Raw genomic sequence first — 72,089 nt, 5'->3', positions numbered from 1 at the left:
GAGAAGCTGATGGTGAACTGCCTCCTTAAACAGCAGCATTCCATTTCCAGTTACTCACCAGATGGATGGCTGATTTTGATCTGAGCTGCAAATGTGTTGCTGGTCAAAGCACAGCAGGTTAGGCAGCATCTCAGGAATAGAGAATTCGACGTTTCGAGCATAAGCCCTTCATCAGGAATAAGAGAGAGAGAGCCAAGCAGGCTGAGATAAAAGGTAGGGAGGAGGGACTAGGGGGAGGGGCGATGGAGGTGGGATAGGTGGAAGGAGGTCAAGGTGAGGGTGATAGGCCGGAGTGGGGTGGGGGCGGAGAGGTCAGGAAGAGGATTGCAGGTTAGGAGGGCGGTGCTGAGTTGAGGGAACCGACTGAGACAAGGTGGGGGGAGGGGAAATGTGGAAGCTGGAGAAATCTGAATTCATACCTTGTGGTTGGAGGGTTCCCAGGCGGAAGATGAGGCGCTCCTCCTCCAGCCGTCGTGTAGTTGTGTTCTGCCGGTGGAGGAGTCCAAGGACCTGCATGTCCTTGGTGGAGTGGGAGGGGGAGTTAAAGTGTTGAGCCACGGGGTGATTGGGTTGGTTGGTTCGGGCGGCCCAGAGGTGATTTTGATCTGATTCATGACCACCAACATACAGTTTGATACATGGTTTGGCTGGGGTGGATTCAGGACCTGCCTTTTTGTCCTACTCATGGTGGTAGTTGTGGTGACGTGTGTTAGACCTATCTTCACAGAGAGGACCGAAGAAGAACTGCATTGTTAACCTGTCACTCCACTGCGAGCATGTTATTTTTTTTAGAACTGCTGATTAAATCAAGAGTGTGCCTCTTGGAACGATGGTCAGAAACAAATCCAACAATAGCTTTGATAGGGAATTGTTAAACCTTAGTACAGATTTGTTGGGCTATGTAGAAAGAGCAGGAGGTGGGGAATTACTTACATCACAGTCCCAAATGAAGAGAGAATAGGTCTGGGTTCTATTGATGAATTTAACTTGTGCAGTGTATCTGCTGACATTTAAATTCCAATTTTATCGGAGCAGTTAACTGCCCCTGATTTGATCCACTTGTTTGTAGGAATACACACTGCCTCTGGGCAGCACAGTGGCTTTGGGCAGCACAGTGGCTCAGAGGTTAGCACTGCTACCTCACAGCGCCAGGGACCCAGGTTCAATTCCACCTTTGGGTTACTGTGTGTGCAGTTTACACATTCTCCCCGTGTCTGCATGGGTTTCCTTCTATAGTCCAAAGATGAGCAGGTTAGGTGGATTGGCTGTGGGAAATACAGGGTTACAAAGATAGGGTCTGTGTGGGATGCTCTTCAGAGAGTCTGTGTGGACTTGATGGGCTGAATGGCCTGCTTCCACATTGTCAGGACGCTATGGATTCTGAATCTATGCAATGATAGTACTAATGTAATGGATGAATGGCCTCCTCTGTGCTGTAGGACTCTCTGTGTTTCTAATCCACGTTCAAAATTATATTGGTGGTCCTTTAAGTAATGGCTAAACTTTGACACTCATTACCTTGTTTTGAAGATAGTGGCTTCTAATTAGGTAGTAACATGTCAGCTAATGTTTTGCCTTCAGGGTGTTTAAAGAAAGAGTGAATTATTTATTTTCCACTGATCAAGAAGCTTTTCTCTAGAGCAAATTGTAAGAAAAGAACGCTGCAAATTTTGAAGAGGATGATCAGATCGAAGCGTTTTGAAAAGCATCGAAAATGTCTTGATATGAGAAATCAGCAAGTTCAACGCAATAATCTTTTGCTTCAAAGTGAAGTATTAGCCACTCTAGGGTTGTCAGTAATGCAGAGAAATTGCACAAAGATCTTCCCTGGGATATCTTTGAATGCGATCACTAGCAGTCACCAGGGAGACTCAAAGAATCCCCAGGAACGCAATTATGCACAGCAACCATTAATGGAAATGACAAGGTCAGTGAATTGTGAGACAGAGGAGGATATTGGAAAGCTGATGACCCACTTGTCTATTTGCGAATTTTCATTGCAATACACTTGCAGATATTGGGGTGGGTTTGCGGGGGACATGGAATGTATGACTAGGCACAGATTCATTTTAACATCAGTTGCATTTTGGAGCAAATTTTCTCATGACTGCCTCTTTCACGCTGTGTGTATTCCGACAAAACAAGTGGATTGAATCAGGGCAGTTAACTGTTCCATTTAAATTGGAAATTAAATGTCAGCAGATACATTGGATACCTTAAATTCATCAATAGAGCTGAGATCTGTCCCTTCTATAAATTACATTGAATTACTTTCAATTTGGGTCAACTTGACCGATTCTGAAAGTAATCTCTTCAAGGTTCGTTGTACAAACTAGGTCGTGCACAGAGTGTAGCTGAGCTGGAAGGTACATTGCCTGCTCAGGTCTCATATCGATATGGTTCTAAGCTGGTCAGCAGTTAGTTGACTGATAATGATTCATTCTCTGTTTGCTTCTCTCTCATTATAGAACAGGCCCTTTGGCCCTCAATTTTATGCTAACCTTTTATCTTACTCTAAGAGCAAATTAACCTACACACCCTTTATTTTACTATCATCCACGTGCCTGTCCAAAGAATCATTTAAATGACCCTTATGTATCTGACTCTACTACCACTCCTGGCAGTGCATTCCACACACCCATCACTCTCTGGGTAAAAAACCTACTTTTGACATCGCTCCGAAACCTTCCTACAACCACCTTAAAATTATGCCTCCATTTCCACCCTGGGAAAAAGTCTCTGGTTATCCACTCTATCTATGCCTTTCATTGTCTTGTACACCTCTATCAAGTCACTTCTCATCCTTCTTCACTCCAATGAGAAAACCCCTAGCTCCCTCAACCATTCTTCATAAGACATGCCCTCCAGTCCAAGCAGCATCCTGGTAAAACTTCTCTGCACCCCTTCTAAAGCTTCCACGTATTTCCTATAAAGATGCAATCTGAACTGAACACAATATTTCAAGTTTGGTTTAAACAGGGCTTTATAGAGTTGCAGCATAACCTCAAGGCTCTTAAATTCAATCCCCCTGCTAATGAAAGCCAATATATCATATGTATTCTTAACAACTCTATCAACTTGAGTGGAACATTTGAGGAATCTATGGACATTGACTCTAAGATCCCTCTGTTCCTCCACACTGCAAAGAATCCTGTCTTTAACCCTGTAATCTGCATTCAAATTCAACCTTCCAAAATGAATCACTGCACACCTTTCCAGGTTGAACCCCCTCTGGAACTTCTCAGCCCCGTTGTGCATCCTGTCAATGTCCTGTTGCAACCTACAATAGCCCTTCACACTATCCACCACTCCACCAACCTTCATGTCATCAGCAAATCTACTAACCCACCCTCCCACTTCCTCATCCAAGTAATTTATAAAAATCATTGAGGCCCTTGGTCTTTGCATGTGACCTCTATTTATAAACAATATAACTGCGACTTGGCTTTTACAAAGTGATGGATCATAGCCAAAGTGGTAGTGTCCTGCACTCCATGAGACCATGGAGAATGCACTCCATGTGGTTGCATTCTTGAGCTCATGATCAAGACTGGCATTCTCGTGCAACACTGAGGGAATACCACACTGTCAGAGGTGTCTTTCTTCAAACAAGATGGCAAATTGAGATCCTAATCTGCTCTTTTAGTTGGATGTAAGCACAACCATGGTGCTATTTCAAGAATAGAAACAACAAATTCCCTCCTATATCGTAGTCAACAATTATCCCTCACCAATTTCGTAAGCCAGAATGAATTATCGTTGACACATTTCAATTTGTGGGAACCTGATGTGCTGAAAAATAGGTGGAGCACATGGTAAAGAAGGCAACTAGTGTGTTGGCCTTCATTGTGGGAGGGTTTGAGTATGGAGTAGGAATGTCTTGCCTCAATTGTATTGGGCCTTAGTGAAGCCCACCTGGAGTACTTTGGTCTTCTCATTTGAGCAAGGATGTTCTGGCTATGAAGAGAGTGCAACTCAGGTGGCATGGTGGTTAGCACTGCTGCCTCACAGCACCAGGGTCCCAGGTTTGATTCCAGCCTTGGGTGACTGTCTGTGTGGAGTTTTCATGTTCTTCATGTGTCTGTGAGGGTTTCCTCTGGATGCTCTAGTTTCTTCCCGCAGGCCAGGTGAATTGGCTGTGCTAAATTGCCCATAGTGATAGGTGCATTAGTCAGAGGGAAATGGGTCTGGGTGGGTTACTCTTTGGAGGGTCAGTGTGGACTTGTTGGGCCAAAAGGCCTGTTTCCACACTGTAGGGAATCTAATCAGATTGGGATGACAGGACTATAGAATGAAGGCAGACTGAATAAGTTAGAACTGTAGAATTACAGGGATCTCACAACAATCTGTAAAATTCTAACAGGCTAAGACAGAGTAAATGCTAGAAAGATGTTTCAAATGACGTGGGAGTCCAGACCATTCTAAGATTATGACATAGGCTTTTAGCAATGAGATGAAGAGAAATTTCTTCACCTAAATAGTAGTGAGCCTGTGGAATTCTCTACCACAGAAAGCAGTTGAAGCCAAACCATTGAAGGTTTTCAAGAAGGAGATAGATATAGATGTTCGGTTTAAAGTTTTCAAAGGGTATGAGGGGAAAGCAGGAACAGGGGACTGGGTTGGATGATCAGCTGTGATCATACTTACTGAGGGTTGAAGGCCTGTGGGTTCGATTGGCCTACCCCATTGCTATTTTCTGTTTCTATAGCTGCTATATTTCTTCTCTTACAAGAGTAGCAACTCCTTCAAAGCATTTCGCTGGGTGTGAAAGTTGTTGGATGGCCTGAAGTCATGAAAGTTGATGCATAGATGCAAATGATTTCTTTTGTAATGATTGACACTATGGCAGTGACAATATTACTTCAAATTTATTTCAGAAAACAGGCTTACATCAATACAAAAGGAAAACTATTTACAGTCTTATTTATCGGATGAAGACCATTTAGTCTCCACTGTAATTTGGGGGTCACATGACACTAGAGGCTCTAACTGAAATTGTACGTGAATGAAAATATTGTCAGACAAATGGAAAGTTATCTCATGCCTTTGGGCATTTGGGCATCGTTACAATAATAAGAAGTGTTAGAGCTTCATGACTGCTCACCAGGCAAATACCCTGTTTATTAAGGCATACAAATCTGGAAGCTAGACTCTCTCTGGAGACTCCTTTGAAGCCCTCCAGACCTATCTATGCATTTAACTATTTGCGTCAAGAGTCAATATAGATTGCACAAAGAACACTCCTGGTGGTCCTGTGATTGTCTAGAGCCAGGGGACACACGCTCAGAATAAAGACCAGGCCATTTACGACTACGATAAGAAGGTACTTCTTCACTCAGAAGGTGTAGATCTTTGGAATTCTCCGCCTCAGCAGACTGCGGGGAGTCGGTCAATGATTATATTCAAGACAGACATTGGTAGATGTCTGTTTACATTGATCCCACCCTCTCCAGAAGGTGTGCTGATTCTAAAGCAGTACTCCTAGGATTGTCACAAAAGTTAATGGCTTCATTGAAACAAAGTCCCTACTAACCTATCACCTGGAATCAGTTCAACAGAAATATACAGAACAAAAACTGCTATTTATTACAACTAAGTCAATTCTCATCACAACTCAAACCTATGAGTTATGAACATATGGGTTTACTAGTGAAAACTCTAACCTTCTTTTGAAACCTCAATATGAACATACAGACACAGTCAAACAAAAACAAACCTGATTTTAAGAATGAGGGTTTAAAACCTGGGAAGCACAGTTCAATAGCGCCAGTCTACAAGGTTTATAGAGTTGTTCCTTTTGGCCAGCAAGGATCTTCTGTTCCTCAATCTCATTCTTCTACATTCCTTTTCTACTTGGCAGGAGGCACAGGACAACTGTCACATTAACAACAATGTCTCTTAGCTACTGGTTAAAGGCAACAGCTGACAGCAAATGGCAGAAGTAAATAAATGGTTTTCTTCAAGCTTTAGGTATTTTTATTGCAGAGAGAGAACAAACACACACATGCGCACACATGCGCGCGCATATACACACACACACACACACACACACACACACACACACACACACACACACACACACACACACACACAACCTTCCAGCAATCTGATAACCTTTCCCTGTATTGTGGGCTTCACCAGAAAGCTGTTCAGTTATCCAGGAACCAATCAGACAATAAGAATTAGGCTGATGACCTTTACATCCATGGCTGGTCTCAATTACACAAACCAATCAGCTACTTGATGCTTGCACAAACCAATCAGCTACTTGATGCTTGCCAAATCTTACTCTGTACATATACCCCAGTGCTATCCCATGTACAAACATTCTCTTACCTTCTATGTGAACGTAGCAGCAGTGTAAACACCACACACAATGAGTTTCTGCAACTTGTTTTAATAGGGCAATTCCTTCCGCAATCATTGGTTTAAAAGCAGCCCTTTTTTGTCATTCTAGGCCATAACCAAAAACGAAAAGATAAAAGGTACAGTCTTTAAAATATATTGAAAGCATGAAGAGATGTGGAGATACTGTAGGAAAATGATATTGATGTCTGAGATCTCATATCATGGTGCAGCAGTTTCAAGGTGCTGAATGGTCTCTTCTTGATCCTATTTTTTATGTTCTAGCTGTGCTTCGACTGTTCAGATGTGTTAGGGTTGTGGAGGATAATTAGGGAATTATAGAGTTACCAAAAAAAAATAGTCAGCCTATAAGGTCTTTGCCAGCTGTAGCAAAGTACTACCTAATTCATTCCTTTGCCCTTTTACCCATAGAACCAATTTTTTTCGCTAAGCCACATTGAAAGGTCAGGGCTCGAGCCAAAGCAACCATTCTAAACCAAAAATGGAAGGCAGAGTAGAGGAATTTGATTAGGTAAGAACAATGACTGCAGATGCTGGAAACCAGATTCCGGATCAGTGGTACTGGAAGAGCACAGCAGTTCAGGCAGCATCCAAAGTGCAGTGAAATCGATGTATCGGGCAAAAGCCCTTCATCAGGAATAAAGGCAGAGAGCCTGAAGCGTGGAGAGATAAGCTCGAGGAGGGTGGGGGTGGGGAGAAAGTAGCATAGAGTACAATGGGTGAGTGGGGGAGGGGATGAAGGTGATAGGTCAAGGAGGAGAGGGTGGAGTGGATAGGTGAAAAAGGAGACAGGCAGGTAGGACAAGTCTTGTAGACCTATCACCATCCCCTCCACATTCATCTACCTATCGCATTCCCAGCTATCTTCCCCCCAGCCCCACCCCATCCCATTCATGTCTCATCACACCCTCTGCTCCCCCAACTCCATCTCCCCCTCCCCTCCCCGGCCCACAAGCCTCATTCCTGATGAAGACTTGTTCCCGAAATGTTGATTAGATTAGATTAGACTTACAGTGTGGAAACAGGCCCTTCGGCCCAACAAGTCCACACCGACCCGCCAAAGCGCAACCCACCCATACCCCTACATTTATCCCTTACCTAACACTACGGGCAATTTAGCATGGCCAATTCACCTGACCCGCACATCTTTGTGACTGTGGGAGGAAACCGGAGCACCCGGAGGAAACCCACGCAGACACGGGGAGAACGTGCAAACTCCACACAGTCAGTCGCCTGAGTCGGGAATTGAACCCGGGTCTACAGGCGCTGTGAGGCAGCAGTGCTAACCACTGTGCCACCGTGCCGCCCACAAAAGGGTGATGTGAACTGAACCCCCGCTGTTGGCATCACACTGCTCCCTAAACCAACAATCCAGCCAACTGAGCTAAACTGATGCCCAACAGCTAAACTGTTGACTCTCCTGCTCCTCGGAGGCTGCCTGACCTGCTGTGCTTTTCCAGTACCACACTCTTGACTTTGACAATCTCCTTGCTGGCTCAGCCAGCGGGTACTCATACCCTACGAATGTATTCTTTTTAAAAGAAATAAATACTGTGAGGCCGTTGCCTAACCACATCCAGTTGTCATTGAGAGTTAGGGAGGCGTTGGCAGGACGCTTGCAAAGTTTGAGCCATCTATGATGAGACTCTTTGCTGCTGATCTATTAGTTGTAGGAGACACTGCATTGCAGCTGGCATCTGTGAGGCTGTATACAAGCTGAGATCTTTAAGTGAGGGGAGGGAATCTTTAAGGTATTAAAAAAAAGCAACAGCAGTTCACTTTTTGTTCCTCAATCTAGGACAGTCGAAACTCTCATCAGATAGAAATATCTAATTTGGACTTTTGAACACATTATATTTCCAAAGGGACTTTTCAGGAAATCCAGAACACTTACTGTAAAAAAACATAACCATTGTGCAGTTTTCTCATTCTGTTTAATAAGCTGTCTGGTGATTGCAATACCTTCTTGTAATTCGATAAATATTTGTGAGATCCAAAGTAAGTTAGTTTAATCAGCTAAACTCTATGAGAATTGAAAAGAAGAAATGACAAACAGAAGATTTTTTTAAGGGAAATGTAACCAAACAATGTTATTTATTCATTCATCTGTGGTTATTCAGTTTGAGTGCATAATACCAGAGGCAACTTTTAAAATCCCCAGTGTATCTGTGAATGGAAAGGTTCTAGTAATCTGTGTTTCGGTTATAAACAGAATTGTGTGTCCAACTGAATCATTAATTGATTGTCATCTTTTGTTTATTTGCAGGGAGAGTTTGGTTGGACAATGAGGCAGGATTACATTATGCTTTATTTATCCCAGTTTTCTTAGAAGGCAGCCCTACCCTTGTAGATTTAAACACTAGGGATAAACAACCTTTAAAATCTTAGCTATCTGGTTCATTCCTTCAAGGCCAAGAAAAAAGTATGAATTAAACGAAGAACAGTGGATGCCAAAAATCTGAAACAAAACAGAAATTGCTGGAGAGACTCTGCAAGTTTGGCAGCATCTGTGGGGACAGAACAATGTCAATGACTGTGATTTTGGACTCAAAGCATTAATGCTCTTTTCTCTCCAGACCTGCGGAGTTTCTCCATGAATTTCAATTTTTGTGGAAAAATTGTGAAGCATGGACTTGTAAACCCTTTGCATCCACCTCATCACCAGTCATCTCACCTCACCATCAGTCGCCTCTGGTGAATTAGATTAGATTAGATTACTTACAGTGTGGAAACAGGCCCTTCGGCTCAACAAGTCCACACCAACCCGCCGAAGCGCAACCCACCCATACCCCTACATTTACCCCTTACCTAACACTACGGGCAATTTAGCATGGCCAATTCACCTGACCCGCACATCTTTGGACTGTGGGAGGAAACCGGAGCACCCGGAGGAAACCCACGCGGACACGGGGAGAACATGCAAACTCCACACAGTCAGTCGCCTGAGTCGGGAATTGAACCCAGGTCTCCGGCGCTGTGAGGCAGCAGTGCTAACCACCGTGCCGCCCATCTCTCTTGCACTTTGCCATAAATGCTGGTTCATTCATTCAGTTGGTTGTATCACCGGTTTGTGATACCAAAAGTGTGAGTTCAGTTCCCACACCTGCTGTGGTTAACATGAAGGGCCTACTTTCTCAACCTGGGGCCTCACCCCGAAACTATTTCCAATTAAGACTGGTCATTGCTTTTAATTCCCTGCTGTAAACTCTGTCCCCTGTGTTACGATGATACGGATGTACTGTTTCTTTAAGTGAGTTAAAAACTAGCGAAAACCACCTGACAGCATCAAATGTTCTAAAAAAGATACAATGTAACATGTGTTCCAGCTACCGGGATAATTGGTTGCCTGGAAATGACAGATTCGAATTAAGTCAATCAATTTAAATAATACCCCGAAAAATATGAAACTTCAATCCACTTTGAATTTAGTACATTGACAATTGTAAAAGCCAATGACACAATCTAAACCTTTGGGGTATAAAACCATGGAAAAATTGAACAGTTGGGAGGAGAACTGCCAAGCTGCCAGCCTGTAAAGATTGTCTGAAAAAATAGCTCTCATATAAAGTATCTTTATCAATCAGTAAACTGTGAGGCAGAATCCCCAAGAAGAAGAAAAGATGACTGGAATACAGAGAAAACTGAAAGTTGCCTGGTTTTGAGATAAGAAGTTTCGTTTTATAAATCGTAATTGGGAGTTTTATCAGACTAGTATTATAGAAGGAAAGGTAAAAGGTTAGAGAGGAGTTGTAAGTAATTGTTAGTTAATTATTTTCTGTTATACTTTAAGAAATAAAGTTGTTAATTTTTACTTCAAATAGTTCTTAGCCTCTCAAATTTACACAGATTACTGCGCAGGATAAATCTTTTCTGCGTTGCTGGCTTACAGTAAGCAGGAGAGTTTACCCCATGTCATAACACCTGGTCATTGAGTCTGACCCTCTCCCTAAAAGCTCACCCAGACTGTTGGCAACCTTCACGTCAGATCTGATTCCAGCAGAGCTACACCACCATCTCATACACCAACACCGTTGGTTCCCACCTTTTAACATTGCTGTCTCTATCCTGCATCAGCTCAGCAGCTGCTGAGATCCTTGTCCATGCCTTCATTCCATTAGGCTCAACTTCTCCAAGACTCTCCTGCCTAGTATTCCACTTAGGACCATCTGTACATCTGAATTTATCTAATACTTTCTTTCCGCATCCTAAATACCATTCAGAATCATGGATTCTTGGGATCCCAGAAGTGTTAGGGTGCAGAAGGAGACCACTCCACCATCATGCTGATACTGGCTCGGCAAACGAGCATCATTACTGAATGCCAATCTGCTGCTTTCTCCCCCAAAACCTTGCACATTATATTCCTTTTATCCAAATGATTGCTCAAAAGCCTCTTGAATGCCTTTGTTCAGGCAGCCTCCACTATACTCCTGGACTCTACATTCAAATCCTAATTACTCTCTGAGTGAGAATGTGTTTTGCCCATATCACCCTTATTTATGATAGAATCCCTACAGCGTGGAAGGAAGCTGTTTGGGCCACTGAGTTACACTGGTCTTCTGAAGAGCATCCCACCCAGACCCACCCCATAGCTTTGCATCTTCCATGGCCAACCCACCTAAACCGCACAGCTTCAGACTGTGGGAAGAAACTGGAGCATGCAATGGGAAACCCATGCAGGTACAGGGAGAATGTGCAAACTCCACACAGTCACTCAAGCATAGAATCAAACCTGGGTCTTTGATGCTGAGAGGCAGCTGTGCTAACCATTGAGGCATATGCTGCCCCATATTTTTTACCCCAATACTTATCTGTCCATTGATTTATATTTGTTCTCAGACCACACATGTCAAATCCCTCTCTTTGTGTCTGTGTCGCTCTGTATCTCTGTGGTATCCTCCAGCACCACAACTTGAATCGAATTGAATTGAATTGAATTGAACTGAATTTGTTGTCGCTTGTACTGAGACACAGTGAAAAGTTTTGTCTTGTGAGCAATACAGGCAGATCACAGAGTTAAGTAGCATAGATAAGTAAATAACAGGTAAACAGCAGCAAAAACAAAAACACAGGTACGGGCGAATGCTAAGAGTTTGTGAGTCCATTCAGTATTCTAACAACAGTAGGGTAGAAACTGTTGTGAAAGCAGCTGGTGCGTGTGTTCAGGCTTCTGTACCTTCTCCCTGATGGTAGAGGTTGTAGAAAAACATTGCCAGGGTGGAATGCTGGCGGCCTTTTTGAAACTTGTTGAAGCCCTTGCATTCCTCTGATTCAGGTCTCTTGCTCACCACCAAATCTTCCTTGTTCTGCCAACAGGAGGTTCCTCTGGCTGCCAAAGTCCTAAGTTCTGGAAATCATTCCCTAAACCTCACTACCTTTTGGTTTTCTCTCAGATGGTTGTGAGACTTTGGAATTCCCTTCCTCGTAAGATAATGGATGCAGAATCTTCAAACATTTTTAAGGCTGAAGTAGAAAGATTCTTGACTACTTGGGGTGTGAAAGGTTATTGAGGAGGCGCAGGAATGTAGAGTTCAATTAAAATCAGATTAGCCATGACCTTATTGAATAGTGAATCTGGCCCAGAGTGTAGAATGGCATACTTTTGTCCCTCGTTCACATGTTTATAGATGCCTGCTCTACACTTTCCTTTAAATCCAATTCTTTTGGTCACCTGTTCCTCGTGTGGCTCGGATTGAAATTTCTCTTGAGCATATTTTACAACATCAAAGATGCTACACAAATGCAGGTTGTTGTTGCTGTGGATATCAAACATCCACTGAATTTAGCTTTGTAACATGTCAATGTCGCAGTTCAAATGGAATCTCTCTCCATCGCGCTCAAACAAAAGAAGACTGCTTGTCAACAAATAAACAGCGAGGTTCTGGGTGTGTGGGCAGGAGGGATAGAGGGTGAGAGAGGAGGAGGGCGAGCGGGAAGGTGGGACGTTCCTTGTGCAGATGGCAGCACACAAACAGTACAAGCGCTTCTGGCAAAATTTCACACATCTGCTTGTTAGGTCAGCTGGAACTAACTAATGACATCCCCTGGGAGTGATTTGAGCTAGCTGAACCGAAAACGCCAACGGTTTTGATGGTGTAAGTACTGAGATGTTCATAAAGCAACCCCCGCCCCAGCCGTTTGCAACCATTATGGCTGCACTTGACCCAAAAAGCATAGGACAACTCCCCTGCTTCACTTTCTGGGCTTTCCCACGACCTGTCCCCCTCTTGCCCTTCGCCTCCAGCTCAAGCTCAAACCTGAAACAGATAAACCTTGCCTGTTTTTAAAACAAAATCATTCTTCCCTATGCCATCTGTTATCACTCGCTGCAGCAGGACCCAGGGGACAAAGTGCAGAGGCCAAACCGTAACCACACAGCGAGCACGTGTCTGATCTCGGTCTGTTGCTGAATCAAAATGATGGAGGAATGGGCAATGCTAGGTGGGCAAAGGAGAGGAAATGGTATTTTGCACATGCTTCTCATGGCACCGGGTCGTGAGTTAGGAAAGTTCTGAACTTTCTAGTCATACCGGAGCACAGAGATTGACTTCCAGGATGGAAGTTAAACTGCCCTCAACTGCACAACCTGCAGGTAGTCAATCCATGTAAGATTTTGTAAATTCCACTTTGAAAATAGAACCAGTCTGACTCAAGATTGGGATACAGACAGACTCTCACCTCATACCTTTAATGCATTGTCTGAGCTGAGATGTCACCTTTTGTTTTATAAAACCTTGAGTTATGATTAGATTGCTTACAGTGTGGAAACAAGCCCTTTGGCCCAACAAGCCCACACCGACCCATTTCCCGACATTTACCCCTTCATCTAACACTACAGGCAATTTAGCATGGCCAATTCACCTAACCTGCACAATTTTGGACTGTGGGAGGAAATCCATGCAGACACTGGGAGAATGTACAAACTCCACACAGTCAATCACCTGAGGTGGGAATTGAACTGCCTCCCAGCTCTCTGGTGCTGGGAGGTAGTAATGTTAACCACTGTGCCACCATGACTTGAAAAAGGTTCTGGGATTTACATATTAATGAACCGAAACTTGCAACACATTCTAAAAGATGGAAGACTTAACAACAACTGAGGTTTGTTTAATGTATTGTTTCAGTTGCATGACACTGTAATCTTTTGCTATAAATACTGTGTCTTACGATCTTGATTCACAACTACCTGATGAAGGAGCAGCGTTTCAAAGGCTAGTGCTTCCAAATAAACCTGGTGGACAATAACCTGGTGTTGTGTGATTTTTAGCTTAATTTAGGGTGTAGGTTTGCTCGCTGAGCTGTAGGTTTGGTGTCCAGACGTTTCATTACCTGGCTAGGTAACATCATCAGTGGCGACCTACAAGTGAAGCGAAGCTGTTGTCTCCTGCTTTCTATTTATATCTTTCTCCTGTATGGGGTCCCTGGGGTTTGTGGTGATGTCATTTCCTGTTCATTTTCTGAGGGGTTGATGCCATCTATCAACCCCTCAGAAAACGAACAGGAAATGACATCGCCACAAACCCCAGGAACCTCATCCAGGACAAACATATAAATAGAAAGCAGGAGACAACAGCTTCGCTTCACTAGTAGGTCGCCACGGATGATGTTACCTAGCCAGGTAATGAAACGTCTGGATACCAAACCTACAGCTCAGCGAGCAAACCTACACCCTAAATCTCAACCTGGAGCTAAAAACCTTCACAAATTTTAGCTTAATCTCTGAGAATTGGCTTCTGATAGACCTCTGCACATATAGATCACTTCTACATCTCTACTGTTTTGAAATCCCAATTCGCTCATTCTGCGATGCTTCACATTTTGGATTTTTGAACTGGTCATTGAAATTTTCAAAAATGATTAATTTTTGTCAACGTTTTCACCTCCATAGAAGGAAGTGATAGCAATATCAAACAGGCTGTATATCATTTAAGATCATTATAAATAAGAACAGAAATAGACACTTCAGCCAAGTAACTGCTCCATCAGTCAATAAAATCAAGGCTGATCTGATTGTGGCCTTAGCTCCACTGTCCCCTTTAACTCTTGACTGCCCTGTTGTCTGAGTAAGACTTGATTCTTTCAATGGCCCAGCCCCAACTGCTCTCTGTGGAGGGCAATCCAAACCCAAACATCCCTCTGAAAGATGAAAATCATAGAAAGCTTACAGAATGATTGTAGAAAGAGGCCATTTGGTCCATCAAGTCTATATCACTCATCCAAAGAGCATCGCACCCAGAGTCGACCTCCCATCCTATCCCCATAACCCTACATTTCCCACGGCTAACACACCCAGCCTGCATGACCAATCCACCTAACCTGCACATCTTCAGACTCTGAGAGGAATCAGGAGTATCTAGCAAAAGCAATGCAGACACAGGGAGAATGTGCAAACTGTACATAGACAGTGACCTGAGGCTGGGAATTGAACCTGGGTCCTCTGGTACTGTGAGGTAGCAGGTACTAGCCACTGAGACACTCTGCCATCTCAGTTTTAGTTCCGCCCTTGAAAGGAAGCCTCAGGCTGAATTTTACACTGCTTAGCGAGGTGAGAGATGTGAGCTGTAGGATGAGCAATAGGTTGTCTCCTATCACCATCCCAGCTTGCACAGCAGTGAATGGTTAATCACTGGGGAGGCACTGGACTAGTCGTATCATCACTGGCCTGTTACTCCAGAGACCCAGGTAATGTGCTGGGTTCAAATCCCAGGATGGCCAATGGTAGAATTTAAACTCAATAAACATCTGGAAGTAAAAGTCTAGTGATAACCAGACTCTTGGAAAAACCCATCTGGTTCATGGATGCCATCCTTACCTGGTCTGGCCTACATGTGACTCCAGACCTACAGCAATATTGTTGACTGTCAATTGCAATTAGGGATGGGCTATAACTGCTGGCCCAGCTGGTGATGCCCATATTGTAATGAATGAATAAAAGGAGAAAGCAGGCAGTTATAGAACTAAGGAGCTATGACAACCAACCAGTGTGTCATGTAGTCAAGGGGTATTGCAACAAACAAGATGTGCATCACATCAGGAATTACACAGGCACCTTGATCTCAGAAACATGGAATTTCATCGTGAAGATGTAAGAATTTTTTTTACAACTATCATCGCAGAGGCTGCCATCTTCTCCAGCAGAGTTTCTGGGTAAATCCAGTCCAGATCCCCGGAGGATGTTTTTCTCACATCCTTGTGCCTTACCTGTTATCGTTATCATAAACGAGCTCCAAACATTTCTGCGCTGCTGTCAGAAAAATAAAACAGCTGCCAAAACACTGAGGACAATGGCGATGTTAGCAAGCTTGATTATTTGTTACTTTGTGATTTCAAAATGGTGGATGGACTGCCAGTTTTGCCTTCCCTCTTTGGTGTGATAAGGTCACATTGCTAACAGGGGAGCAGTGTGCATAATTTGGGCACAGAAAATCCAACCTATCCTTCCCCCCAGTTTCCTGCCAATCCCTTCAGAATCTTAAATGTTTTAGTAAGAACATCTCTCATTCTTCCATAGTCCAATGATTATAGAGCCAACCTGCCATATTTTACTCAGAAGCCCACACTTCATCTCAGGAATCAGGAGAGAGGACCTTCTCCTCAAGAGAGCACAGGGTACTTCTGTGTCATAGAATCATACAGATGTACAGCACGGAAACAGACCATTTGGCCCAACACTTCCATGCCAACCACATAACCCCTAAATTAATCTTGTCCCATTTGCTAGCATTTGGTCCATATCCCTCTAAACCCTTCCTATTCATATACCCATACAAATGCCTTTTAAATGTTGTAATTGTACCAGCCCCCACCACTTCCATTGTAAAATGACCAGGATAAAGTGACTGGCTCTGGCAATGTCCAGGCTTCGATCCTTGTACAGTGTTATTCTTCAAAGTTTGACTCAGGGTGGAGTTCTGGTGCTCAATTCTTCTACAGACCTTTGTCCCTCAGGTTCATTGATGATTCTTTAAGTCCTTGCATCCAAAATACTGCAGGTCAGCAACTTACCTTCTTATCAGAATTAGCTTCTTTGTTCCTGGTTACATTAGACCATAATTGTTTGTTTGAGACATAACTTTCCTGTGATTAACTCCTTCAATTCTCTGCAGGACAATCCTTGTCCTTGTGGCAATAAAGCATACAGTTTATCAAAGCAATTTTATTCATGTAGCTCTCACTCCTCCTTTTACCTGGCATGGCTAGTTACGTTCAATTCCTGTGTAAGTTTATTCTGGTCCTTTAATAGTTTACTCCAGACAGAGTTACTGCTACTTCTTTGGAACATAACAGTTTATGTTTGCTGAATCATTCAGTCCATGAGCAATTATTAAAGTTCTGAAATCTGAAGAGTCAGATATATTAGGGACATTTAAGCAACACGTGGATAAGCAAATGAAGATAATGCAATGAAGGGTATGTAGATTAGTCTGATCTTAGAGTAGGACAAATGGTTGGCATGACTTCGAGGGCCGAAGGGCCTGTACTATGCTGTACTGTTCCATGTTCTATAATATCACATACTTACCTTCCTAATTAATTGCCATACCTACATGCTAAGTTTTGTGATTTTTTTTTAGATCCTGAGATTTAGGCAATATTAGCTAAGACAGCATTTATTAAAGCTGTCATGAGGTTTGGAACTGAATGGCCCTGGCAGAACCTAAACTGGGTGTTAGTGAAGAGCATATTCCTTTCCTAATGTCAGTTATTGGTGAGAACCCCTTCTGGCACATTATTGATGGTCAAGGGTAGATTGATGGGACAGTAACTGGTTATGTTTGATCTGTCGTATTTTTTACATACAGGACAAACCTGGGCATTTTTCCACATTGTTGGGGAGATGCCAGTGTTGTAGCCTGTATCTGAACTGTTTGGCTAGGAGAGAGACAAGTTTTGTAACACAAGTCTCCAGCACTATTGCCGGAGTGTTGTGAGGTCCCATAGCCTTTGCAGTATCCAGTGCCTCCAGCTATTTTTTCATATCGCTTGGAGTGAATTGAATTGGCTGAAGACTGGCCTTTGTTATGCTGGAGAGTCCTCTGTCGAAAAGCACAGCAGGTCAGGCAGTATCCAAGGAGCAGAAGAATCGATATTTCAAGCATTAGCTCTTCATCGGGAATGAGACTTGTGAGCCAAGGGGATGGAGAGATAAATGGAAGAGGGGAATGGGGCTGGGGGGAAGGTAATTGAGAGTGCAATAGGTAGATGAAGGTGGGAAATGATGGTGACAGGTCAATGGGGAGGGTAGAGCAGATAGGTGAGAAGGAAGATGGACAGGTCATGAGGGCAGTGCTGAGTTGAAGGGTTGGATCTGGGATAAGGTGGGAGGAGGGGAAATGAGGAAACTGGTGAAATCTACATTGATGCCGTGTGGTTGGAAGGTCCCAAGGTGGAAGATGAGGCATTGTGCCTCCAGGCATCAGGTAGTTAGGGAGTGACAATGGAGGAGGCCCAGGATCTGCATGTCCTTGGTAGAGTGGGAGGAGAAGTTGAGGTGTTCGGCCGGGGGCAGAGGGGTTGGTTGGTACGGGTGTCCCGGAGATGTTCTCTGAAACGTTCTGCAAGTAGGAAGCCAAGATTGATCATCCACTAGGCACTTCTGGCTGAAGGTTTTGCAAATGCTTCAGTCTTATCGCCTGCATTGATCTGCTGGGTTCCCCCATCATTGGGGATGGGGATATTTGTGAAGCCTCCTCCTCCTCCAATGAGTTGTTTAATTGTCCACCACTATTCGCGATGGGATGTGGCAGGATTGCAGAGGTTATATACGATTCATTGGTTGTGAGATCACTTAGCTCTGTCAGTCACTTGCTGCTTATGCTGTTTAGCATGCAAGTACGCCTGTTTGGGAGCTTCACGAGATTGATTTCTCATTTTTTTAAAGCATATTTTTATTGAAAAATAGATTTTTTAAATATTACAACAAATACAAAACAATACAAAGAAAGAACACAAAAGAAGTTTAAAAAACCAACCCACCCTCATGTACAAATGTATAAATATATATAGAAAATATATATTAACAAAAAACCCCAACTAACTATTTAACTAAATAAATAATAACCAACAACAAATTAATAAATAGTAATAAATCAACTCAGCTGAAAATGTGTTGCTGGTTAAAGCACAGCAGGTCAGGCAGCATCCAAGGAATAGGAAATTCGACGTTTCAGGCATATCAACTCAGCCAAACAAAACACTCACGCTCGCAGTTCCTCCTCCCTATATATTGGACTCGTAAAACACAATTATTCCAGTTATATAAAAGCCCTTATTCATGTGGCAGATAAATCTGTGGCCACGTATTCCAAAAAGGGTTGCAGTGGCTGATAGAAATTCTCAGTTTTGTGATGAAAAACCATACTTGTGAGAAAATCTAAGGGGATATGCTCCATGACAATTGTCCGCCAACCTGACAGGCCTGGGTGGGGAGTGTTTCGGATACCCAACCTCACAAGATATTCTTTCTTGCGCAGAAAGTGAGAATGTTGAAAGGTTTTTTTCTTATGCACATCTTCAGGGAACCCACTGGGCAGGCCAAGGAGAGAGATTGGGTCCTTCCCCACCCTGACACCCAAAATCCTCTCCATTGTACCTACCTCAGCGCTGCAGTATGTTTGAAGCCTACCAGAGGACCAGAGACAATGGGTTAGAGTGTCTGTACAGACCTTGCACTTGGGACATGTTGAAGATACCCCTGGGTTAAATTTTGGTAACGGTCTGGAGCCAAGTGGACGCTGTGGAGAATCTTCAACTGTAAAGCATGGGTCCTATTGCAAATTGATATCTTTCTTCTGTTTTTCGAAATATCTTCCCCTGCCTCTGAGGAGACCTCAGCACCTTGGCCTCTCTCCCACACCCTGCAGAGTCGATCGAAGGCAATCCCCCATTGATGATATAAAGTGCTGACAGAAAGTATACTCTTAGCACAAAGCACCCTCCTCTCTATGTTGGATTTATAGTGACCAGTCAAAAGTGTAGCTTTTTTTGGAACAAAATTCCTGACTTGAAAATAACGAAAGAGGTCCCTGTTAGATAGCTCATATTTCTGTACTAACTGATCAAAGGACATCATTGTGTCTCCCTCAAATAAATTGCCCATGCAAGACATACCCCTAGCTGCCCAATGTTTGAATCCTAAATCTATCATCCCCGGTTGAAAACCCGGCTTAACCACTATAGGTGTAAGAGAAGATGTTTTGCCAAGATTGCCTTCCCTCTGCCAAATTGCCCTCCATGCTTTAACAGTTTTAATAACTATTGGGTTATGGCAATATTCCTTAACAGTCCTCATTTTGTCAAACACAGCAAGCTAGTAAGGGGACACCTTGCCTGGGAGTTTTCAATATCTAACCATATTGAAAAAGGGTCCCCACAAGCCCAATCACTCTTTGTTGGTCGCTTTTAATGCCCAGGAGACCCACTCCCCCCAATCTGTGAGGCAAATGTAGTTTAGCTAATTTAGTAAGGGGCCGCTTACGATGCCAAATAAAAGAGCTGAACCAGCTGTTCAGTCTCCTAAATGTTTGCTTATCAAAAGTCAGGGTGAGCATCTGTATAGGGTACAACAAACAGGGAAGAATATTCATCTTAATAAGCGCTATCCGACCCAACCATGAGACTGGAAGCGCCTCCCATCTTTGAAGGTCATGTTTGATTTTGTCAAATAATTAAACAAAATTAGCTTTGAACAACCGATCCAGAACTGGCGTAATGGATATGCCCAAATACACAGAACACCTCCTGTCACCACTTAAATGGGATTTGATATTTGCCCTCAAGAATTAGCACCTTCGTAAGACCACCCATAAGCATAACCTTTGATTTCGCACGATTAAGTTTATACCCCGAAAAGGCACCAAACGCACTGATGCGTTGTGTCAGGCGAGGTACCGAAACCGCTGGATTTGACAAAAAAAAGGACATCATCCACGTACAACAAAACCTTCTGTAATTTTGACCCCACTTCTGGAGCTGATATATTGGGATCCCTACGAATGCCTTCCACCAATGGTTCAATCGCCAACGTAAAAAGCCCTACTGGCTGCCCCTAAAACTGTTAAATTGCTTGATCGCACCCCATTGGTGATGACTACAGCGAGAGGGTTACTGTAGAGAATCTTTATCCATCTTATAAAGACTTTGCCCAAACCAAACCGCTCCAGAGTACAGAAAAGGTATGACCACTCAACTCAGTCAAATGCCTTCTCTGCATCTAGAGAAATCACCAATCCCTGTATTGACTGTTGGTAACATGCTTGAATTACATCAAGCAGCCTCCTACCATTAATCTGCAGCCTTTAATGAAGCCCATCCAGTCCTCTTTAACAATAGAGGGTACACAGTCTCCAGCTTTAATGCAGGAGTCTCAGGGAGGATTTTAAAGTCCACGTTTAAGAGTGAAATGGGTCTGTAAGAAGCACAGTCCTCCAGGACCTTCCTTTTTTAAGAATAAGCAAAATATTGGCCTCTCTCAGAGATGGCAGGAGACAATCATAGCTGTATGAGTCGTTAAACATATTGAGCATCGGGCCTGACAATATGTTTATAAATTCCTTATAGAATTCACTGAGAAGTCTGTCAGGACGGGGTACCTTTCCACTCTGAAGCTGCTTCATAGCCTCCTGGACTTCTTGCTCTGATAAGGGATCATTGAGAAAAGACTCTTGTTGGGAGGTCCCACCCAGGAGCTCCAGATCCTTAAAAAAAGACTCCATTTTGGCCCACCCCTCTTCACAACCCACAGATTAGTATAACTTAGAGTGAAATCTCTGGGATGCTACATTAATATTTTTGGAGTCACATGTTACGGTCCCAGACCCTTCCCTCATCGTGGTAATGGCTTGAGGGGCATTCCTTTTCCTGGCGAGATATGCTATGTATTTGCTTGGCCTGTCACCATGCTCATATAACCTTTGCTTTGTAAAGGTAAGCTCCTTCTTTGCTGTCTGGGTGAGCACAGAATTCAATGCAGACCACAGCACCGTAATCCTCTATAGCTTGACCAACGAGGGCCTGTCATAGTCAGCCTTCTTGGCTGCCTTCAACCGAGCTTCAAGGAGATGTTGCTGCTCACCCTTCTGCCACTTCCTATTAGCAGAGTAGGAAATAACTAACCTCTGGTATAGGCTTTGGCAGTTTTCCAAAGGACGGATGGGCTATTAACTGAGCCTGAGTTAATGTTTAGGAACGACTGAAATTCCCTAGAGAAGTACTCCACAAACTTATTATCCTTGAGGATAAAGGGATCCATTTGTCAGTGCCTCGAACCCAGTGTAATGTCCTTAATTTTAACCAGCAGGTACACTGGAGCGTGATTGGAGATGGTAATACTACCAATCGTACAAGATGCCACCAAGTCCAGGGTTGCCATGGGGGGTCAGAAAAAAATCAATCCTGGTGTGACATCTGTGTGGATTGGAAAAGATCCACACAGATGTCACAGATTGTTCCAGATAGACCATTTAATCAAGTCATTAGCCATAACCTTCTGCAGTAACATTTAGATTCCAGAGAGGAAGAACTCGAACCACAAATCACTGAGTCTTAGTGTCGCAAGATCCATCAAAAATAAAAACTACATAAACTAAAACCACTACAGTTAACAAACCTACAAAGCTATCAAAGATTATATACAACAAAAACCAAAAAGCAAACTAACATATAAAGTGCCAACGGCGCTGAATAGGGGAAATCACCCCCTACCCAAAGGGGAGAAAGTGAGGTCTGCAGATGCTGGAGATCAGAGCTGAAAATGTGTTGCTGGAAAAGCGCATATGCCCGAAACGTCGAATTTCCTGTTTCCATGGATGCTGCCTGACCTGCTGCGCTTTTCCAGCAACACATTTTCAGCCCTACCCAAAGGGGGCAACTACCAATCCCAAAACCCAATTTCCATCCCACTGCTAATACTGCAGCCTGGGCACTTAAATACCTGAACCAGGTATAAACTGCTCGGTAAGTAGGCATGATAGAGATTGGACCCAGCTTCTCCTTCATCTGCTTACACAAAATCTCACGAGATTTCAGGGCCTGGTAGATAACCAAGCCTGAGGATCCTGCAGGGTGGGCCACGGGCCCAGCCTCGGAAGGTCTCCCTGACCATCGGCATCCCTGACCAGTGAAAACGCAGGTAAGTTGATTTTTCACAATTTCCTGGGACTCCAAGACCTTTCCAGAGTCCCAGGATATTGCAATAGTCTGGGCTGGGTGTGTTAGAAATTCATCCGGCTTGTGCTGCGGTGCGGAGCTCTGCAACACGATCCTCCTAGATCACCGCCATCTTGGATCCCCCGATTTCTTATTTTTATGTATGCCTGACGCTGCTCCTGGCATGTCTCCTCCAGCCTTCATTGGACGAGGGCTGATCACCTGGCTATGGTGATGGTAGAGTGGGAATATGGCATTGAGAATCAGCTATGTTCACAGCACAGCAGGCTCAAAGGGCTGAGTGACCTACTTTTTCTCTGAATTTCAATGTTTCTAGGTTTCTGCTAAGTTTTTTTTAGGTTCAATCCAGTCATCTTACCTGTATAGCACCTTTGTACAACTCTCTGCTTTTTTCTTTAGTTTAATGCTTTCCTTAACTTCTTTAGTTAACCTTGGGTAATGTATGCTCCCTTGAAATTGCTCTTTATAGCAGGAATGTACTTATTCTGAAACATCCCTTTAATGTCTGCCACTGCTTCTCTACACATCTATTTCTGAGCCTCATGCCCCAGTTCCCTCTGCCAGCTCCACTTGCATGTCCTTCTTTAAGGTTGTCCTTCTTTAAGTTTAATACAGATCTTAAGATCCACTCTTTTCCCTTTCAAAGTGGCTATTTAAATTCAATTATATTATGATCACTACTACCTAGAGGTGTCTTTATTTCCCATTCCATCAATTAATCATGTCTCATTGCACAAAACCAAGTCTAGAATAGCCTGCTATCTGTACTCTTTGCTACCTTCCTCCACCTTCCTCTCTGACCTATCACCTCCATCTCCACCCCCAATTAACCTATTGTACTCTTTGCTACCTTCTCCTCAGCTCCCCACCCCATTTATCTCTCCACCCTCAAGGCTTCCTGCCTCTATTCCTGATGAAGGGCTTTTGCCCGAAACGTCGATTTTCCTGATCCTCGGATGCTGCCTGACCTACTGTGCTTTTCAAGCAGCACTCTGACCTAGCCTGCTATCTGGTCTATTCCAGATTTTGTTACTCTGAGAAAGTCTCTCAAAATCACTCTATCAACTCCTCAACAAATCTACTGATCAAGATAGGGGATCAAACTTGTAACAAATGCAACAAATCAAGAGATGAAGTTGAGGCAGAAGAGCAATACTAATGTGGACAATGAAGGGACAAAAAAAAACATAAGAATGTATCAGCAATCAAGATTCCATAGTACAAAGGTAACAAATAAAACAAACTTTGCAAAACTGACAAACCTTCCAGTTTCTCATAATACTGGTTATTGATTTACCTGCTCCTTAAGCTGCATAAATTGGAAATAAAGAGCTGCAGGCTGGAAACGGAATCACAGAAGGGAGCACCTCCTCCATATCCTTTGTCCCTCAAGATCCTTTGTCAAACTTCATATTCAAAACAATCACTGAATTTCCAATTTGAAGAACTCAACATCTGTCTTACTCAGATAAAGTATCCTTCACATTGCCTCTGTCCTTTCACATCCTTTTTTAAAGTGTCGAGCTGTGATGAGTCACTCTCTAGCTTAGCTTTGTAATACAGTAATCAACAGCTATTCAAGCACCTCTTCAGGTAATTGCTGGATAAATGCCACTATCAGGCAGCTGTCAATTTAGCTGTGTCACGTTAACTCAAAGTTATAGGTTAGAATCTGACACAGCTCAATTTGAATAAGAAATACCACTTGAATTCTCACCTTGAAACAAAATCCCAGGGACACTCACTTCAGTAAAGTCTTTCCTCACACTGACCATACCCTCGAACTGACAAAAATCAACCACACTGCTTTGGGTCTGCAGTCACATATAGGCCAGTGCAAGTAAGGATGGTAGATCTCCTTCACCCAAGGAAACTAGAGAACTAGATCGGGGGGTAGGGATCCTAATAATTGATACATGGTCACCGTTAGGCTACCTTTTCATTCCAGTTTCTATTGAATGCAAATTTCACTATCTATCATGGTATGATTTGAATATTAGTGCCTAAATTTTAATCTCAGGCTCAGGATTACTACTTCAGTCACATTAACAGTGTGCCACCACCTCCCTATTTACAAGATCCCTCAGCATTATGACATTTGGCAGTTTATCATCATTAAAACAATATTCTGCCTTTCTATTCTTCCTACTAAAGTAGACAATCTTTCATTTTTTCACATTATGTTACATTTTTAAAATTAGATTACTTACAGTGTGGAAACAGGCCCTTCGGCCCAACAAGTCCACACCGACGCGCAACCCACCCATACCCCTACATTTACCCCTTACCTAACACTACAGGCAATTTAGCATGGCCAATTCACCTGACTCGCACATCTTTGGACTGTGGGAGGAAACCGGAGCACCCGGAGGAAACCCACGCAGACACGGGGAGAACGTGCAAACTTCACACAGTCAGTCGCCTGAGTCGGGAATTGAACCCAGGTCTCAGGCGCTGTGAGGCAGCAGTCCTAACCACTGTGCCACCATGCTGCCCACAAATTGGCCAAATTATATTGGCCAAGTTTTACCCATTCACTTAACCATCTTTGTCCTGTTCAGAACTGAGGTTAATACTTCTCTTTGTATTGTTAGCAATTGGTTACATTACAGTCAGTCCCTTCATCCAAGTCATTAATATTTATCGTAAGTTGTTGATGCCTCAGCACTGATCCTAGTGGCACTCCACTAGGTACAGATATTATTAGGGACTGATATTGTGATAATGTCACTGGGCTATCAAACCAAAATGGAAAAACTGAGGACTGCAGATACTGGAGATCAGAGTCGAGCAAAGCACAGCCATCCTCAGGCAGCATCCGAGGAGCAGGAGAATCGATGTTTGAGGTATAAGCCCTTCATCATAAGCGATGTTTTGGGCATAAGCCCTTATGTCCGAAAAGTCGATTCTCCTGCTCCTCAGAAGCTGTCTGACCTGCTGTGCTTTACCAGCACCACACTTGTATCAAACCAGAATAGCAACCTAAATCTCTGGGGACATGGGTTTGAATCCCATTATGACTGATGGTAAAATTAGATGTGAATAAAATTTGGAATATAAGGCTAGTTTAATGGTGACCATTGTCTTGTTCACTGATGTTCTTTAGAGAAGGGAATTGTCTGGTTTACATATGATTCCAGACCAATAGCAATGGGATTAACTCTTAGCAAAGAGCAATAAATGTTTGCCTGGCCACATTCCATCAGAAAATTTTTAAAAAGTTGATTCTTTATTTCCTCAATTTTCTACTTGCCCACTGAACATTTTAGCTGTAACAGTTTTTTGTGTCACCTTATTGAATATCTTTTGGAAATCCAAAGACTTTTGTCCAAAAATAAAAGCAATGGAGGGGGTGAATAGCCAAGGTCTTTTCCCTGGGGTGGGGATGAGGGGCACTAAAGGGCATAGGTTTAAGGTGAGAGGAGAGGTGTTTGAAAGGAATGTAAATGGCAACTTTTTCATGCAGAGGGTGGTGTATGTATGGAATGAGCTGCCAGAGGAAGTGGTGGAGGCTGGTACAATGACAACATTTCAAAGGCCTCTGGGTGGGTATATGAATAGAAAGGGTTTAGATTCCTTACAGTATGGAAACAGGCCCTTCGGCCCTCAAGACCACACTGACCCTCCGAAGGGTATCCCACCCAGACACATTCTCCTACCCTATATTTACCTCTGACTAATGCACCTAACACTAAGGGCAATTTAGCATGACCAATTCACCTGACCAGCACATCATTTGGATTGTGGGAGGAAACTGGAGTCCCAGGAGGAAACCCACACAGACACGGGGAAAATGTGCAAAGTCCATACAGACAGTCAGGCAAGGTGGGAATCAAACCCAGGTCCCTGGTGCTGTGAGGCTGTAGTACTAGCCACTGAACCACTGTGCCATCTGCCAAAGGATGGCAAATGACACTAGATTAATTTAGGACATCTGGTCAGTATGAAAGTGTTGGACACAAGGGTCTGTATCCATGTTGTACATCTCTCTGACTAATCCCTTTTATCCATTCTGCTTGCTATATTTTCACAGAACTTTAATGTATTTGGCAAGCACAAATTCCTGGTCACCAAACTATGTTGACTCTGCCTGAGGGTATTATAATCTCCTAAATGTCCTGCTGCTACCTTCTTGATAACAGATCCAGTATTTTCCCTATTAAGTATCATGGCATGTGAGACTAACTGGCCTATACATTATTGTTTTCTGTCTCCCTTCTTTCTGAAATATTGGTGTTTCAATCGTGATTTACCAATCCATTTTGACCTTCCCAAAAGACTAGTGCTGACAGAGGTGGCTTTCAGGGATAGTGTGTACATTAGGCAATATCTTTCAAAATTCTATTCATTCTGCAAATGTTCCTGCAGACAGGAATGTTGCAAGTGCAACTCTGACATTTAAGAAAGGGGAAAGTGAGAATATGTTAGTTTGATATCAGTAGTGGGGAAAATGTTGGAATTTATAAAGGATGTGACAACCAGACACTTGGAAAATAGTTTTATGATTTGGCAGAGTCAACACAGATTCATAAAGGTAAACTTACGTTCAATAAACCTGGTAAGAGTTTTTTTTTAACTTGTGACATAGATAAAAGAGAAACAGTGGACATGGTGCATACTGATTTTCAGACGGGGTTTGACAGGCTCCTTCACAGGTTAACAAACAAAATTTGAGTGCATGGGAATCAGAGGTAAGTACTAAGAACTGGTTAACAAGCAGAAAACAGTGAATAGGAATAAATAACCAGGCAGGCTGTTAGTGGTGGTGCATCATAAGGATCATTACTGAAAATACAGCTGTTCACATTCGATATAAATAATTCGGTTTTGGGGAATCAAATGTGGTATTTTTAAATGTGCTGATGACACAGAATTAGACAGCAGTGTAAGTAATGAGAAGGCTGCAAGGAGGCTTCAAGGGGACTTGGACAAGCTAAGTGAATGGTCTAAACACGACAAATGGAATAAAATGTGAATAAGTGTAAAGTTATTCACCTCAGATAAAAAAAAGACAGAAAGAGAAGTCTTAAATGATGAAGGATTGGTAAGTGTTGATATCCAAAGGGACCCGGATGTCCTTGTTCATGAGTCACTAAAACGTAGCAGGCAAGTAAAACAAACAATTAAGAAGGCAAGGATTGATTATGATCATTTTCAGTTCCTCCTTCCCTTTTGCCCCTGCTTTTTGACAATTCTTCTGATTTGTGTGTCTGTTAATGTAAAGACAGATAAAACTATTTGTTCAAAGCTTTTTCCATTTCTTTGTTTCTCATTATTAATTCCCTGGCCTCACTAAGGGACCAATGTTCAGTTCTGCAATTCTTTTCTGTTTTTATTTACTTTTAGAAGCTTTTACAGTCTGTTTTCATGGCCCAAATCTTCTGGTCTCCAAATCTTCAGAGAACAGATGGTGACTGAAGATGCAGTTCTGGAACTGTTTAGCAAGTTTCAACTTCCAATGGATAGTAGCTCTGTTCCCTTTGTCTGTGTTTCTCTGTCTGAGTTTGAGTTGGAGACTTGAGACAATTACATAAGAACCACGTGCAGGAGTAGGCTGTCTGGCCCCTTGAGCCTGCTCCGCCATTCAATGGGATCGCGGCTGATCTTCCTGTGTCTCAGATTCACTTATTCGCCCTCTCACTGTAACCCTTAATTCCTTCATTGTTCAAAAAAAAATCCATCTTAGATTTAAAAACGTTTACTGAAGTAGCATCAACTACTTCACTGGGCAGGGAATTCCACAGATTCACAATCCTCTGGGTAAAGAAGTTCTTTCTCAATTCTTAAATCTGCTCCCCATAATTTTGAGGCTATGCCCTCTTGTCCTAGTTTCACCTGCCAGTGGAAACATCTTTTCTACTTCTATCTTATCTATTCGCTTTATAAATTTAAATGTTTTTATAAGATCCCTCCTCATTCTTCTAAATTCCTATGAATATAATCCCAGTCTACTCAATGTCTGCTCATAAGCCAACCCCCTCAATTCTGGAATTAACCAAGTGAGCCTCCTCTGCACCCCCTGCAGTGCCAGTACCAATTCTGTGGTACTCATCTCAAAGGTCACACAGGAAATGTTATACAGATTAAAACCTAGTCTGACATCTGAGTAACAAGCTGAAAATGTATTGCTGGTTAAAGCACAGCAGGTTAGGCAGCATCCAAGGAACAGGAAATTCGACATTTCGGGCCAGAGCCCTTCATCAGGAAACCTGATGAAGGGCTCTGGCCCGAAACGTCGAATTTCCTGTTCCTTGGATGCCGCCTAACCTGCTGTGCTTTAACCAGCAACACATTTTCAGCTCTGATCTCCAGCATCTGCAGACCTCACTTTTTACATCTGAGTAACAACACAACTGATCTCCAAATCATCCTCCCAGTCTCCTTTGACTATTCCTCTGACCACCAAACTACCTAATCTCCTGATCCAACTGAATTCTTCATTCAACTTCAGTGACCACTCCCTCATCCTGATTACCATTTCTGACCAGACAGCTAGCCTTCAAACCCTAACCAACCTTCCTCATCAGACAACTATTATCTGACCAGATTAACAATTTGACCAAATGATTAGCTTCCTGACCCAACACAGCCTGATACTCCCTCACTAGCACTGGACAACATCTTCCTATCCACCTGACTAACTCTGCCGATCGTCTGATTACCTTCCTGACCCAATCGGATTATCCTCCTTCCAACCTTCCAGACCACCTGATTACCCTCTTGACATGACCTGACTCCCCTCCCAAGCTGACTGTTGTTATTGAATACCCAAATACCCTCCCACCTTGGGCAAATCCCCTCTGACCATCTGACAACCCTTTAACTCAACTACCCATTCACCCACCTCACCCACTCAAGTGGAGACAGAGACTTAATGGTCATGGCAAGTCTGGTGTGTGAAGAGGGACTGGAGTTCAGAGCAAAGATGGGGGCAGAGAATCTCATAGAAACCTATAAAATTCTAACAGGGTAAACACAGGAAGAAAATTCCCAATCACCGGGGAGTCCTGAACAAGGAGTCACTGTCTAAAGGATATGGGGTAGGCCACTTAAGGCTGAGATGAGGAGAAATTTCTTTACCCACCTAGTGATGAACCTGTGGAATTCACTGCCACAGAAAGTAGGTGAGGCCAAAGCTTTTCAGGAAGGAGTTAGAAATTAGGAATAGGGTACAGTATTGAGTGGGTTGGCCGGCAGTGAGCATAATTGAATGGCAGAGCAGGCTTGATGGGCCAAATGGTCTATTCCTGCTCCTATCTTCCATGCTTACTTTCTATATAATATTGTTAGATTAGTAATACACAGACCCAGGTTAAAATCCTGGGGCCATGGGTCCTAATCCCATCTGATGGAATTTAAATTCTGCTAATAAATCTGGAAATAAAAACTATCTCAATAATGACCAAGACAACCATCATTCACTGTTTTAAAAAGAAATAGTTTATTGATAAGCTTTTGAGAGGGAAATCTGTTTGTCCTTACCAGGTCTAACCTACATGTGACTCCAAACCCACAGTAATATGGTCGATACTTAATGGCCCCCTGAACTGGCCTAATAAACCAGAGCTGGAAGGCAATTAAGAGTAGGTAATAAATGCTGGCGTTTTTAACGATGCTCACATTCTATGTAGGAACAAAGAAGAAGGCCCACCTTATCCACCAACCTCTTCACTCTCTCAGTGACTAACCCATTCTGCTTGTCATGCGTTCACTAATATTTAAACTGGGCTACCAAACTTACCATAATACAGCTAAGAATATAAAAATGGGGCATGCCCTGTCTTTCTCAGAACATTTTTATTCCCAATAGAATTCCTCAATGGACAATGCGCTGTGCATTCCTGGGAAAGCTGGCCTGGTAGAATCAGGAAGTAGTGTCAAACCTAGGAAAATAATAAGTGCAGTGGAAACATGACCATTGCGGATACTGCTTAAAAGATCCAAGCATATAGCCCTTGCCAGTTTTCTTTCAGAGTGTAACTTCTTCTTTATTTTGCTGCTGGGCACAATTACCTTTCAATTATGCAAACTTTATCTAAAAAGTCCTTCTACAGCCCTAGTAATATGATTCAGATACAGTAATGTTCCAACAGTGCAGCTGCCTCTTTCTCCAGTGTTGCATGAAACAAAGGTCTTTTCCCCCCTCCCCCCCACCAATCTTTAATGTGTAGGTGCTGGTGTTGGACTAGGGTGGACAAAATGAGGACTGCAGATGCTGGAGATCAGAGGTAAAAAATGTGTTGCTGGAAAAGCGCAGCAGGTCAGGCAGCAATCAAGGAGCAGGAGAATCGATGTTTCGGGCATAAGCCCTTCTTCATTCCTGAAGAAGGGCTTATGCCCGAAACATCGATTCTCCTGCTCCTTGGATGCTGCCTGACCTGCTGCGCTTTTCCAGCAACACATTTTTCAGCTAGGGTGGACAAAGTCAGATGTCAAGATTAGAGTGGTGCTGGATAAGCACAGCAGGTCAGGCAGCATCTGAGGAACAGGAAAATCAATGTTTCGGGCAGAGCCCTTCATCAGGAGTCCTCATTCCTGATGAAGGGCTCCTGCCCAAAACGTCGATTTTTCTGCTTCACGGATGCTGCCTGACCTGCGGTGCTTTTTCAGCACCGCTCTAATCTCCAGCATCTGCAGTTCTCACCTTCACCTGGACAAAGTTAGAAGTCAGGATATAGTCCAACATGTTTATTTGAAATCACAAACTTTCAAAGCATTGCCACTTCCTCACCTGAGATTTTCCAGTAATTTTTCATTTTGTTTCTGATTTCCAGAAACTGCCGTTCTTTATTTTTGTTCAGTCCAGAAATTCTCGGTGGCGCAATGGCTAGCACAGCTGACTTACAGCACCAGGGACCTGGCTTGAATTCCACCCACAGGCAACCGTCTGCGTGGAGTTTGTCCATTCTCCCTGCATCGGTGTAGGTTTCTGCCGGGTGCTGCAGTTTCCTCCCACAGTCCAAGGATGTGCAGGTTAGGTGGTTGAGCCAAGGGAAGTGCAGAGATAGGGTGGGATGCTCTTTGGAGGGCCAGTGCTACGGGTAAAGTGGCCTGCTTCCATACTGTAAGCAATTCTGTGGTTATTACCTTTGTAGGAGAAAGTGAGGACCGCTGGAGAATCAGAGTCGAAAAGCGAGATGCTGGAAAAAAACCCAGCAGGTCAGGAGAGTTAATGTTTCAGGCATAAGCCCTTAATCAGGAATGTGGAGAGGGAAGGAGTATGAGAAATAAATGGGGGTGGGGAGATACCTGGGAAGGCGATAGGTGGATGCATTTGGGGGTAATTGTGATAGGTCAGTGGGGAGGGTGGAGCAACCAGGTGGGAAGGAAGATGTACAAGAAGGGACAAGTCAAGAGAGCAGTGCCACTTTGGAGGGTTTAGGTTAGTTTAGATTCCCTACAGGATGGAAACAGGCCCTTCAGCCCAACAAGTCCACACCAACCATCTGAACAGTAAGCCACCCAGACCCATTCCCCTACCTATATTTAGCCCTGACTAATGCACCTCCCTGCCTCTATTCCTAATGAAGGGCTTTTGACCGAAACGTCGATTTTCCTGCTCCTCTGATGCTGCTTGACCTGCTGTGCTTTTCGAGCACCGCTCTGATCTAAACTAACGCGCCTAACACCATGGGCAATTTAGCACGGCCAATTCACCTGACCTGCATATCTTTGGACTGTGGAAGGAAACCGGAGCACTCGGAGGAAACCCACGCAGACACGGGGAGAATGTGCAAACTCCACACAGGCAGTCGCCTGAGGTGGGAATTGAACCCAGGTCCCTGGTGCTGTGAGGCAGCAGTGCTAACCATTGGTTTGAGCTGGGGTGAGGTGGGAGGTGGGAGATTTAGAAACTGGTGAAGTCGATGTTGATGCTGTGTAGTTGGAGGGTCCATTGGCGGAAGATGATGTGTTCTTCCTCCAGTTGGTGGGTGACTTGGATTTGGCAGTGGAGGAGACCCAGGTCTTGCATGACCTTGGGGAGGTGAGGGGGCGGGGGGAAGTGGGGGGGGGGGTGGTGTGGTTGAAGTGATCAGCCACAGGGCAGCGGGGTTGTTTGGTGTGTGTAGTTTTGTTTCTATTTGTTTTGACCCTAGCAACTCATCCATGCTCTGTGAGCATTTCCTAATCCTACCCACATATATAATTATTTTAAACCAACCTGTTCAGACATGTTATGACATAGCTTTAGGGTTGGTGATTGGAATCAAGGCCTTCGAGTGACACTATCCCTGCACCACTAGACACTGTTTTATTAACCCAGTACTGCCATTCAGTCAGACAATTGAGTCACTTTGTGGCAGCAGTCCAGTTCAAACCTAATCTCCAGACAGAGTGGAGCTTAAATCCAGTAACCTTGGCCCTCTTGGTCACATTATAGTTTCCAACTCTGGGTTTCACAGCAGAAGTCAAAGCTGCCCTCATCTGATGAACAGAATTTCTTATGAATATTAGATTTAGTTGGCTGGATAGTTGGTTTATAAACCAGACTGACATCAACAGCATGGATTCAATTCCTTCACCGACTGAGGTTAGCATGCAGGACTCTCCTTCTCAATCTCTCCTTTTGCCTGAGGCTTGGTGAGACTCAGCTTAAACCACTACCAATCATCTGTCCCTTTCTAATGCCCTATGGTCTGGTAGGACTATGGTGAATTTACCTCATGCATGAAATGTGGGCATCATTAGCTAGGAGAACTTGAGGGCTGCAGGTGCTGGAGATCAGAGCCAAGAGTGTAGTGCTGGGGAAGCACATCGGGTCAGGCAGCATCTGAGGAGCAGGACAATCTACGTTTCAGACAAAAGCCCTTTCTAATGAAGTGTTTATGCCTAAAACATTGATTCTCCTGCTCCTTGGGTGCTGTCTGACCTGCTGTGCATCATTGGCTAGGCCAACATTTATTGCCCTTGGTCTGAGTGGCTTACTCAGTCACTTCAGAGTCAGCCAATTTGCATCTGGAGTCACGTGTAGGCCAGACCAGATAAGGATGGCAGATTCCCTTCCCTCAGGGATATTAGTGAGCTGTTTACATATTTAGAACAATCAACAATGGTCACCATTAGACTGGTTTTTAATTCTAGATTTCATTGAATTTAAATTTCACCATATGCCACGGTGGGATTCAAATCTATGCCCCCCAGAATATTCGCATGACACTCTGGATTTCTAGCCTGGTGACATTTCTAGCCAAATGTTGCAGCATTTGCTGCAGTCACCCGGGCCATCTTCCAGTTTATATGGAGATCAAAGATGGACCGGGTCCGAAAGGACTCGCTATACAAAGATCTGGGCAACTGGGGAAAAAAATACACCCAATGCCACCCTCACCCTGGTGGCCACCTTTGTGTGTGGCTGCATCAAGCTGTGCATGGATCCCCGGTACGCAAACACCAAGTGTCACTACGTGCTGAGGTTCTACCTGTCCCTGGTGTTGCGAAGGATGGGCCTGGCCTCGCTGCTGAGGAATGCTCCGAGTAGTTGGACCGTTCCGTACCACCTGTCCTTCGTGGAGAAGTTTATGAAGAAAAACACCTTTGACCACAAGTCCATCAGGAAGTGGTCAGCACGTAGTGTCCTTGAGACCCTTCGGGAAAAGGGGAGGGCGGATCCTATCGAGCGGTTCCCTGAGCAGACTGTCAAAGCCGTTTGGCAGAATGCCTCATCGCCAGAACTTTCCAACAAGCACCAAGACATGGCTTGGCTGGTGGTGAGAAGGGCTGTGCCTGTGAGATTCTTTATGCACGCCCGGACTCTCAGCCGCACCACACGCTGCCCTCGAAGCGGCTGCGGGGGAGACAAGACTGTCACACACCTCCTTCTGGAATGTGCCCATGCAGAAGAAGTCTGGAGAGGAATGCGGTGGTGTTTGTCAAGGTTCGTCCCGAGCAGCGCCGTGACGTGGGACTCCGTGCTCTATGGCCTGTTTCCCGGGACGCACACCGAGACGAACATCAACTGTGCCTGGAGGATCATCAACTCGGTGAAGGACGCTCTTTGGGTGGTCCGAAACCTGTTGATCTTCCAGCTGACGGAGTTGACCCCGACTGAGTGTTGCACACTGGCACATTCCAAGGTCCAGGACTACGTGTTGAGGGATGCGCTGAAGCTTGGGCAGCTGCTGCCAAGGCTCATTGGGGAAAAACCACTGTGTAACATCTGCCTGCCTAAAGAAGAACAGGGGGCCCATGCAGTCATTTGGGCTCTGCTGACGCCTCAGCTAAATATATGGGCATATGATTGAAAAATGCACAGACCTGTATATAAAAATGATAAATTCTGATCTGTGTATGTTAATGTTTACATATGTATGGCATGACCAACTGTACAGACCATCAAATTATTTTATGAATAAAGTATATTTTTGAAATAAAAAAAAACATTTGATTATTGTGAACAAAATGCATTATTTCTATCTTTATAAAGAAAACCTAACATATGAAATAAGAACATGAAGAGGCCATTTGGCCCATCAAACCTGCTCCATCATACAATCTGATCATGGCAGCTTATAGACTTCAACTCTGCCTTCCACCATTCTTTGTGTCTGTTGATTACCTGAGAGTCAAAAAAATCTGTCTACTCCAACCTTGACTATATTCAGTGATGACACGTGCAAAACACCCATAGATTCGCACATCTTTGAGTGAAAATATTTCTCCTCAGCCCAGTTCTAAATGAAATGTCTTCACCGCTCACATATAAAACATTGGATGTATGTGCATCAATATATTTTGCAAATATATTGCTCTCTCTGACTTCTGATAATGTTTTATCATTGACTCTGATATTTTCCACTGTCCGTCAAAGGCAAGCATTCACTTGTTAAAATGCAGTACCAGATGTATTCCGTATGACACATGTTTGAAAGGTCTGCTCATTTCCCTGACTCTGCTTATTTATCACTTGACTGGAAAGCTTCATTTATCAAAGTTGACAGCTTGTACTTCATCAAGAGGCAAGTGGACTTTCCATTAATTACTGCCCTGTAGCAGTGACGTTTAGCCATGCAAGATCTGGACTTTAAAAAAGTTAACCAGCCTCCTTTTTTTTGAGTTCTGCTCATGTCTCACTAATCCCTGACAATCTAATTTCAGGTGAACATTTGCAATTCAAGAGAGCCTTTATCAGATCATCTTTGCCTGGAATTTGGACTGATTCTGGCTCAGATTGATGGAATGAACGTCCTTTTTCTTTGCTGAGGTTCAGAATGCTATTTGAAAGTAAGGCTAGAGTGCAGCACGGAGCACATTTAATTGAGCCATTTCAGAGAATCCACAGAATGAATGGCGTGTAAACTATTGGTAGCGTGACAATCAATTTCAGCATTTTATTTATCCATGTCACTGACCTTCTCTCATTGATCCAGCATTCTTCTCTATCACAGTATCTGAAATGGAGGGAAGCAGAAGATTGAGTTGGAAGCTTAAGGCATGACATGGAAATGTGTTAAGTGAGCATTAAAAATAGCCTGTTGGGAGTTGCACAGAGTAAAGGTAAAGTCGCCATTGTCCCAGACGACCAAAGGGTTGCTCTGTCATTACAGAGAGATGACTGCTGGTGAGATTAACCTGAAGGTTACATGAGGGGTGTGGTTGGGAGGCAAGGCCTCTTGGTAACCTGATCCAGTGTGGACGTTGTAAAGGGAGCCGATTGGCACCTTCTCATTATGAGTAATAACAGCTTCCCTGGAATCCGTATAAGAACTAGGAGCAGGAGTAGGCCATCTGGCCCCTCGAATGTGCTCCACCATTCAATAAGATCAGGCTGATCTTTCCGTGGACTCAGCTCCACTTACCAGCCCGCTCACCATAACCCTTAATTCCTTTACCATTCAAAAATCGATCTATCTTAAGAACATTCAACGAGATAGCTTCAACTGCTTCACTGGGCAGGGAATTCAAAAGGTGTGGTGGTGGAAAACACAACTGGTCAGGCAGCATCCGAGGAGCAAGAGAGTCAACGTTTTGAGCATAAACTCTTCATCAGGAATGTCGGCTTATGCCTGAAATGTCGATTCTCCTGCTCCTCGATGCTGCCTGACCGGCTGTGCTTTTCCAGCACCACATTCTCGACTCTGGTCTCCAGCATCTGCAGCCCTCACTTTCTCCTAGGGAATTCCACAAATTCACAACCGCTCGGGAGAAGACGTACCTCCTCAAGCATCTTTGAGAGTCACAATTTTTTAAAAAAATGTCGTCATTCATGTCACCAGCTAGGGTAACATTTATTGCCCATCTCTAATTGCCCAGGGGGCAGTTAAGAGTCAAACACATTGCTGTGGGTCTGGAGTCACATATAGACCAGACCAGGTAAGGATGGCAGTTTCCTTCCCTGAAGGACAAAAGTGAATCAGATGGGTTTTGTCTGACAATCAGCAATAGTTTTGTGGTCATCATTAAACTCTTATTTCCAGACTATTATTGAATTCAAATTCCACCATCTGCTATGACAGGATTTGAACCCACGTTGAACCCATTTGAATATTACCTGGGTCTCTGGATTAAGAGTCTAGCAATAATACCACTAGGCCTTTGCCTACACTAACATTGATCCAACATTTGAACTGGGCCAGCAGCATAAACCCTGTGGCATTGGCAAAGATCAGAGGCTGAGCATTATTCAGCGAGTGACTCACCGACTCACCAAAATGCCTCTTGCAAGCTAGGACTGTTCTGGAACATTCTCTGCCTGCCTTGAATGGGTTGTATTTGTCTATCTAAGGATACTGAGTAGGCCAGGACTTTTGTGGCACAGTGGTATAGCCCCTACCTCAGAGTCAGGAGGCCCAGTCTCCAGAAATATGTATTAATATTTCTGAACAGGTCTATTTGGAAAATACGTACAGGTTAGGCCATTTAGGACTGAGATGAGGAGGAATTTCTTCACTCACACAATACTGAGCCTGTGGAATTGTTTACAACAGAAAGCAGTTGAGTGCTTTCATGGAGGTGTTCGATATAGTTCTGAGGGATAAAGGTATCAAAGGCTATAGGAAGAAAGCAAGAACAGTGTACTGAGTTGGAAGATCAACCATGATGAATGATGTAGTAGACTTGAAGGGTTGAATGGCCTCCTCCCATTCCTGTTTTCTATGTTTTTTCATATATGTTATCCAGGACATGGCTGGATCAGTTTGCCAGTCAACACTCTCTCTGTCTACCATGGCTACCCACAAGGCCTCATCAATACCTCCTATTGGGAGGAAGGTGAAAATCAAACCAGTTCTTTACCTGAAATAACAACCGAGGGTGCTGGAGACTCAGGCACTCTGACAGAGAAGCAGAGCAAACATTTCAAATCCAGTATGACTCTTCTTCTGCTGAATTCATCCAGCACATCTTTATAAATTTCAGATTTCCAGCATCCTGATTTTAGGGTCCTTACCTGCCTGGATGTGTCAGGAACTTAACCAATCCCAATCTTTCACCAATGTATTAACACATGGCTGGGCAGGTGGACATTCTGTTTGGGAGGATTGTGCGTGTCTGGAACAGGCTGCCAGAGGAAGAGGTGGAGGCCAATACAATGACAACCTATAAAGGCATCTGAATGGGTATTTGAATAGGAAGGGTTTTGAGGGATATGGGCCAAGTGCTGGCAAATGGGACTAGGTCAGATTGGAATATCTGGTCAGCTCAGGCAAGTTGGACCAAAGGGTTTGTTTCTGTGCCATATAGCTCTATGCCTCTATGACATTGTCATTGAGCCTCACCAAAAGCTTCTTAAGTAGCTGCACTTTTACAAGCCTGTGATAAATGGTTGCTTTCCACCACTTTGGTTCTGAAATAGTGTGTTCAAATCAAATAGCAATTTGCAATCTCCTCATATTTCATTTTTAGATCTCTTACTGCTTCCTTTCTGGGGATGATTGTGCACTGTTTAAACATCAGGGAGGCTTTGAATTTTCAGAGGTGTCTTGAAGCAGACTCACTGTTCGATTGCAATCTGCTGGGAATGCAAGTTTTGTTTTGTTATTTTCAGCAAAGTTTTGACGGGGCGTTGGCTGAAATTTACAGGAAACAGCAATGCGACCTGAAAATTCACACAGGGCCATATGGGGGATCCAGAGCAGTACACGAGAGGAGTGGCATTATTTCAGATAAAACAGAGAACTGCAGATGCTGGAAATCTGGAAACAAAAAGCAGAAATTGCTGGAGAAACTCAGCAGCTCTGGCAACATCTGTGGAGAGAGAAAGTACAGTCACTGCTGCAGTGATTCTTCTTCAGAGGTTATTTAGGATGTTCAGCAAATGATTCACCTGACGCCCCAAAATTTCCCTCATTAACAAGGTGCAAGCAGGTTATTGAGAATGTTGAGCAAGTTATTTAAAATGTTTTGAAGAAGGGTCATTGCACCTGAGAGATTAACTCTGCTTTCTCTGCTCAAGCAGTAGACAGGGTGGTTAGGAAAGCATTTTTGACACACTTACCTTCATTGGCCAGAGCACTGAGTATAAGAGTTGAGATGCCATTGTTGTGGCTGTACAGGACATTGGTGAGATCGCTTTTAGAACACTGTGTTCAATTCTGGTTGCCCTCCTACAGGAAGGATATTGTTTAACTTGAGAAGGTTCAGAAAAGATTTGCAAAGATGTTGCCGGGAATGGATGGTTTGGGTTTTATTGGGAGAGGCTGAATAGGCTGGGCCATTTTTTCCCTGGAGGGTCGGAGGCTGAGAGGTGAATCTTTTTCCCAGAGTGGGAGAGTCCAAGGTTTAAGGTGAGAGAGGACAGATTTAAAAAGGACCTGAGGGGTAACTTTTTTTTCACACAGGGGGTGGTGCATGTATGGAATGAGCTGCCAGAGCATGTATTGGAGGCTGGTACAATTACAACATTTAAAAGGTATTTAAATGGGTCGGTGAATAGAAAGGAGAAAGTGAGGACTGCAGATGCTGGAGATCAGAGTCAAGGTCAGAGTGGTGCTGGAAAAGCACAGCAGATCAGGCAGCACCAAAGGAGCAGGAAAATCAGCTTTTCAGGGCACCCCCGAGGCTCCCAGCCTTATTCCTGATGAAGGGCATCGATTTTCCTGCTCCTCAGATGCTGCCTGACCTGCTGTGCTTTTCCACTCTGAACTTGACATATGAATAGAAAGGGCTTGGAAGGATATGGGCCAAGTGGGACTAGGTCAAATTGGGATATCTGGTCAGCCAGGACAGGTTGGACCACAGGCTCTGTGCTGTGCAGTTCTATGACTCTGTGACATGTTGTTAAACTGGAAGGGGTGTCAAAGAGATTTACAAGGCTGTGACCAAAACTGGAGGGTTTGAATTGTAAGAAAAGGCTGAATAGGCTGGATCTTTTTTCCTTGAAGCGCAAGAGGCTGAAGGGTGACCTTATAGAGGTTTGTCAAATCATGAGGGGCATAGATAAGGTGAATAGCCAAGGTCTTTTCTCCAGAGTGGGGGAGTCCAAAACTAGAGGACATAGATTTAAGTTGAGAGGGGAAAGCTTTACAAGGGATCTAAGGGGCAACTTTTTCACACAGGGAAGGGCTATGTATATGGAATGAACTGCCAGAGGAAGTGGTGGAGGTGGGTACAGTTACAACATTTGAAATAGATTTGGTTGAGTACATGGATAGGAAAGGTTTAGAAAGGTATGGGCCACAATTAGAGGCATTAGTTCTGTTTATGGCTCTATGTTTAGATTACTTACAGAGTGGAAACAGGCCCTTCGGCCCAACAAGTCCACACTGACCCGCCGAAGCAACCCACCCATACCCCTACATTTACCCCTTTACCTAACACTATCAGCAATTTAGCATGGCCAATTCACCTGACCCACACATCTTTGGACTGTGGGAGGAAACCCACACAGATACAGTGAGAATGTGCAAACTCCACACAGTCAGTCGCCTGAGTCAGGAATTGAACCCAGGTCTCTGGTGCTTGTGAGGCAGCAGTGCTAACCACTGTGCCACCCACACGGTGCCAGACCTGCTGAGTTTATCCAACAATTTCTGCTTTTGTTCGATATTGCGGATGCTGTTAAGCACCTGGAGGTGGGGGTGGGAGGGATTGTTGTCGCAGTAGTAGTAGTGGTGGTTGTTGTTGTTCGGGGCGCTAGGTGAATGAAGGAGCTCCCTCGCCAGCCTATCCCCAGCTGACTGCGAGATCCAATCAGACGGAGGGCAGGGGCCCAGCACTGGGGGAAAAGACCAGGAGAACAAAGACAGCCTTATCACGTTACACAGAGACAGTGTCACCAGGGAGCAGGCTCTGTGGCTGGTAAACGGGGGAATCGCAGGAAGAGTTTTGTTTTTGTTATCTGGATAAGTTCCTGGAGCATTCCTGTTAATATTCGAGTGGAGTTTTTAACCATCTTTTGGAAACAGTTGGAATGAAGTGCCCCCTGCTGGGTGTAAGGAGAGGGCTGTGCAATGAATGAATGATTTTTATAGAGAGAGTGTCCATCGCTCTGTGTCTGTGCTCCAGTGTCTGGGAGCTCTTTGCTAGAGATGCCCAGCTACCAGAAGAAGGTGACTCTGTGCGGAGCGGGTTTGCTAAGCTTGGCCTCTGCTCTGACTGCAGCCCTGGCCCTGAGCACTCCCAGCTGGGCACAAGCTACTGTCCTGTGTCAGACTGGCGCCGAGCTTGTCAATGCCTCAGGCAGCGAACTGGAAAAATTCATCGGACGGATCAGCTACGGGCTTTTCCACGGACAGCGACTTCGGGAGTGCGGCTTGGGAGGAAGGAGCCTGCAGATAACATGTGGGTATTCTGTTCCGCCGTTCCAATCACTCAGACATCAAATTTCAATTAATTTAGCAACAGATCCCAGTTTTCATGAAATTAATATTAAGGACGTGGTGAAAGGATTAATGGCCTCAGTACAGAGCTATAGGCGAAAGTGAGGACTGCACACGTTGGAGATCCTGCTACAGAGTTATAGTCTGATCAAACCAATTAGACACACAAACCGGTGCTGGTTTACCCTGAAGGTTCCCACACCTCAGGTGAGAGGTTGAGAAGGAGAACCTTGCATAGTGACCACAGCCAGTGCAGGAATTGAACCCACACTGTTGCAACATTGCAAACTGACTGTGGAACTAACTGAACGGTCATTGTATCGCATAACACCAATGTGTTGTGTACTGTCCTGTTGCTCAGTCCTTCACCAGGTGAAATGTAGCTACAGAAAACAAAACCTAACCAGTCATTGAGGCTTTTGAAAGTTCTTTCACTGTGTCACTGTGTATTAATTGCCCATCCCTAATTACTCTTGAGCTCAAAGTCTTATTCAGCTATTTCAGGAGGTTTGCTAAGATTCAACTACATTGTTGAAACAAAAGCAGAAATTGCTGGAGAAACTCAGCAGATCAGGCAGCATCTGTGGAGCGAGAAAGCAGAGTTAACATTTTGGGTCCTATTCAGTTCAAGTTCTGAAGAAGGGTCATTGGACTCGAAATGTTAACTCTGCTTTATCTCTCCATGGGTGCTGCCAGACCTGCTGAGTTTCTCTAACAATTTCTGTTTTGTTTCAGATTTATGGCACCTGTAGTTCTTTGTTTATTTTAGTGTTTAACCACATCACTATGTATCTGGAGTCATGTGTAGGCCAGATGCAAGGACAGCTACTACCTCCCATCTGAGTGTGTGTGGTGGGGGGGTGTGGTTGTAATGGATGGTGTAGCAGGTGGGGTGGTTTCAGATCAAGGAGACATAAATTCTTATTGTAGCCCGCAGAAGTAGTCCAGTTGCTCTTGACCCCACAAGAGAAAGGGTCAAACCAAAAGTGGGTTTCCTCCGAGTGCTCCAGTTTCCCCCCTCAGTCCGAGGATGGCTTGGCTTCACTAAATTGCTCATAGTGTTCAGGGATGTGCAGGATTGCTGGATTAGACATGGGAAATGCAGGGTTCGAGGAAACAGAAAGTGTGACTGAGTCTGACTGAAATGTTATTTGGACAGTCGGTGTGGACTTGATGGGCCGAATGGCCTGCTTCCACCAATTCTATGATTCTATGAAACTTGAGGGCCTCTTCAGCTTCCCAAACTTTCCCACGTTGGCTTGCATCTGAGAGGAAACAGTGATGGGAAGGAACAGAGGGGTGGCACGGTGGCTAAGTGGTTAGCACTGCTGCCTCACAGCGCCAGGGACTGAGTTCGATTCCACCCTCGGACAACTGTCTGTGTGGAGTTTGCACATTCTCCCCGTGTCTGTGTGGGTTTCCTCCAGGTGCTCCAGTTTCTTCCCACAGTCCAAAGATGTGCAGGTTAGGTGGATTGGCCATGCTAAATTGACCATTATGTTCAGGGATGTGTAGATTACATGCATTAGTCAGGGGTAAGAATAGGATAGCCTCTCCCTATAGCTCAAATCTGGCAACATCCCTGTAAATCTTTTCTGAACCATTTCAAGTTTCAAACATCTTTCTGATAGGAAGGAGACTAGAATTGCACACAATATTCCAACAGTGGCCTAACCAATGTCCTGTACAGCCGCAACATGCACTCCAAGGTCTTTTTGTTCAGCAACACTCCCTAGGACCTTACCATTAAGTGTATAATTCCTGCTAAGATTTGATTTCCCAAAATGCAGCACTTCGCATTTATCTGAATTAAACTCCATCTGCCACTTCTCAGCCCATTGGCCCATCTGTTCAAGGTCCTGTTGTAATCTGAGGTAACCTTCTTCACTGTTCACTACACCTCCAATTTTGGTGTCATCTGCAAACTTATTAACTGTACCTCTTATGCTCACATCCAAATAATTTATGTAAATAACAAAAAGCAGTGTACCCAGCACCGATCCTTGTGGCACTCCACTGGTCACAGGCCTCCAGTCTGAAAAACAACCCTCCACCACCACCCTCTGTCTTCTACCTTCGAGTCAGTTCTGTATCCAAATAAGGCAAAAAGGTAAAAACGAGGTAAAAAACATTTCTGATGAAGGGCTTTTGCCCGAAACAGATTTCGCTGCTCCTTGGATGCTGCCTGAACTGCTGTGCTCTTCCAGCACCACAAATCCAGAATCTGTATCCAAATGGCTAGTTCTCCCTGTACTCCGTGGGATCTAACCTTGCTAATCAGTCTCCCATGGGGAACCTTGTCGAATGCCTTACTGAAGTACATATAGATCACATCTACTGCACATGTCACTCAGCACACAATGCAGTGACCACATCATCTTCAGAAACAATGTAATGTAAATCATCCTTTAATGGTCAAATCTGTTGTGGATCATTTTGTAATTATAGGGTGTGGTCAGAATTCCAACTGTAATGTTCTTATTGATTTCTGAATAGGAGGTGATGACAATGTAAATGGCTCTGAATGGCAAGGGATGGGAATGTGAATTCACTTACATTCTTCCTGTAGAACAGAGACACCCCACCCTGCCCCCGGCGTATTCAATTTCTTGCAGGTTCAAGGGCGGAGGAGCGGGAAGTGGAGGAGATGCAATGCATCGTCGACCACGTCTGGGGGGAACTTGCAGTCTTTGAAGAAAGAGGCCATCTGGGTTGTTCGGTATTGATTCCTCAGCTGCCCATTTCCCCTAAAATGTAAAAACCTGTTATCATCACAACAGGCACTTGCCTACATCCCACCCCCATAACATCCCTTCAGCCCACTATCATGATTCTCTCATCATCATCCTTGTGCTCTGCCTGAGTGAACCTCATGCTGAATGTTTGACTGGTTTTTTGGTGTTGACTCATTCCTTTTTTCCCAAAGATTAGAGGAGGAACTCATTACACCAAGTTATTCACTTGACATCCAATGCTTTAACCAAAGCTCAGGCTTATAGGAAGGACAGTACTAAGATGGACAAAGAGATTCAAAAGAGATTTCCCAGGATGTTGCCAGGAATGAATGGCTTGATTTATATGGAGAGGCTGAATAGACTGGGACGTTATTTCACTGGAGCTTGGGAGGTTGAGGGGTGACCTTTATGGAGTTTTATAAGATCATGAGGAGTATGGATAGGGTAAATAGCAGGTGTCTTTTCCTTAGAGTGGGGGATTTCAAGAATAGGGAGCATATCTTTAAGGTGCGAGGAGAAAGATTTTAAAAAAGTCATGAGGAGCAATTATTTTTACACAGTGGTTCGTGTGTGGAATGAACTTCCAGGGGAAGTGGTGGATGCAGGTACAGCAACAGCGTTTAAAAGACATTTGAAAAAGTAGTTGAATAAGAAATGTTTGGGGGGATATGGACCAGACGTAGGCAAGTGGGACTAGTTTAGTTTGAGATTATGATTGGCATGGACTAGTTGGACCGAAGGGCCTGTATCTGTGCTGCAACTCTATACACTTTGAAGTTAGAGTTTTATTTCAACCAACCACATACCATGAAACCTTCTTCCCTTCTCTCTGACTTTTCTGGATAAGATTTAATTTGTGTTTGATCAACCTGCTCAGACATGTAATGACACACATTCATTGTTAGTGAATGATTATTTGAATAAAAATTGAGTGTAGAGATAGGAGAAAAAGACAGAAGATTAGCACTAGGGAATAGAATGGGTGCAGGTGTGATGGACTGAATGGCCTCCTTTGGCAATGTAACAATTCTGTGATTCCAGAATGAATCTTGATCTTCTAGCCCAGGAACACCAACACTGAGGCTTTTGTGGCAATCATGTATATTTTCATAATTATTTTTAAACAACTTGTTCAAATACGTGTTGGCACACCTCTATGGGACAGGTGTGACCTGAACCCAGTCTCTCTGGCCTGAAGGCTCTTTCACTGACACCAGGCCACAAGAACTCCACACATTTTAATCTTCATTTGGCAGAGCCATAAACCAAACTCAACCTAATTAAAAATGGCTATTCGGGTACTGTTCCAAAAGTGAGGTGAGAGTTACTGCCCTTGACATCAAGGGCGCATTTGACTGAGTGTGGCATCAAGGAACCCCAGCAAAACTGGAATCCTTGGGAATCAGGGGAGGAAGCTTTCTATTTGTTGGAGTCATATCTGGCACAAAGCAAAATGGTTGTGGATTTTGGAGTCTAGATTAGAGTGATGCTGGAAAAGCACAGCAGGTCAAGTAGCATCCGAGAAGCAGGAAAATCGACGTTTCAGGCCAAAGTCCTTCATCAGGAATAGAGGCAGGGTGTCTGAAGGGTGGAGAGATAAATGAGAGGGAGGTGAGGATGGGGAGAAAGTAGCATAGAGTACAATAGGTGAATAGGAGTGGGGATGGAGGTGATAGGTCAGAGAGGAGGTGGGGGAAAGTAGCAAAGAGTACAATGGGTGAATGGGAGTGGGGATGAAGGTGATAGGTCAGAGAGGAGGGTGGAGCGGATAAGTGGAAAAGGAGATAGGCAGGTAGGACAGGTCATGGGGATAGTGCTGAGCTGGAAGTTTGGAACTGGGGTGAGATGGGGGAAGGGGAAATGAGGAAACTGGTGAAGTCCACATTGATGCCCTGGGATTGAAGTGTTCCAAGGCGGAAGATGAGGCGTTCTTCCTCCAGGCGTCTGGTGGTGAGGGAGCGGTAGTGGAGGAGGCCCAGGACCTGCATATGCTTGTCAGAGTGGGAGGAGGTGTTGGGCCACAGGGTGGTGGGGTTGATTGGTGCAGGTGTCCCAGAAATGTTCCCTAAAGCGCTCTGCTAGGGGGTGCCCAGTCTCCCCAATGTAGAGGAGACCGCATCGGGAGCAACGAATACAATAAGTGATATTGGTGGATGTGCAGGTAAAACTTTGATGGATGTGGAAGGCTCCTTTGGGGCCTTGGATGGAGGTGAGGGAGGAGGTGTGGGCTCAGGATTTGTAATTCTTGCAGTGGCAGGGGAGGGTGCAAGGAAGGGAAAGTGCGTTGTTGGGGGGCGTTGACCTGACCAGGTAGTCACGGAGGGAACGGTCTTTACGGAAATGGGTGGGGAGGGAAATATATCCCTGGTGGTGGGGTCCGTTTGGAGGTAGTGGAAATGTCGTCGGGATGATGTGGTTTATGCGAAGGTTGGTAGGGTGGAAGGTGAGCACCGGGGGGGTTCTGTCCTTGTTATGTTTGGAGGGGTGGGATGTGGACGAGGTGTGTTAGAGGGCATTTTTAACCACGTGGGAAGGGAAATTGTGGACTCTAAAGAAGGAGTCCATCTGGTGTGTTCTACGGTGGAACTGGTCCTCCTGGGAGCAGATGCAGCAGAGGCGGAGGAATTGGGAATACAGGATGGCATTTTTGCAGGAGTAGGGTGGGAAGAGGTATAATCCAGGTAACTGTGGGAGTTGGTGGGTTTGTAAAAAATGCCAGTGTCAAGTTGGTTGTCATTAATGGAGATAGAGAGGTCCAGGAAGGGGAGGGAGGTGTCAGAGATGGTCCAGGTAAATTTAAGGTCAGGGTGAAATGTGTTGATAAAGTTGATGAATTGCTCAATCTCCTCACGGGAGCATGAGGTGGCGCCAGTGCAGTCATCAACGTAGCGGAGGGAGAGGTGGGCAGTGGTGCTGGTGTAACTACGGAAGATGAACTGTTCTACGTAGCCAACAAAGAGACAGGCAAAGCTGGGGCCCATACGGGTTCCCATGGCTACCCCTTTGGTCTGGAGGAAGTGGGAGGATTGGAAGGAGAAATTGTTAAGGGTGAGGACCAGTTCAGCCAAACAAATGAGTGTGTAGGTGGAAGGGTACTGTCGGGGATGTCAGGAGAGGAAGAAATGGATGGCTTGGAGGCCCTGGTCATGGCGATGGAGGTGTAGAGGGATTGGATATCTATAGTGAAGATGAGGCGTTGGGGGCCGGGGAAACTGAAGTCTTGGAGGAGGTGGAGGGCATGGGTGGTGAATCGAATGTATGTGGGGAGTTCCTGGACAGGGGGGATAGGACAATATCAAGGTAGGTGGAGATGAGTTTGGTGGGGCATACTGAGACAATGGGTCAGCCAGGGTGGTCAGGCTTATGGATCATGGGAAGGAGGTAGAATTGTGCATTGCAGGGTTGGGTCTGTCATCTCACCTCTTAAAACACCTCTGCAGGAATTCCTCAGAGTAGTGTCTAAGGCCCAACTGTCTTCATCAATTACCTTCCCTCCATCATAAGGTCAGATATTCACTAATGATTGCACAATGTTCAGCATCATTTGCAACTCCTCAGATACTGAAGCAGTCCATGTCCAAATATCCAGGCTTGAGCTGAAAAGCGACAAGTAACATGTGTGCAACACAAGTACCAGGCAATGACTATCTCCAATAAGAGAGAATCTAAACATTATCACTTGATATTCAATGGTGTTAACTTGGAACACCATCATCAACTTCCTGGGAATACTATTGATCAAAAACAGCAGCTTGTGGTTCAATGGTTAGCACTACTGCCTCACAGCACCAGTGACCTGAGTTCAGTTCCTGCCTCGGGCTACTGACTGTGTGGAGTTTGCACATTCTCCCCGTGTCTGCGTGGGTTTCCTCTGAGTGATCTGGTTTCCTCCCACAATCCAAAGATGTGCAGGCCAGGTGAATTTGCCAGGCTAAATTGCCCATTGTGTTAGGTGCATTAGTCAGGGGTAAATGTAGGGGAATAGATCTGGGTGGATAACTGATCTCATAGGTGAGTTCCCCCAAGACGTAATCCACATCTACATGGCACAAGTCAGGACTGTGATGGAATACTCCCCACTTGCCTGGATGAGTGCAGCTCCAACAGTACTCAAGCTTGACATCATCCAGGACAAAACAGCCTATTTGATTGGCACCACGTCGACAAACAGCCACTCCCTTCACCACCAACGCTCAGTAGCAGCAGTGTGTATCGTCTACAAGATACACCGCAGAAATTTACTTAGGTTTCTTGGGTAGCACCTTCCAAACCCACAACCTCTACCATCCAGAAGGACAAGGGCAGCAGATACATGGGGATACTATCACCTTCATGTTTCCCTCCAAGCCACTTAAATCCTGATTTGGAGTATACTGCTGTACCTTCTAGTGTTGTTAGGTCAAAGTTCTGGAATTCCCTCCCTTAAGGGCATTATGGGTTTACCAACAACACACAGACTCCAGCAGTTCAAGAGGGCTGCTCACCATCACCTTCTGAAGGGACGGGCAAGAAGTACCGGCTCAGTCCCATGGATGAATGAAAAAACCTCTTTTGATACAAATATAAAATTAAATTAAAAGCACATATATTTTCATACAATTAATTGATTCAGTCACAACACGTTTGTCCACTTACCTTTAACTCCAAGGTATTTAGCTTCTATTTGCAGAATTAAATACAAACACATCAGTCAAAAAGTAGAATTGCATCTCCCAGATCTGGCCTGAGTTCAAATGCAATTTCCCATTATATCACCTTGCAGTTTTCCCTGTTGATTTTACTTTAATCAATTTAGAAAATCAGGTTTTTAGTCATGTATTTATACATTGCCACATTGTCTGCAATATAAAAATAATAGCAATTCTGCTGTCAGCAATGTCAAAGTGAACCATTCTGCTTCTTTGGCTAAACATTTCCTTTTAAAAATACTTCATTGAAGAGGGCCTGAGTAAATCCATTAACTTGCAAGAAGGGTTACAAAAGCTTATTGCAACAAAGTACTTAACTCAGTAAATTGAGGTTACCAAATTGACTTTAGAATTGCTTTGGAAATGCCAAGCAGATGTTCACAGGTCATCAAAATTCAGATCACTCAGGAAAAATATTCCCTTTGGAGAGATTAAGTGCTGGAGGCAATAAAGACCATTAGGCTTGCAAGCACAGAAACGTGATGCAGAATTAACAGCTCACAGTCAAATCCCTCAAGTTAGGTTTACAATGAAGTATCCCTTAAAATTTAGCAATTGGCTAACTGAAGTCTCGGAGGAAATCAGAGGGGTCATTCGGTCCATCTGCAAATGATCTCTCCAGGTTAGTTAGGTCGTTTTGAGCCAATGGCTATTGTTGCATAATTTGAAGTACAGCAGCAAGCCCTTGATCAGTTCAATCCCTTGTTTTTGTAAACTTGACACTGTAACCTTACAGCAGAGTTATCCATGGAAACAAATGTGCATTTTCACAACTCTGCATTATACCCCTCAAGCCATTCTGAACTGCAATCAATACTGACATGTAAGCAAAGATGTTGCCTGTTTGGTACACTGCAGTGCCCTTTAAATCATAACAAAATGTTCAACAATAAATCTGCTTTATAGGTGGTTTACGGGAGGACTGTTGACCAGAATAACCCTTTAATTTTTTCAAACAGCACCATAGGACCTCAAACATCCAAGGCAACAGATTAGACAGATTTGATTAATATTACTTGCAAAGGAACGGCAATGCAGTATTTCCTTAGAATCAAGTGTGCTCAAGTTCTGTGCTGAGGCTGGATGCGGCAGTGTTCAGATTTATCAGCTAAAGAATGACCAAACAAACTGAGCTGGCACAAATTCTATTTCTCAAAGACCCAAAACTCTCAGCGGCTTTAGAAATATGTTTCACAAAAAACAGAAAGTGCTGGAGAAACTCAGTAGGTCTGGCATATGCCAAGAAAAGAACAAAAGTTAACGTTTCAAATTTGATATGACACTTGTTTGGATGTGCAGTACAGTCGGTTCTGCTATCACACGGTAGTTCTGTTCTCATGCAATCCCGTGTTAAAAGCTGCTTTAGAAACAGTGTCCCAAATTCGTCAATCGTGTTATAGCGAATTCATATTAATAAAACGCATGTTATAGTGGAACGATCTGTACTTTGCTTTTATTAGAAATATCTTTATTATATTTAGCTCAAGTATTCAGCATGGAAAAGTACTCCAAAAGGTCTAGTATTCTGCAAATAAGTCATCCTTTGTAATTAATTTTTTTAAACATTAATTTATCGCCAATTTAAATTTCCATCAACAATGGCCTCAAGTCAGCAGCAGATGAAGCTGGGACTTTGTTATTTAAGTTAAACTATTTATGTTCCTTCACATTATCTTTTGAAATTTACGTCTCATAGTAATCATATTTCAATTCGGGAAAGATATTTCCCAGGTGTGAAACTATTTCTCACTTTAATATACAAATGAATTCTACATCAATGAATTGTGAATGAATATTTTGGTTCCTGTATGCCCTTCTGTCATCTTAAATTGGAATAATAAAATAATAATAAACAATCTCTAATTGTTCTGAAACTTGAGTGGCTTGCTCAGCATTACAGAGGGCAATTGAGAGGCAACTGCATTATTGTAGGAATGAAGTCACATGTGGGTCAGACCAGGTAAGAACAGCAGATTTTATTCCCTGAAGGAGATCAGTGAAACAGATGGGATTTTGCAACAATTCTTGACAATTTCATGGCCGCCATCTCTAAATGAAGCTTATAATTCCAGATTTTAGTAATCTGGAACAAAAGCAGAAATCACTGGAAAAACTCAGCAGCTCTGGCAGCTTCTGTGGAGAGAGAGCAGAGTTAATGTTTCTCGTCCAGTCACACTTCACAGTTCTGATGAAGAGTCACCAGACTCAAATCATTAACATTTTGTTTTCTCTTCACAGATGCTGCCAGACCTGCTGAGTTTCTCCAGCAATTCCTGTTTTTGTGTCAGATCTCCAAAATCCACAGTTCTCTGTTTTTATTACAGTGGTCCAAGTGTTGTCTACCCAAGGCTTTGTGTGTCGGTCTGGCAGCATCTGTAAGGAGAGAAAAGAGCTAATGCTTCGAGTCTAACTGACCCTTTGTCAAAGCTTTGAAAGGGTCAGTTAGACTCAAAATGTCAGCTCTTTTCTCTCCTTACAGATGCTGCCAGACTTGCTGAGATTTTCCAGCATTTTCTCTTTTGGTTTCAGATCCAGCATCCGCAGTAATTTGCTTTTATACTTTGTGTATTGGTGGCTAGGTGAAGCATTCATTGCTGAGAAAACTATGTAATCCATCCTTGTCTGCCGTGTTTAACACTCCATCATTAATGAAAAGACCAATATAACTCATAGATGTCTGCAATGCTTATGACAGTTCAGGGTTTCTCATTTGGAGCGAAAAATTATGTCTTACTTCATGTTCTCTCTGAACATCTATTGCCACCTGTTGTTAATTGCATGTTCATTTCATGCATGTTTAGTTGAAATGTTTTGGTGTGATAAACTTGTATCAATAGTATTGAGTATTATTATTGAAAATTGAATTTAGGAGTTGGAAGGTCATGGTGCAGCTGTACAAGAAACCCATGGTTAAAACAATGACTGCAGATGCTGGAAACCAGATTCTGGATTAGTGGTGCTGGAAGAGCACAGCAGTTCAGGCAGCACTTTGGATACTGCCTGAACTGCTGTGCTCTTCCAGCACCACTAATCAAGAAACCCGTGGGACTACGTTTGGAATCCCACATTCAATTCTGGTCTCCCTGCTACAGGAAAGATGTTGTGAAAACTTGAAAATATTTACAAGGATATTTCAGGGTTGGAAGGTTTCAGCTAAGGGAGAGGCTGGGGCTATTTTCCCTGGAGCGTCGGAGGCTGAGGGGCAACCTTATAGGAGTTTATAAAACCATAAAGGAAATAGATAGAGTAAATAGCGAAGGTCTTTTTTTCCGACTGGGGGAGTCAGAAACTAGAGGGCATAGGTTTATGATGAGAGGGGAAAGATTTAAGAGACCTAAGATTTAACTTTTTCACACAGAGGGTGGAGCATGTATGGTCTGTTGCCAAAGGAAGTGGTGGGGGCTGCTACAGTTACAATATTTAAAAGGCATCTGAATAGAAAGGGTTTAGAGGGAGATGGGCCAAATACTGGCTGATGGGACTAGATAAGGTTAGGATATCTGGTCAGCATGGACAGAAGAGTCTGTTTCAGTGTTGTACAACTCTATGACTCTAACTGGAAGGGAAAATTTTAATTCAGAAGGCAAATCAGAGCAGGACTTATACACTTAATGGTAAGGTCCTGGGGAATGTTGCTGAACAAAGAGACCTTGGAGTGCAGGTCCATAGTTCCTTGAAAGTAGAGTCTCAGGTAGATAGTTTAGTGAAGAAGGCATTTGGTATGCTTTCCTGTATTGGTCAAAGCATTGAGCATAGGACTTGAGAGGTCATGTTGCAGCTGTACAGGACATTGGTTCGGCCACTTTTGGAATATTGTGTGCAATTCTGATCTTCCTCCGATAGGAAGGATGTTGTGAAACTTGAAAGGGTTCAGAAAAGATTTACAAGGATATTGCTAGGGTTGGAGGATTTGAGCTATAGGGAGAAGTTGAGTAGGCTGGGGCTGTTTTCCCTGGAGCATCGGAGGCTGAGGGGTGACCTTATAGAGGTTTACAAAATCATGAGGGGCATCGATAGGGTAAATAGATAAAGTCTTTTAGATAAAGTCAATTTAGATCGATAAATTCTTGATGTCACAAGGAATTAAGGGCTACGGGGAGAATGCTGCTAAGTGGAGTTGAAATGCCCATCAGCCATGATTGAATGGTGGAGTAGACTCGATGGGCCGAATAGCCTTACTTCCACTCCTATGTCTTATGGTTTTTTTCCCTGGGTTGGGGAGTCCAGAACTAGAGGGCTTTGGTTTAGGGTGAGAGGGGAAAGATTTAAAAGGGACCTAAGGGGCAACTATTCCATGCAGAGGCTTGTGCATGTATGTAATGAGCTGCCAGAGGAAGTGATGGAGGCTGGTACAATTGCAACATTTAAAAGGCATCTGGATGGGAAAAGATATGGTTTAGAGGGATACAGGCCAAATGCTGGCAAATGGGACTAGATTAATTTAGGATATCTGGTCAGCATGGACGAGTTGGACTGAAGGGTCTGTTTCCATGTTGTACCTCTCTATGACTCTATAAAAACTGTTGTATATGCTAGTGCTTTTGAAAGGGTTAATGTTGGAGACAGCATTAAGGTCTACTCAATCTAATTATTTCATAAGGACAGATGGGGATAGCAGAACATTTCAGGATCTTGTAGGGTGAATGCCTTTACCCACCTGTCTTCTGATAGTAATAGAGTTTTAACTTGTACCTTTTACAATGAAACTTGCATCTCATTGCTATTGTGCAGCAAACTGTACCCTTTACTTTGCTTTCTATGGTCCCTCTTCCACATACTATAACATAGTATAATCCAGACATGTGGGTTAATATTTCAGGGCATAGGGCATTGCCACGCTGCACTTTAAGTTGTGCAGGTCATTAAAATATGTTGAACATTTTTCTTGTTGCTTCACCAATTCAATTTAAATTTAGTACAAGCGGTTTTATAACAAGTTGACATTTTTCAGCGATTAGCAACAACCCTTAGTACAGAGGGCTTGATAAAACAGTGTATTGTACTTCTGTGTGAGTTTCTGTTGAGGGAATATTATTTGTTATGAATTTTGTAAAGGTTACAATCTCCATTATCTGCAGTCAACTGCTATTCCTCATTCTTGTCTTATGTATGCTACTAGTTCACTATGAAATTATAATGTTCATCATATTTTGATCAAAAACAGAGATTACACAAAAAAGTTTAGAAATTAAGACTTCTTACCAGCAGATGAATCGAAACTAAATTTAGTCAGTATTTTGAGTTGACCTGCTTTATTTTTCGGTATCCTAATCTGCCCAGTGACTCGCACTTTGTGCTCATCAGCACTTTTACATTCTGGCCAATTGTCCTTTGATAAGACTGGCCTGGTTTGTGAATAACAGTAAGGCAAGTTCATTAAAAAACTAAACAAGAAAGGGTAGCTTATTCATGGCAAGTGGTTGTTTGACACACTGTAAAAACAGATGCAGTCAGTGTAATCTTCAAGCTACACAATTCTAATGGCCCATTTACAAGAGAGCTGTCTCAAAGGGGCACTTTGAAGTGAATTAATGACAAATCGAAGTTATGTTGAATAGGAGAAACAAAATGATCTAATGGGATCATCTAAGTAATCTTTCTGAAGTTTTTGAAAGGAGATTGTTTCCAATTGATGACTGAACCACATGCAATAAACTGCTGTGAATGATGATTTTCATCAATTTTAAAGAACTAAAGTTCTAACTGTCACAAATAATAAAGGAAATTGTTTAGAGTAATTTTACTCCTAACGATCGTGTAAAATGGGAGCTCTCAAATCGGTTGCTTGTTAAACACTCCAACTGTGTTCCATTGATTTCAGTAGAAAGTAAATTTGGGTCTGTCATGCAGCAAGCAGCCAATTCCATTGCATCCAACTTGTTCCTGAGTCCAAGGTTAATTACCTCCCCCCCCAGCATATAATTACTCAAATTTAGAATCATAGAATGGTTCCAGTGTAGAAATGCGTAATTTTGTTTGCCAAATCCTTGGTAGCTCTCTCCAAATGCAGCTGAATGAATCATAGAATTGTCATGAAGTTACTTAGTTTTGCATTAACCTTCTGCCAATTTTCTTCTCTCCACCTAGTTATCTTCCTCAAAAATTCATCAACAGGTGAGCTCGTAGTATTAATTAATTAATTGATTTGAGAATTGGTGTTATCAACAATTGCTCCCCACCCCTCCCCCCATTACCACCACCATCATTGGAGATCCAGCTTGATCCCTTCAGCCCACCAAAGCCAACTGCTTCCCCAGAGGAAAGCAAAGAATGAACATTGTAAACTATCATCGCCAACATTTGATTTGACATTTTGTGGATATGTCAATCAATCCGACAGCAAGTTCCGGATTCCAATAGAAGAGTGAATTTTGGGAACCAAGTGTGTTGATTCTGTGATATCATTTTTGAATATTCATCACCTCATTAGCCAGGGAGCAAACTCAGTGCCATGCTAGAAACCGTGCCAAAGAGATTGTCAGTAAGTGGGAATGTCACTGGGCTAGTAATCCAAAAGCCCAGATGAATGGTCGGATGACATGGGTTTAAATCTGACTACAGAAGCTGATGGAATTTAAATTCCATTAGTAAATCTGGAATTGACGACTATTTTCAATTGTTCAAAACCCAAAGGGTTTACCACACATCTGCTGCACTTACGTGGTCTGGCCTACTTCAGACTTCAGACTCAAAAACTGTGCTGCTGGAAAAGCACAGCAGGTCAGGCAGCATCCAAGGAGCAGGAGAGTTAATGTTTTGGGCATAAACAGGGTGGCATGGTGGCTCAGTGGTTAGCACTGCTGCCTCACAGCGCCAAGGACCTGGGTTTGATTCCTGCCTTGGGTGACTGTCTGTGTGGAGTTAGCACGTTCTTCCTTTGGGTGCTCAAGTTTCCTCCGACAATCCAAAGATGTGCAGGTCAGGTGAATTGGCCATGCGCAATTGAGCATAGTGTTAGGTGTATTAGTCAGGGGTAAATATGGGCTAGGGGAAAGAGTCTGGGTGAGTTATACTTCGGAGGGTCAGTGTGGACTTGTTGGGCTGAATGGCTTGTTTCCATATGTAAGGAATCTAATCTTCAAAATATTTAAAGATTCTGCATCAGATGCCTTTTGAGCAAGAGAACGTCAAAAACTCTCAATCCGCTGAAAGAAAATATGTTCTATCCCCTAAAATGGGCGAGCCCTGATTTTTAAATGATGCCACTGGTTCTAAGTTCTAAAAGGAAAAATGCTTGCAATATCAACTCGGTCAAGCTGACCACTTCTACTCTCTCTCCCACTCTCCCAAGGATATGCAAGTCTTGGGCCTCCAAATCCAAGCCACCCGATGTCTGGAGGAAGAATACCTCATCTTCCACCTTGGGACCCTCCAACGTCGACTTCACCAGTTTCCTCATCTCCCACCCCACCCCCACAGCACCTCATCCCAGATTCAACTCTCCAACCCAACACTGCCCTCTTGAATTGTCCGACCTATCTCCCTTCCCACCTATCCATTCCACCCTCCCCTCTGATCTATCACCATCACCCCCCACTTGCATCTGCCTATTTCCTTCCCAGCTACCTCACCCCACCCTCCTACTTACCCCTCAGCATCCCCGCCCCCCCTGCTGTCCCCATATGCCTGATGAAGGGCTTATGCCTGAAACGTTGAGTCCCCCACTCCTCAGATGCTGCCAGACCTGCTGTGCTTTTCCAGCACCACACTTTTCACCTCAGAATCTTCAGTGTGTTTAATTAAGTCACCCCCAGAGTCAACTCCAGGTTTATGAAGCCATTGCTATGAAGTTATTTGAACCCATGATGAAGCCAGATAGCTATGCATGAGACTGCACAGGCACGCATGAACAACTTTTCAATAGTTCTGCTCTGCTCCACATCAACCCCTGAACAAATTCCCTTAGGAACTCGAGGAATTGTTAACCCGTGTCAGGCTTCCTCCCTGCTACCCCCAATTCCCTAACACCTCTTTCAAATTCCAAAAAAGGCCTGTGAAGTGTCAAAATCTCGACATCAAGGTAGCAATTTTCATTGCCCACCCACTCCACGGGTCCGTTGTAATCCTCTTGGCGTATGGGTTCATATCGAATGTGAGAGCTGGGTGGAATTTTAACTCAGTTGGGAAATCTGGAATATAAAGCTAGCCTCAAATGATGGTGTTAATGATCCTCAATTGTTGTGGGGAGAAACCTCACAGGAGCAGAAATAAAGCAAAGAACTGTGGATGCTGGAGATCTGAAACAAAAACAGAAATTGCTGAAGGAACTTAGCAGATCTGGCAGCGTCTACGTTTATGCCCAGTTAAGTAGTGCTTCAATTTGAAAATACTCTTTGTTTTCAAATCTCTCCATAGCCCAGTTCTTTGCTGTTGTTGTAATCTGCCAAAATCCACAAGCCTATGTGATAGTCATATTCTTCGAATTCCAGATTCCTGAACATCTCGAATTTTAAATGTTCTGCCATTGGCGCTCACGGCCAGCCCCAAGCTCTGGAAGTCTCTTCATCCTTTAATCCAGAACCTTTCATCCTTTAACACACTCCATAAAACCTACCTTCTTCGACATTTCTTTTCTACTCCTTCAAAACGTTGATTCCTGTTAAACAGCCGCGGGTTGGGGACTGTAACAAAAACAAAATTAAATGGTCATCGGAAGCTTACAAAACTGGAAATGGAAACTTCAAAAGTCAAATCAAAATACGGCTATTCAGTGTGATGATGCACTCCAGCCCCTGCAGTGCCCACTTGTCTTTAAATTGTGCTGGCGGGCACCGAGTGGGCAGCACAGTGGCACAGTGGGCGGCACGATGGCACAGTGGTTAGCACTGCTGCCTCACAGCGCCTGAGACCCGGATTCAATTCCCGACTCAGGCAACTGACTGTGTGGAGTTTGCACGTTCTCCCTGTGTCTGCGTGGGTTTCCTCCGGGTTCTCTGGTTTCCCCCCACAGCCCAAAGATGTGCGAGTCAGGTGAATTGGCCATGCTAAATTGCCCGTAGTGTTAGGTAAGGGGTATATGTAGGGGTATAGGTGGGTTGCGCTTCGGCGGGTCGGTGTGGACTTGTTGGGCCGAAGGGCCTGTTTCCACGCTGTAAGTAATCTAATCTAATCAAAAAAAAAATTGCACCCTCTCAACAAACACCGAAACATGAATGTAACTGTGGAGAAAGGGTGGACAGTCAATTTCATTGACCCCCATCACAGCCCACTGCCTGGATGGTTTTTGATTCCATACTTTCATGGGATCTAAACTTCAGTGACAAAACCAGCAATTGTCCTAATTCTCCTTGAACTAAAGGTTTTGTTTCGAACCATTTCAAAGGACAATCCAGAATCGACCACATTGCTGGGCCAGACATTGCCTTCTCTGAAGGGGATTAATGAACCAGGTGGGTTTTAATGGCAACCAACAATAGTTCCATAGGCACCATTTCTGAGACTAGCTTTCAGTTCTAGATTTTAGTCCATTTGGTTTCAATTCTAGCAACTCCAGAAGTAGAATTTAATGCCCAAAGCATTACCTTGGGCCTCTGGGTTACAATATCATCGTACCACCGCCTTGCCATCAGTAAGTTATTGGACTTAACAGCAGCATGTAAGACCTTGTTCTGTAATATCTGAGGAAGATGTGTTATGCTCAGACCTGATACAAATTGAGAGTTGACATAATTGGGATGAACAAACTGAACACGGGCTGGAAATCAGAGCTGGGAGGAGTGGAATTGGAGTGGAAGATGGGAGCATGATCTATTACTGCTGAGAACCCTAATCCCCCCTCTCAGATATATGTACAAAGCAAGCACACATATAAACCAAGCCCTGGCTGCAGAGCTATGCAATCTAATTGAGGTTACGGTTTATTAATTCTGTACTCGGCATGTCATGTCTTCAGTGGCCAAGTAGGAACCTGATTCTGTCTAACAGATGCTCTGTGGAAGCGAAATGGGCAACGTTGCTGTTGTGGTGCAGGATAACAAACTGTGAGCTGCTAAACTACAGCTGTAAATTAAATTGTTTCATCTGTCTGGCAATGTTAATATCATACCAGCCCTTGACAAGCTATGGATCAGCAAAAACCTCAATATAAAATTTCAGTGACTAAGAAAGCAGTTGTGTCTGTCATTCTGAAAGCATTCAGAAGGAATATTCATTCACCCTGTTGTTTTTCTGTTCAATACCGCATAAGCCATATGCACTGGGGTTAATTGCTTAGTATTAATCTTGTGAGTGAAGTATTCTGTTAAGAACACTTTGGGTTTTAAAAATAGTTGCTCATACATGTTGAAACAACTACTCTACAATTAAAATTGGGTTACATCCTGATATCCATCTGCTTGTTTCCCAATCTCTATATGAGTGCAATCAATGGATTATTAGCTCTATTGCTTAATCCTTGAGGTCTCGGTGCAGGGGGGAAAAAACAAATTTCTGCCAATATTTACAAGAGGCAGGATTTCTCAGCTGCACAGAGGGATTCTTGTCTGAATTCTCTGAAATTTTAATTCATGAAAATATTTAAATGATTGCCCCACCCTGTGTCACAGCCTTGTCAAAACCAAAAGTGGAAAAGTCTGAAGTCATACAGATGTACAGCACGGAAACAGACCCTTCGGCCCAACCCGTCCATGCCGACTAGATATCCCACCCAATCTAGTGCCACCTGCCAGCACCTGGCCCATATCCTTCCAAACACTTCCTATTAATATACCCATCCAGATGCCTTTTGAATGTAATTGTACCAGCCTCGACCATTTCCTCTGGCAACTCATTCCATACAGGCACCACCCTCTGCATGAAAAAGTTGCCCTTATATCATTCTCTTCTCACCCCAAACCCATGTCCTTTAGTTCTGGACTCCCCATCCCAGGGAAAAACCTTGTCTATTTATCCTATCTATGCCCATTATGACTTTACAAACCTCTGTAAGGTCACCCCTCAGCTTCCAACGCTCCAGGGAAAACAGCCCTAGCCTATTCAGCCTCTCACGATAGCTCAAATCGTCCAATCCTAGCAACATCCTTGTAAATCTTTTCTTTAAAACATTGTGAGTGGGTTGCAGTTTTTAATATTTGGCTAATATTAATATTGGGCTAATATTACTACTTGGCTATCATTACAAAGTGGGATGCTGTGTAACTTGGAAGGCAACTTGAAGTAGGTCTTGCTCCAATGTGCCTATCGTCCTAGTCCTTCTAGGTGATAGAGGTTATGGGTTTTGAAGTTGCTGCCAAAGGAGCTAAAGCAAGTGGCTGTAATGCATATGCGATGCAGTAGAGCCATTGTACAGTGGTATGTGGAGGGTGTGAATATTGAAGGTGGTGCTAATCAAGCAGATTACTTTGATGTTGAGCTCCTCAAGTGATGTACTTATCCAGGCAAGCTGAAGGTGAAATTGGAAAAATGAAAGAAAAACCTTATCGCGCAAATGCTCCAGCACAAACTGCAAACAATAGTCCAGGACAACCATCTCTTAACAATTGCTATTTCTATTTTTTTTTCAGTTTTTCCAACACTCTTGGATGCGATTCCTGCAGGTCTTCATGTTGCTGTAATACTGTTTTCTGTTGTGGTAATTGTGTTTGCTTTGGTGGCGGCAGGATTCTTTATGTTCAATGCATTTGGAAGACCTTATGAGACCCTCCAAGGTCCAAATGGCCTGTACCTTTGGAATACCATCGCCTGTGAGTATCATAGGGAATTGCTCCTTTTCGGCAATCCCAAAGTTAGAACACTGGAAAAATGCAGATGGAATAATGGCAAGAGTTTTCCTTTTTTGTCTTGGTTCTGTTTAGACTGAAATTAATTGAAAACTTCACAGTCTTAACAAGGAAGCTCCTTATACAGCTAGCTCCCAAAGATAGCAATAAATGATCAGATAATCAGGATATCCAGCTTATCTCCCAGTACTGGCATAGGATCATTTACACAACAGCATAGATCAGATTAAGGGAAAATATACAGTTAATGGCAGGATCCTGAACAGCATTGATGCACAGAGGGATGGTTCTAGTTCATAGCTCCCTGAAAGTGGCCACACAGATAGGAAAGGTGGGAAAGAAGGTGTATGGCATGCTTGCCTTTATTGGTCGGGGCATTGAGTACAAGAATCAGGAAATGATATTGCAGGTTTATAAGGCTTTGGTTAGGCCACACTTGAGTACTGAGTTCAATTCTGGTCTCCACATTACAGGACAGATATGGAGGGTTTGGAGCAGGTGCAACAGAGCTTTACCAGGATGCTGCCTGGATCAGAGGATATGAACTATAGGAAGAGGCTGGAAAAATTCGGATTGTTTTCTCTGGAGTGGCAGAGGTTGCAGGGAGTCTTGATAGAAGTCTTTAAGATTATGAGATGCATAGATAGGTTTGAGAGTCAGAATCTTTGTCCCAGAGTTGAAATGTCCAATACTTACATTTAAGGTGAGATGGGGGAAATTCAAAGGAGATGTGAGGGGCACGTTTGTACACAGGGAGGGGTAGGACTGTAGAATATGCTGCTGGGAGATGGAGGTGGAGGCAGATATGATAGGGGCATTTAAGGGGCTTTTAAATAAGCTCATAATTAAGCAAGGAATGGAGAGATATAGACCAAAGGAAGGCAGAAGGGATTAGTTTAACTTGGTGTCATGTTCAACACAACATCATGGGCTGAAGGGCCTGTTCCTGCACTGTACTCTTCTATGTTCTAGGTCTTGGTTCAATTTACCTTCTGAAAAATCTTCAGTTCCACCTGTGACAGTGCAGCACACTCTCAGGCATAGTGCTGACGTATCAGTCACTTGATGTCAGATTTCTGGTACACCCCAAAACTATCTGACTCACTATAGCCACTGTGCTGACAGCAAGTTCATTGCAATGAACTTAGTGTCTGCTTCAGCGCTGGAACAAGAATACACCTTGAGATAAACAAATTCCAGCCAAAGTTTCAGACCCATAAAGTTTAAACAGGACAAAGCAATAAATAAATGCAAGGCAGGTAAAAACGATATAGGCTACACTAACCTCATTGTTATCTGACTGGTCTTGTAGTGAAAAGAAAGATAAATTGGCATTGGAGACAAAGAAGGTTCACTCAGCTGATACCAGATATATAGAGAGACTGATTTATAAGGAGATGTTGGATAGTTTGGGCCTGAACTTGTTGCAATATAGAAGAATGAGAGGCAACCTTGTTAAAGCATACACGACTTGAGAGGGTAGGTCCAGTGAGGTTGTTTCCCTTGTGATAGAGTCTGGTACCTCAGTGTATAATGTCAAAATAAGGGGTCATACATTTAAGACAGGGATGAGGAGGGATTTATTTTCTCAGACAGTAGAGAATCCGTGGAATTCTTTACCAGGCAGCACTGTTGAGATTGCCTCAAGGGTGTGATGGACAAATTTTTAATCGGTACAGGAACCAAGGATTATGGGGAAAAGGCAAGAAAGTGGAGCTGAGGATTGTCAGATCAGCCATGATCTCATTGGATAGCAAAGTCGATGGGCAGCATGGCCTACTTCTGTTCCTATGTCATATGGTCTTATAGTGAAGTCGCCTGGACTGATGGCTGGGTACAGGAGTTCAAATTGGAAACTAAATTAATTTAACAAGAGGCTGGTGGTGACATTGAACTGACTGATGGTTAAAATGCACCTGGTTCACGTTAGAAAAGCAAAATTTCATTTCTCATGTGGTCTGGCCTGATCTGGTTCACTCTTAACTGCCCAACAAATCACTCAGTTAGACTTGAGAAGACATTAGTGAGTTTTGAGAAGATTTGTAGCTCAGGTCAAGGTTCTGGATGTAGGTTTGCTCACTGAGCTGAAAATTCCACTGAAGATGTTACGTAGTAGGGTGACAAAACTAGAAGGGTCTGGAAATGAACCTTCCAGCTCAGTGAGCAAACCTACATCCTTGAGAAGACATCTTGAGAGCAATAACTGCAGGTTGTGTCAGCGATGGCCTATCCAGTGAAGGAGTAAAGAGAAAACTGTGCCCCAAAGCCAGACTGCCATTAACTCAAATGCATAAGACCCTCAGGCTGGAAGTGGCATATCTCAACCTAGAGGCATTACATAAGGCTATTACCTTGTCAGCTCAAGTTGAATTTTCAGGCCCAACAATGAGAATAAAGTGTTACAAACTTGTTGCTTGGTGTAAATGATTGATGTTGAATCAATGATGGGAAGAAGAATTCTTTACTTCTGTTACCTTCTAACCCCATAAAACATGCACATTTCAGGAATGGTGTAAAGATAAAGGTGTCATTTTCAACTTAATTGTGGAAAGGAAATTCACTTGTGACTTACAATGACCTGAAATATTAGTTCAGCACCGCAGTGAGAAGTTGAAAAGTTTTCAAAAAAACATTTCAGTGGAATATGGATGCCACTACCTCGGCCAGCATTTATTGCCCATCCCATAAGAGTCAAACACATTGCCACGGGTCTGCAGTCACATGCGGATTAGAATGGCAAATCTCCATCCCTAATGGATATTAGTGAACAAGAGAGGTTTTTACATAGGAACAGGAGTAGGCCATTCAGCCCCTTGGGCCTGTTCTGCCAATCAGTGTGACCATAGCTGATCCCTGGTCTAACTCTATACACTTGCCTTTGGCCCATTTCCCCTAATACCTTTGCTTAACAAAAATGTATCTGCATCAGTTTTAAAACAAACAATTGATATAGCATTAACTGCCATTTGAGGAAGAGTATTACAAACCTCTACCACCCTTTGGGTGTCGAAATGCTTCCTAACATCTCTACCGAGTGGTCTAGCCCAAAACTTTAGACAATTTTCTGTACTTCTAGAATCCCTAGCCAGTGGAAATAGTTTATCTTGACTTACCCCTGTCTTTTCTTATTATTATCTTAAAGACTTTGATATTGCCAGACATTACCTTGTCATTATTTGGCTAAGTGTTCTTGACTCCAGCGTGTCTTATTGAATTCATATGTCACCATCTGCTTTGGTGGGATTTATAAACCCACATCCCCAGAACATTAGCCTGGGATTTGGGATTACGCTCTTGCAACATTCCCAATATACAGCCATCTCCCCATTCTAATTGACCCCAAATCAGTTGGCAGAAAATGTTGCCTGTTTCATTCTCACTGGTTCAATGATGCTGCACCCAACTACAGAATCCCTACAGTGTAGAAACAGGCCATTCATCCCAACATGTGCAAACTCCATACAGACAATTACCCAAGGCTAGAATCAAACCCAGATTCCTGGCGCTGTAAGGCAGCAATGCTAACCACTGAGTCACCATGCCACCCCAAATGATTTATGCACACACGGTATTTCCATGTCTTAGAACATAACTCTATCACAAAGGATTAGTGAACTTCATCAGACAACTCAAATTACTCATGAAGAATCAAGAATTTAGATGCACCAGTTTGGGCTGCTTGAGCAATCAATGTTTCTCATTACATGGTTAACAAATAATAGTGACGAACTGCATTACTATCCAACATTAATTAGCTCAAGCCAGTGACTCAACAGTGATAAATGAGCTGAGGCATTATAAATGGTCAAACCAGGTTTTTTTTCTGTTAGAACTTTTCCCTCATGTTTGTCAGTGTGCATTACGGTAGTGTTAGTTAAATGCAAGTTAGCGATGCTCTTTAGTGTCCATTAGCTGCAAGCCCAGAGAGATCTAAGTTCCACTGACTCATATCCAATTTTAATGGAATCTCAGGGAAATTTTTTAGATCAGACAATGCTGAGCTAATATGAATCTCATCAGCTTCATTCTGCTGATTTTTAAAAAATATTGTTTCTTAATGCTAATTTGAAGTAGCGTTGCACTTAATAGTTGGTATTGAAACTGATTGGCATTGGGACCATTGAGGATGTTGAGTTAAATTGAATTGATTGTCATCTGTATCGAGGCACAGTGAAAAGCAATGTCTTGCGAGCAATAAAGGCAGATCACAGAGTTAGGTAGCAGAGACAGCAAATAAATAATAGGTAAACATTCCTGCCTTGGGCGACTCCACACTCCTTGGGTGTGGAGTTTGCACATTCTTCCCATGTCTGCGGGGATTTCATCCGGGTGCTCCGGTTTCTTCCCATAATCCAAAGATGTGCAGATTAGGTGGATTGGTCATGCTAAATTGCCCCATTGTATTCAGGGATGTGTAGGTCAGGTGAATTAGTCAGGGGTAAATGCTGCTGAAAGAAGATGCATTTTGTAGGATATAAAGATACATAAGTCTCGAGGGACTGATTAAATTTATCCCAATCTGCTGTAGGAAGCAAGGGAGGAGACACTGGGAGAGATATCTAATACTTTGCTGGCCACATGTGAAGTGCCAGATGACTGGAGGATAGCTAATGTAGTTCAGTTGTTCCAGTGTGGCAACAGGGATAGGCCAGGTAATTACAGACCAGGTAGCCTGATATCGGTAGTAGGGAAATTAGTGGAAAAACTTATGAAGAACGGGATTACTCCATACTCAAATAAGCAGGGGACGATCAGGGATGGTTAGTACAGATTTCTTAGAGGGCAATTCTGTCTGACTAATTTAATTGAGTTTTTTGAGAAGGTGACGAAATATGTTGATGAGAATAGTACATTTGACGTGGTTTACATGGACAAGGTCCCACAAGGAAGGCTGATCCAAAAAGTAAAAGCCCATGGGATCCAGGGCAAGTTAGCAACTGGATCCAAAATTGGCTTCCAAATGGGTGGCAAAGTGTGGTGATGGAGGGTTATTTTTGTGATTGGAAGCTGATGACCAGTGGTGTAGCACAGGGATTGGTGCTGGGACCTTTGCTGTTTGTAATTTGCATTAATGACTTGGATGTGAATGTACTAGGTATATTTCGTAAGTTTGCGGGTGATGTGAAAATCGAGGGGTTTGTTGATAGTGAGGAGGATGGTCTCAGGCTCCAGTCTGATATTGATCAAATGGTAAATTGATAGAATTCAATCCTGATATGTGTAAGGTGATATATTTTGGGAGGTTCAATAAAGGAAGGATACACAAAATGATTGGTTGGTCTCTAGGGAGTACTGAGGGGACCTTGGTGTACCAGTCCAAAGACCCCTGAAGTTGTCAGACAGGCAGGCAGGCTAGTGAAGAAGGCATATGGGGAATACTTGTCTTCATTAGCTGGACCGTAGAATACAGAAGTAAGGAATTCTCAATGCAACTTTATAAAACATTGGTTAGGTCCCAGATGGAATACTGTGCGCAGTTCTGGTCCCCATACAATCGAAAGCTGTGATTGCCCTGGAGAGGGTGCAGAGGAGATTCATCAGGGTGTTGCCTGGGATGAAGAGTCTCAGTTATAAGTAGAGACTGGATAGGCTGGGTTTGTTTTCCCCTGGAGCAGAGGAGGCTGAGGCAGGGTGGGTGGGATCTGATTTGAGATATACAAAATTATAAAGGCGTAGACAGAATAGATCATGAGAATCTTTTCCCCATGGCAGATGTATCTAAGACCAGAGGCACAAGTTTAAGGTGAGGAACAAGTAGTTTAAAGGAGATCTAGGAGGATTATTTTCACCCAGTGGGTGGTAGAAATAGGGAATGTGCTGGAGGATGGTGGAAGTAAGTACTCTCATAATACTTAAGAAGCATCTGGGTGAATGCTTAAAATACCAGGGCAGAGTGGGCTATGGACCAAATGCAAGTAAATGGGGTTGATATAGTTCGACAGTTATTGGTCAGCATAGAGACAGTGGGCCGAAGGGCCTGTTCTATGCAGTATGACTCTATGACAATTGGAAAGTCAATGCCAGAGGGTCCAGTGGATGTCAGTCAGAGGTCAGTCGTATCAGTAAATTAGAAAAATAATGAGAAAAGCATTTGAAGCTTCTAGCAATCGATGAAGAATTACAGGCGACACTATCTTCACAATTATTTTGGTAACACATAACAAGCACAGAGACACAAGTTATTTTGTCCTTTCAAATATTTTCTTAATATCATCCTTTCTTTCCACATCAGGTTCCTGCGGTTTTATGGTGATGATACTCTTTACGTCTGAAGTAAAAACTCATCGCCTGTCTGAGAAGATTGCAAACTACAAAGAGGCAAACTTTGTCTTCAAGACACAGACTGAAGCTTTTGGATATTCTTTCTGGCTTCTCTTTGTTTGCACAGCGATGCATTCTGTCAACATACTGCTCATCAGATTAGCTGGAATTCAATTCCCTTTCTTCAAACCAAAAAATGCAGATTCAAGTAATGGGGGAGCTGACCTTATGTACTAAACATGTTAGTCCCGGCATACTCAAGACTTGTAAGTCAACATGTGGCTAACGTTCCCCTAAATTTGCATTGAAACTCTTGAACATAATTCAGAATCCCGCACGTGGATTATATACTACATTGCTCATTGATAGCAATGTTTTGCCCACCTTGATGATACAACGTTTGGATAGATAACATTTTTGGGAGATTGAGACTAAAAATATGGCAATATTGATGAGTCTTTGAGAAACAACATCATGTTGACAAGAAAACAGAATTAATAACCAAAGGGTTGGCCACCTGGTGTACATTGGAATCGTGAATGATTTCAAAATGAAATTGGATAGAAACCTGGTGGAAATAAATTTAAATAACTACAGTGACAGAACAGGAGGGTGGGACTGGTAGAATTGCTCTACATGGACTTCATGGGCTGTAACGACTGAAAAATGGTTACCACCTCCGAAATATTGTGGTGCTGTAATAGCAACAAACATTTTGACATGTGGAAAAACTTACATCCTTAGTGTAAGGAAAGAAGTGTCAAATGAAGTTTTAGTGTCTTTACAACTTTTAAAAGGTAACACACAGAAGGGTTTCACATTCTGAAATGCACAGGGACAGGAGTAGGCCATTCAGCCCCTCTGGCCCTGCTCTGCCATTCAATTAGACCCTGGTTCAAAACCCATTTATTACACTTGATGGCCTTCCTAACAAAAAGAATATTGACTTTAACCTTGGCAGCTCTAATTGACCACCAATATCTACAGATTTTCAGGGCAGTTAATTTCATATTTCTGCTACTGTTTGTGTAGAAAAGTATGTTTCTAATTCTGTCCCTAAATGACTTAGCTGTAACTTGAATATTTTGTCCCATTCATTCTTCAGTCAGTATTAATATTGCAAAAGAAAATTTCAAGCTACATAACGTTTACAAGGAATTAATTTTCCCTTAAGCATTTTAATAGTTTATTTTCAGTTATTTAAAGGTGTCAGTGCTAAAGGAACAACTATATTTAATGTGCTGCATTTTCAAAAAGAATTGGTTTAGGAAATTTATGTAGAGTTGCGATTTCTACATAAATAGCTTGGTTTCTATTCCATTGTTCTAAAGAAGGGTCGCTGGATTCTGTTTTCTCTCCATAGATGCTGCGAGACCTGCTGAGTTTCTCCAGCAATTTCTGCCTTTGTTTATTTTGTTCTGTTCTATTCTATTCATAGTACCTTGTCCTTAACACATATTGGATACGACAAGTAATTTATTTCTGATATACAGTCAACAACTATCCTATAGCCATTAATGAAAGGAGAAAGTGAGGACTGCAGATGCTGGAGATCAGAGCTGAAAAATGTGTTGCTGGATTAGCGCAGCAGGTCAGGCAGCATCCAAGGCGCAGGAGAATCGACGTTTCGGGCATAAGCCATTCCTGAAGAAGGGCTTATGCCCGAAACGTCGATTCTCCTGCTCCTTGGATGCTGCCTGACCTGCTGCGCTTTTCCAGCAATACATTTTTCACCATTAATGAAAGGTAATGATAGAACATAGAAAAGTACAGCACAGAACAGGCCCTTTGGCTCACGATGTTGTGTCGAGATTTAATCCTAATGTAAAATATAGTAACTTAACCTACCCACCCTCAACTCACTGCTATCCATGTGCATGTCCAGCAGTCGCTTAAATGTCCCCAATGACTCTGCTTCCACCACCACAGCTGGCAACGCATTCCATGCATTCACAACTCTCTGCATAAAGAACCTACCTCTGACGTCTCCTTTATAACTTCCTCTTAATTTCTTCAAGCTATGACTTCTCGTACCAGTCAGTCCTGCCCAGGGGAAAAGTCTCTGGCTATAGACTCTGTCTGTTCCTCTCATTATTTTGTACACCTCGATCAGGTCTCCGCTCTTCCTCCTTCTCTCCAGAGAGAAAAGTCCGAGCTTATTCAACCTTTCTTCATAAGACAAGCCATCCAGTCCAGGCAGCATCCTGGTAAACCTTCTTTGCACCCTTTCCAAAGCCTCTGTATCTTTCCTATAGTAGGGCGACCAGAACTGGACACAATATTCCAGTGACTTGCAGAGCTACAGCAAAACCTCGCGGCTCTTAAACATCGATTCCCCTGTCAATGAAAGCCAAAACACTTTATGTTTTCTGAGCAACCCCATCCGCTTTGGTGGCAACTTTGAGGGATCTATGTACGTGCACACCCAGATCCCTCTGTTCCTCCACACAGCCAAGAATCCTGTCTTTAATCCTATATTCAGCATTCGAGGTCGACCGTCCAAAATGCATCACTTCGCATTTATCCAGGTTGAACTCCATCTGCCATTTCTCAGCCAAACTCTACATCCTGTCTATGTCCATGGTGCAGCCTGCAGTAGCTCTCTATACTATCAACGACACCTCCAACCTTTGTGTCATCTGCAAATTTACTAACCCACCCCTCAACGTCCTTATGGTCTGCTACTTTTCGGGTCTGGGATTGGGGAAGGGGGAACTGGAGTTGACTGTGGTGCTTCAACACATAGGCCCACATTGGGGCCAGGTCAGGATTATTGGGAAGCCATTTAAAAATGGTGAAACAGTCTGGATCCCCAGTTTTCTAACCCATACCCCAAAATTATTTGGAACTCAGCCAGCCATTTGTAATGAGCACAGCTATCACAACATCACTACAACTGCAAAAGCTGGAATTGGTATCCTCACAATTTCAAGCAAGTTGCCCATTAGTCAATGGAGATAATAGTGTCTTAGAGCTTTTGTGTTGAAAGGTGGAGATTCTTTCACATTCAGACCTGTCTGTACCTCCCAGTACTAAAGATGACAAGGAAAGTTTACCAACACTTTTTAAATATGTTTTTGACTTTGTTATAGCAGTTTCTCCAATGAACAATGTACTGTAATTCATGTCATCATTTACACAATTTTGGTGGAAGTAACAGTTGATTTAACTTTGCAGGATGCTGTGGTGTAATCTAGTGCGTTAAAAACACATCTATTTTACAAACCAGCATCTAATGAGCTGTGAAAATGTTTCATGTTTGCTTCAGAATATTGTGGATTCCTCAGAAGATTTTCACAAGTCATCATAAACTCTGTGAGTGTAAGTTTTTTTAGGGACTTTCAAAACACACACCAGCATTTGGCTGAATTTCCACCTCCTTTGGGAAGTGAAGATCTGGCGGTTTGTGTAACATGGATAAATGTGGTTTTTTTTCACTTTTAATAGGTTTACTTCTTAATTTTACCTTGATCTTTTATGATAACTGAGCCCAAAATATTCAAGAACAGCTGATTTCAACAGTGGGCTGGTTTCATATTTTTATTGCTACTTTAGATAAGGTATTAAGGATTAGCTGTCTTTGATGTAGTTCGTGAAATAAATGATTGTTTTTACAACATGTTCACCACTTTGAAGGAACTTAGTGCTTTCGGAATGGTTTTGAAGTGTGTTTTATCAGTGTGGTGCGTTTATTTATTTTAAGCAAGCATCAATTTCACAAAGAGCCTGATCTCTGTCCCTAATGGATATAGGGTGAGTGGCTACAGAGAGTTCTTGATGGGAAGGGGTGGAGGGTGGTATGTAGAGGCATGAGGGTATGGAGTTGGGTTTGAAGGTGCATGGAGGCTTGGGGGGTATGAGGAGTCATGGAGGAAGCATGAGGAGACAGGGATGAGAGAGTTGAGGGACTGATGTTCCTCTTCAAAATTGGGTCAATGTCCTAATAAAGGAGATTGGCCATTCTGTTCAATCAGCCTCGCCGTCTGCCTACCTCCATTCCTGACCTTCGGTGTGTCTCCAGTGGGGTGGTGAGACTGACTCCATTTTATCCCTCACCTCCCCAGGACTGTGGAGATGGCTTTGTTTTAGATTAGATTAGATTCTCTCCAGCGTGGAAACAGGCCCTTCGGTTCAACAAGTCCACACTGCCCCTCTGAAGAGAAACCCACCTCGACCCATTCCCCTACCCTAAATTTACCCCTGACTAATGCACCTAGCACTGTGGGAAATTTAGCATGGTCAGTTCACCTGACCTACACATCTTTTGGATTGTGGGAGGAAACCGGAGCATCCGGAGGAAACCCACGCAGACACAGGAAACTTTGCAGCTCGCATTTCCTGCCTCCTCCCTGAAAATCTATTCAATGGAGAACATTCTGCACACCATATGTTGTTCATCCTTCAGAGTTCAGTGTGTGATGCTGTGCCAATCACCTCCATACTTTATGCAGTCCTCATGCTCCAAGCTCTTTATTGAGCTGCATAGTTTACAGGTCCGGCAGCAGCTCAATTATAAAACTTTCTCTCTTATCATCATTTCGTTGCCTCACTGCTTCCTATCATCCTTCGGCCCTACAACACCACTACTGTGAACTCTCTGCACTCATCCAATTCTGCCCCCTTGCACAACACAACATTATTCAATCAAGGCCTTCAGTTGCCTAGGTCCCAAACACCTTAATCTTTGCCAGTACCCAACTTCTCTCTCCTTCCATGCTGGTTTAGACCTTTCTCTTTGGTCTCAGTGTCCAGAATTGGTTGGCAATGCCAGTATGAATCTCCTTTACTGTACTAAAGGTGCTATATAAACGCATGTCATTGTTGCAGCAAGTGTAATGTTTCTGATCAAGGACATAGGTACGAGCTGAGTTTTATTAGTCATTCTCAAAATGTTGGTCAGCAATGAGATTTCTGTGTGCCCCATTTCCAGGATGGCAGAACTGTACTCTGAGTAGAGATTGGGCAAATACTCACTAACAATTCGAAGAACAAGAGGATTTAATTGAAATGTACAGAATCTAATCTGGTTATCCAGTCTAGATGCTCAGAAGATGCCTGATTTCTCAAACCAGGAGTCTCAGGAATGAGTTAGGCCATTTAACAGTGTGATGAAAAGGGTAACAGAATTCTCTACCACAGAAGGCCATGAGGGTGTAGTCACTGAATATATTCATGAAAAAGACATAATTTTTGATGAGAGTTTAAAGTGATCTGGGGCAAAATAGGAAACATGTAAAAGAGCCAGAGCAGCACAGTGGCTCAATAGTTAGCACTGCTGCCTCAGTGCCAGGGATCCAGGTTTGATTCCACCCTCCAGCGACTGTCTATGTGGCATTTGCACATTCTCCTTGTGCATGCTTGGGTTTTCGTTGGCTGTTCCAGTTTCCTCCCACAGTCCAA

The 72,089-nt window shown here is 43.4% G+C and overlaps 1 protein-coding gene across 1 annotated transcript; it reads left to right on the top strand.

Moving 5' to 3' along the window:
- The first annotated feature begins 40,997 nt into the window (after nucleotides 1-40,997).
- Nucleotides 40,998-66,926, top strand: clrn1 (clarin 1). The gene is made up of 3 exons (XM_060834018.1): nucleotides 40,998-41,250; nucleotides 60,213-60,392; nucleotides 66,661-66,926. The coding sequence occupies exons 1-3, from the start codon at nucleotides 40,998-41,000 to the stop codon at nucleotides 66,924-66,926; spliced, it is 699 nt and encodes a 232-aa protein (XP_060690001.1).
- The last annotated feature ends 5,163 nt before the right edge of the window (nucleotides 66,927-72,089 follow it).

Source organism: Hemiscyllium ocellatum, chromosome 13 (assembly GCF_020745735.1).
Source record: "Hemiscyllium ocellatum isolate sHemOce1 chromosome 13, sHemOce1.pat.X.cur, whole genome shotgun sequence".
Taxonomy (NCBI): Eukaryota; Metazoa; Chordata; class Chondrichthyes; order Orectolobiformes; family Hemiscylliidae; genus Hemiscyllium; species Hemiscyllium ocellatum.
This window is presented reverse-complemented; position numbering and strand designations above follow the sequence as displayed.

Bases quoted from the DNA above. Each gene is read 5' to 3' on its own strand.
- clrn1 (XM_060834018.1), top strand. From the start codon at position 40,998: ATGCCCAGCTACCAGAAGAAGGTGACTCTGTGCGGAGCGGGTTTGCTA. The intron at 41,251-60,212 runs GTGGGTATTCTG...TTTTTTTTTCAG, and splicing joins AAGGAGCCTGCAGATAACAT to TTTTTCCAACACTCTTGGAT. The intron at 60,393-66,660 runs GTGAGTATCATA...TTTCCACATCAG, and splicing joins CCTTTGGAATACCATCGCCT to GTTCCTGCGGTTTTATGGTG.